This window comes from Aulostomus chinensis, chromosome 16, assembly GCF_037954235.1.
Source record: "Aulostomus chinensis isolate RoL2024-O1b breed Wild chromosome 16, RoL_Achi_v1.0, whole genome shotgun sequence".
In the NCBI taxonomy this organism is placed as follows: Eukaryota; Metazoa; Chordata; class Actinopteri; order Syngnathiformes; family Aulostomidae; genus Aulostomus; species Aulostomus chinensis.
The window spans coordinates 6,179,931-6,252,019 of record NC_141335.1 but is presented as its reverse complement, the minus strand read 5'-3'; the positions used below and the strand labels follow the sequence as shown (position 1 = coordinate 6,252,019).

General features: G+C 42.4%; 2 protein-coding genes and 1 long non-coding RNA gene across 3 annotated transcripts; 1 reads left to right on the top strand and 2 right to left on the bottom strand.

The window, feature by feature from the left end:
• Positions 1-22,224: 22,224 nt before the first annotated feature.
• On the bottom strand, positions 22,225-24,353 carry LOC147247292 (uncharacterized). The gene is made up of 3 exons (XR_015109498.1): positions 24,112-24,353; positions 23,700-23,870; positions 22,225-22,476 (listed from the first exon to the last, which is right to left on the bottom strand). It is a non-coding gene; the product is annotated as an uncharacterized LOC147247292 (long non-coding RNA).
• A 2,779-nt stretch (positions 24,354-27,132) lies between these two features.
• six3a (SIX homeobox 3a) lies at positions 27,133-31,498 on the top strand. Its single transcript, XM_086180852.1, has 2 exons — positions 27,133-28,051; positions 29,923-31,498. Exons 1-2 carry the CDS (start codon positions 27,360-27,362, stop codon positions 30,113-30,115), a joined length of 885 nt encoding a protein of 294 aa, XP_086036978.1. The 5' UTR covers positions 27,133-27,359; the 3' UTR covers positions 30,116-31,498.
• Positions 31,499-51,830: 20,332 nt separating this feature from the next.
• On the bottom strand, positions 51,831-54,395 carry six2a (SIX homeobox 2a). Its single transcript, XM_086180059.1, has 2 exons — positions 53,515-54,395; positions 51,831-52,208 (listed from the first exon to the last, which is right to left on the bottom strand). The coding sequence occupies exons 1-2, from the start codon at positions 54,072-54,074 to the stop codon at positions 51,896-51,898; spliced, it is 873 nt and encodes a 290-aa protein (XP_086036185.1). The 5' UTR covers positions 54,075-54,395; the 3' UTR covers positions 51,831-51,895.
• Positions 54,396-72,089: the final 17,694 nt, after the last annotated feature.

Here is a 72,089-nt window from a genome sequence, read left to right as displayed (position 1 = left end):
TCTTTGTGCGAGAGACCGACTGAGGCTACAGAGGAAACTCAGCTCACGATTCAACCAAAGGACGCCGTTATAATTGTGTTCATTTTTAATCGGCGCGTGTCCCCATTTGCATTTGTCTCCCTACACTTTTCTAGACTTGTTTAATCCAGTAGGAACAATCTAATCTGAATGACACGTTCAAACCCACCAAATCACCGCCCAAATGTAATCATCCATTAAAGGAATGGCATTCCAGAGGGCTTTAACAAGGTTTATGTTGGATGGGGAAGTCAAATTATTCCATATCAAGGTATGAAACTCATTCAGCATGCAACCATTGCTGCAGGCAGAACGCTGCAAAATGCTGTGAAAATATCGCAGCATTAAGGCTGACCTCAATAAGAACCACAAAAAACACCTCAGATTAAGATGTTCATGGGTGTCCAAAAACCACATAGTGACTTTAAATGCGATTTAGAATATTATCATAATTAGGTTTAGAAATAAAAGTAAAGAAAATATTGTACATCCATGTTATACCCACTTTTCCAGCCTCATTTCCCCTTTTTCCATTTAAATTCATGCCCGTAGAAGCAGGCAGGAGAGAAAACATCTCTGCGTCTCATGATTTGCATGTGATAAATAAATGAGGTGAACCAATCAAGAGCACCATGTGTGTTGGGGGTGGGGGGTGAGAGGGGGTTGGGGTTGGTTTGTGGCTGCAGCTCTCAGCTGGTTAAAATTGCATGACAGGAGGAGGGGAGGAGAGTTAAAGATGAAAAAATGATCGGTCCGGCGCAGTAGTTAGTTCGTGTAAAGAGAGACAATGAGTGTGTGTGTGTGTGTGTGTGTGTGTGAGAGAGAGAGAGAGAGAGAGAGACAGACAGACAGACAGACAGACAGACAGACAGACAGAAATGGGAAATCCAGAATGTGGGAGGGCCCTGTTGCACTGCTCAGCACAATAATGAATTTCAAATAAGTTATTCACTTCAGGAGTAAGTGGCTGGCACCCACTCCTTACAGCTGGTTTGTTGAGATAATTGATTTTCAAATAGTTTTGAGGATGAGGAACAGGGATGGGGGCTGGTAGAGAGAGAGAGAGAGAGAGAGAGAAGGCGAGCGTACGGGGGGATGACAGCTACAACCGGGTGGCGTGATTCTGTGTAACACTTTTGAGTGTGTGCATGTCAATTATGTGCGTGGTGTATGAGAGAAGTTACATGGATGTTTTTAATTCACGCAGGAAAGAGGCCGTGTCGGAATAGAGGCCGGGGCGCTAGCTGTAATTAAACTGATACAGCTCTGCAGGCGCATACACTCATACAGGAGAGATGAATTTTTCATGTCTTGCATGTCTATTTCATCTTCGCTGCCTCTCCTCTCTCATCCTGGCTCAGGGCGTGCTGGCTAGCTAAACTTTGCGCTACGTTTTGCTGGGCTGTTAACATGGCAGTCCTCCTCTGTTGGCTGCACTGACACAGATAACTGAGCATCGGGGATGACAGCGACACAGACTCAATGAGATGCATTAGTGGCAGGATTTGAATTGACAATGTAATTTACTACCTCTCTCTTCTGCTAACTCTCTCCCTCTCTATCTGTCTCTCCAGCACTCACTCCTCGCTATCTCTCTGTTTAATTCATAGCAAGAGGGAGAAAGTGAGGTGAGGAAACTCAAGCAGCCTCCAGGGTTTCCATCATGAATATGTTTAGCACATGAAACATCATACAGGGGGAGAGGCAGAGATAGAACAACAAACAATGTCCTACAAAACAGCTCTTGTCCTCTTGCATGAGATCATTTAAAAAGGATATTTGAAAAGTGGATAACACATCTTCGCATGGGAATTTTGAGTAGATACTAGTAATATTCTAAAAGTGTTCAGATGTAGTGCTTATGTGTATATTGTAATAGAGACCAGGGGTTTGGTGCAGTGAAATTATCCATCCTGTTTAAAAGGAAATGTTGGGCTCATTCACACTTGTCCCTGCTGCCTCATGCCATCCTGAATCCCGACTGTCCCTCCCCTGCTGGCCTCGCGTCGCTCCGGGCCTGACCTGGCCTCAGTGCGCTTACGTCACAATGTGACTTTTTGTTTTGAAGAAGCGTGATGTCAGCACCAAGGAAAACAGCACAGAGCAAAGCCTCTGACTTTGTGTGTCCGATTTGTAGTTGTTTCGGTGTGACGATGGTGTCGGTTGTGCGAAGCAAGAATTTTTAGCTCATCGCAGTGCACAAAAGGTATTTTTGCAGAGGCAGCATTTGATGAGCGAAGCTTTCGAGGCTTTCTTGACAATTCTTGTTTATCAGTAACGGGTCCGACATCCTGTCCATCCTCCACGCCTGGGTTTGTGCTCATGCACACGCAGCAGCACCATGGTGAAGGTCGCCTCTTGCAACCGTGTCACAGCCTCAGTAAGTCTAACCTGCCCAGGTGCAGTAAGGCGCGATCACACTAGTCAAGCAAACTGTTAACCATTATGAAGAGTTCAGGAGCAGTGGTGGCCTAAAGCAAGATGTGATCTCATAACCAAAGGGTCCCCAGTTTTGTTTTTTTTACTGTTTTCTTGAGTTTAATTTCTTTCAAAAAGGAAAGTGTGGAGGGGTGGGGAATGTGAAAAAGCAGTGTTTGCACCTCCCTCATTACCACCACTGAGGTGCCCTTAAGCAAGGTCCTTAACTCTAACCACTCCAGTTGTGTTACTCACTGACAGTTGATCAAACTGTGGTAGTGCTGGACAGCTTCCAGGTGTGATTATGTAAGAGTGTGAATGTGATCAGGGAACTCCTGCAAAGCAGAGAAGTGCTCTCAGTGAGATTCCCTCAAATGAAATGAAGGTTAAAATACAACATGGAAATATTCTGAACCAAAGAATAAAAGTGTATGCAGGATAATTGTCTTTTACAAATATTAAGAGGTGCTATTGCTGCCTAATTGTTCTACTTATGTTGCCACACGTCTAAAAATGTTGATAGGGAAGTCTGAATAACATTGTCATTGAACCTAATCCTGGGTTGACAGACTCATCCACGATATTTGACGGGTGAGCTGTGAATGACTCGGATTCTCAGGCAGCAAGACATCTTGACAGCTTTGGCCTTGGGCCTAGATCCTCCTTTAGACCATAATTGAGCTATACGAGCTACATAAGCTAAAAGGGTAATCGCTATAGCCTCTGTTTAGCACCTGACTGTCAGTCTGTGTGTGTTTGAAACCCAAACCTTGTCATTGTGCAAGAGGAGGAGTGACGAGGAGGCTCTGTGCAGACATGTACACAATCTTTGGAGCCAAATTCTCACATAGGACAGAGGGTTGCTGGGTTAATATCACACACACACGCACACACACACCAGCTAATTGCACACACTTGAATGCACAAACTCAAAACACAATAGTTTTGTGTGTTTGTGTGCGTGTGTGTCTTCTATCTGATTCTGATTGACAGGATGCTTAGCAGGCTGTGTGCTCACTGTAATTACACACACTTGAGAAATGTCGGCTCTCTGTGTTGGAGAGGAGAGTGTAATCAACGCTTTCGCTGTCACACACACACACACACCTGACATTCTTGCAAAGATTAGTAACACACCTCTTTTTCTGGAATCCTATCTGGGGATGAAGAAAATCAGTCAGGTTCAGGTACACACACACACACACACACACACACACACACACACACACACACACACACACACACACACACACACACACAAAAGAAGCATCACTGTCACCATCGTCATCATTGGTGACAGCTGTTGTCTTATCATCAAATCTGTCAACATCATCACTATCATCATCACTTTCATTGTTGCATGTTGATGGCAGCAATCTTTGTTTATTACTTTAGTAAAGAGCTTGTAAAACAAAGATCCATTTGCCTGTGCGCACACACACACACACACACACACGTACGCGCACACACACACGCACACACACACGCACACACACACAAGTAACACTGTGGCTTAATGTTTTGTCACATTTGCACGCTCTCGCACATTTACACACCAGATTTAAATGTTGTATTTTGATAATGAGGGAATGTTTACTTACAGGAAATTAGAGAGTAAAATCTAATTTGTTTGAGAGCATAAATATCAATGCTGCAGTCTACGGGAGGTTTTATTGTTATTGTTAAATTTATGTTTAAATTGCATTCATTTGAAGCTTTTTGCTTAAATCGAAACAGTTTGCTGACTGGTCAAATAAAACGTGTCTTTACAAGACTTTGAAAAGCTTGCAGTTTCTGGATCACGTTCCTACATTTTTAAGATCTCCCACCATCTTTTGATTGTAGTGCCACTAGTTTTTCCTCTCAGTCATTTTGGAGAATTGAATACCTGTTTCATCTGATTACATAACATAAAAGTAACGCCATACACACACATGAACAATTTTAAACTTGGTCTTAAATGTGAAAAAAGAATGGCTTTCAACAGAACTTCAATCAGGGAAATCAGTGCCGGTAATTCTAACTACAAAAACGAATGAGCAAAACGCTTGACGTGAACCTTGGAGTCCTTTTCATGTAAATATAATGTATAAAACATGCCTGGTGGTCTGTTTCTGGACCGTGTTGTGAAGACACGAGGCTCGGCTGTCGTCGTTTCTCCTGTGGAACTCCAAACATAGTTGTGGAATCAACTTTCTACAACCTCAGCTGACTCAGAGTGTCAGTCTGTTTGTTCTTATTCCTCTCGGGCACCTTAATTATCTCGGGCAGCGTTTACCAGAGGTTATTAAGGAACAGTTGTCCCCTCCCTATGTTTATGTATGTTTCTGCCCTCCCATCGTAGCCCTTAGGCTACCAGTCCTGCCTTTTAGCATAACAAGCGTGCATTCTGCAGTCCAGGTTCCATGGTCATTATTCTGCACCCTGTGGTCCCTGCATTCCCAAGTAGCCCCCCCTCCCCAGGTCCCGGGCCTCCCACAGGGCAGTGTTGAAGGAACAGTTTTCATTAAGACGGTCATTTTCTGCACACTGTGATTTGTGCGCGTTCTTTTAAATAGTTTTTAAAAAGCCAGGGCCTCTTGCATTAAATACCGCCGCAGTAGAACTATTAAGTGGAGAGAAGCAGCCGGACAAACTGTCGCTGTTATGGCATTTCAATTCCATCGCAATGGGATGGCAAGAGGACGGACAAACACACACACACACACGTACACACACGTACACACACAATCTACCACCTTAGCTCCTGTTGTGGTCAGACAACGCATAACTAAACATTGCATCACATTTTTCTACCTTTATTGCTTTTGCACAGCTTTTGTTATTGCTCAGACACTCTCAGAGGAACTCTTTTAACTCAGCCACACACAGACACAGACACACAGACACACACACACACACACAGACACACACACACACTCCATCTTCCACTGTCTCCTCCTTACCAGCAGCCATTATTCCCCCTTGCTGAACTTCAAGACAGGCAAATTAATTACGGCCTGCTTGATCTAGAAACAATTATGATTACTGCGTGGCCTCCTCCGCCGAGCCTCAAAGTGTCATGGCTGCCACTCCCAAGATCTTTGAAGCACTGTGCTAGTGGATGGCACTACAAGTGTGGTGCTGCATCTTATCACTGTGACCCCTATGCACTCTGAGGCACCGTACCCTCTAATAATTAATAATTACCAATTCTAACTTCAGATATGGCTTTTCTCATTAAGAGGGAAGAGAGATACTTAATAATTTATTTGCTTGTGTGTGTGTGTGTGTGTGTGTGTGTGTGTGTGTGTGTGTGTGTGTGTGTGTGCGTGTGTGTATGTGTTGATTTCATGTGAGGATTTGGAACAAAGGAGAGTGAGTAAAACACTGATAAAGTAAATGAAAGATAAAAATATCCGAAAAAAATGTGTACGTTCTCGTCTTGCGCCTGAAATTATTTAAGCAGAAACTTTAAATAACTTTAACTGACAGATAACAACTATCAATGATGCTTTAGGAGAAGATATAAAATAATTAAATCACAAACTATTTGCTAATGTCGTACAAACATAATCATGAACAGGTTTTCAAACACTGACTAAACCGGTTTGTACAAACCGAATTGAGGGGATTTACAAGCACAAACATTTTGGTGTTTGACTGATCTCCAGTCAAACAAATCAACAAAAATACAGCACATTACAAGTTATTACATGTATATTAGTAAGTACAAACTGATTTGAAACTAGTTCGTACAAAGGTTAACCTGTTCTCTTATCATGATGCTATTTCTGCATTTTAAATAATCTTCAGGAGGGTAAAAGTCAACAAAATTGATGTCTAATGGTCATATCACTGCCAATATTTGAGTTCTGAGCTCGTGTTATGTCAGACATTTTTCGGGTTTTATTGTACATGTGATTTTTTTTATGTATTTGCTGTGTCTGATAAACAAAAGGTGCAGAAAGATGCTGTGGGGGAACAGTTGAAAACTGTCCACAGATGTGAAGGCGTTTGCTTGACCTGACTGGATGGAGAGCTGGTTAACAGGCTGGCACACATTTTATCAGCCTACCCTATCATAGCTGAGACACACACTGTCAGAAGGATAGCAAAGTCTACAGGGGGCTTGCTCACAAACACCAAAACACACACACACACACACACACACACACGCATTTGTGTCCCAGATTCTAACACAGAAAAGCACTTCACGGATAGGCTCTCTAGGGAAAGGAGTGGACAAGATATTTTGTGGCCTTTTCTTAGAGCTGCTGCAGTTCACTCGTCATTCGGCACACACACACACACACACACGCACGCACGCACACACACACACACACACACACACACACACACACACATGATCCCTGAGAGATGGGTCTCACTCTGCTGTGTGGGGATGAATCCCTGACAGCAGCCATGTTGCACAGTAAGAGACCCCTATTCCTGTTACCCACAGGGAGAGCAGGAGAGACAAGATGAAGTCGTACCCATGTTTTTGTCTCGTGCTCCTCTTTGCAAGCTCACTGCAGTACGATTCGTCGGCAGGCTCAGACCTGCATCTTTAAAAAGCCAAGCAGCGAAAACTGGAATCATTTCTCACAAATGATGTGCGACCCCAAAGGTTGTTGCCTGTTCTGAAGTCTTTGTGCGGCAGTCCATGCTCAGCTGAATGGAAAGCCTGCTTATCAATCAAGAGGTCAGAGGGCAGAATGTGAGGCGGAAGAAAGGCCTGACTTTTAAAGGGTCTGGTCTTTTGGAAAGGATGCGTACTCGCTGACAGAATAATGTCAAAATCATGAACCCTCCGCTTATTCGCCTGAACTGCAGAGCTGAAAACAACAATGCACACCGCTAATAGACTTCAGAGTGTGATGGAGTGTTTACGTACTTATTTAGATGAACAGGTGTGTTTGCGTATACTTTAGCCTGTTGCTTTCACATTCGCTCCACTACGGTGTTAAATCCTTTGTCAGTGTGCAAAGATAAATACATTCATTGGGCAATGTGAGTACAGCCCCATATTACCTTGATGTGCATAAAGTCTGCAGTTTTGAACTCTTCCACATGTCTACAAATGTCCTCTGAGAACAACCTCTCTGGTGGAGCTCTTCTTACATCTGTTTTGCACGTTATAACAAATGATACCTTTAAGCAAGCAGGTAAGTCGTATTCATACACAATTTATTTGAATAAATCACCCAATTAGATAACAAAAATATGATAAACATTTAGCAGTTTTACAAAATGGCATTGGAGGTGGTACAGCTGTCGTGATGAAATATTTTCTTGCTTATTTCTGATGGTTTTAAGCTGCGCTTTTGCTCCATACGGGTTATTTTTCATTTGAAAGTCCGATCTAAATGAAATCTGTCGCACTGAAGTTTGTGGCTCATCCAGAGGGGTTTGGGTAAAAAGGAAAACACAGTTGATTCTTTTATGTAATTAATCAATGCTGTGACAGAGAGAAAATAAAAACTCCATTGTATTGCTCTCTATTCGTACTGGATTAATTTTGAGGAATGCAATCATCTTTCAGGCAGACATAATTTAAGCCACATTAAAAACAAAGGCATATATTTAAGTAAATTGAATATCAGAAATGGAAATGACTTTCCGGAGTTCCTACTTAGATTGCATTTCAACAGGGTGCTATTATATTGCCAAAATGTCACTCAGACACGTTTCTTGGCTTGAATTTTTAAACACACAGGGAAAAACACTGTCTATAAAATGTATTTATCTAAAAGATTCAATAAGGAGATATTCTGTTAGGTGGTACACCACAAAAAGGTCAAATCTGTCAATCAATCCCTCTGATTCCTCAAACGTTCCTCCTCCTGTCAGCCATTTTTTTTTTTTTCCATTTCCTTCTGAGTTTTCTCTCCCTCATCTTCTTCTTTTTAACATTCTGCCTGCAGGAAAATATCACACCTCGCTACTGGACTACATGTGCAAATACACACACGCAGACGCCGGCAGGCAAGCGGTGGTTTGGGTGTGTGTGTGTGTGTGTGTATGCTTTTACCTGCTTATGTGAAAACATCCATGAGTGAATGGTTCCTTTGGATTGGGTGTGTTAGCTACATAGCATCCCCTGGCCTCCACACCTCCACCACAGTCAACCTTCGCCTGCCTGCCTCACTGCTCTGACCTGGGCTATTGTCCAGATACAAAGCATTTTGGAGAGGTGGGCAGACGTTAGCGTTTTATCACGACACACACACACACACACACACACACACACACACACACACACACACACTCGTAAACATAGCAATCTAGTGAGTGTACAACCCGTAAATGAGACAATATCTTGGATGAAAACAGTGATTTTATTTGAGACTATTTTAAAATGGTATCACTGTTAATGAGCTACTTCTATGGGTGAAACTTTTTATCACCTAATTAACTCTAAACCCTCTAATCATTACAATCTTATGCGTTCTCTATCAAAAAAAGGACTCAGGAAGAGATAAATCAGAAACTCCAGGCTTTGTTCTGTAACCAGAAGAAAGATTCGTTGATACACATTATGAAGAAAAAAAAAAACCCAACAAAACTTAACTTAACTTAAGCTCCTCGGTTTGTTGCCGTCGTTGCAATTGTTGCATTGTTCAAATGAGTATTTTTGAACCAGCGTGAAAATCTGTCGATACTCCTCGCTGTCAGTCACCGACAGCTAGAAATGGATTCTGCCAGGAACAAATGTCACACGAAACTATTGCATCCATGTAATGGCGCAGAATAGTTGCGCCATTACATTAATAGGGCGTAACTGTAGACATGCTACAGTACCTAAAGGTAGGGTTTACATTAAATTACATAGAAATGAGAGATAATGAGGTTTGAACTACTGCCAAGGAGAGGCAGGTTTCTAGCGCCATTCAAACAGGGCCAAGTCCCAGTGGGGTTTTTTTTACATCTGGAAATACAATAAGGCGATATCAAGACGGTATAAAATTACACTTGAGAAGCAGTAAAACAACAGTTAGCAATCAAGGAGTTCAATATTAAAAGGAAGATAGGTATATAATGTAAGGCCTGATTTAAATGACAATTAAACTACAGGTGTTCCTGAAGCTCGTTCTACCGGGTAGAGACTATCAACGTGAATACTTGTTATTCAAGTCAACATTGATCAAATGAATACTACAAATAGTTGAATTAACAAACCAGATTCACTGTCGCTGCGACTACAGAGAAAATATTTCCAGATGTAAAAGTAAAGTGTGAGGTGTGATCGAAAGCTCCAGTTTAATTTTTACAGTGTCGCAGTAATAGAACCATTATCAGCGCCTCCCCTTCTTCCCCCAGTTCTTACCTGGCGCTGTATGAGCTACGGGTTCTGGTACGCTTTTATAGAAACCTGTTGCTAAAAAGGAGAGTTGATGAGAAAACTGTAAATCTGAAAGAGGCTAAAATGTTACAGAACGGTGAATTACAGCAGACCACCAGCAGAAAAGCAACACACTTCATGTCTGGAATTCTTTTAATTCAGTTGGTTCATAAGACTGTACAGTATGGGTAAGGTGAGCATATTCACAAGCTGGTGAAGGATATGTTTACCTACTGTCATGAGTTCGGTCCTTCTGTGTCACATATCAAACCCTCCTGATGGAAATCGTGACAATCTGCGACAGGTTAACACCAGTTCCGGTAGGTATAGTGTAAAAAAATCCCCTCACTTACATGAAAATCACCCACTTATAAAAGGAGGTGTCATGTTCCAGGTGACACTGGTGCCATAGCGTTATACCTAAGCTTAAGAAAAAAATCCTAACCAGGATAAAAATATCCAGCCTGCTTGAATGAACGAGATGAGGAAGAGGATACAATTTCCTCTTATCTTAAAAGCAGTCTTCCTCTTTCATGCCATCCCACTCTCTGATTGTTTTAACAGGTAATCAGTGGTGTGTCATGGCCCCAGGGGGTTGGGGAGGAACAAGGGAAAAGTGGGTGAAGAAGGAAAGAGAGGGAAAGAGAGAAAGATTTCTGATTACCTGACAAGTTAGGACTGGAAAGGCTACACTTAGCCCATTAAAGATTTTTTCTTCAGCATGACATTTGAGAGCAGCTGCGAAGCCATGCGCCACCTTGCCATTTCCCTGTACACTGGGCATCCATTTAGGGACAGGGCTGCAGGGATGGAGAGAGAGAGAGAGAGACAGAGAGAGAGAGATGGAGAGAGAGAGAGATGGAGAGAGGGAGAGAGAGAGAGAGAGAGAGAGAGAGAGAGAGAGACCACCAGGCCATCACAGCAGCACAAATGGATTTCATTCACCAAGGTGAACTGTAGTACGCTGATAAATGCACTTCCTTGAATGTCAGCAAATGTCACCCAAGAAGCCATTTGCCACCACTTTAACACTTTAATAGCTTCTCCAGGCTTACAGAGGGAGTGACAGAAAGTAAGAAGGTATGAGGTGAGAGAAGGAAGATGATGAGTCACATGGAGTGAGCGACGAAGAGGCAGACAAAGTGAGGAGGGGACCAGCAAATACACATGTATGGCAAAGACATTACACACCAAACGCTGGCGGAATTAAGCCAGAGAGAAAGAAAACAGATGAGAACAAGGTTGGGCTTTGTCACTTCTGCATGATTAAGCAATTAGCTATTTGAGATGTCTCGAACAAGGTGGCGTAACTAGACAGAAGTGGATATTTAGAACATAATCCCTTCCGGGCTTTTGTTCTTTTTCTCTTGAACTTCTATCCATGTTAATGTATTTGTCTTTGCACCAGCATGTACTTCAACCTATGAATGTATTTACCGAATGTTTCTGTTTGTCATTCTCCGTCTGTACATACACACTCGTGCAAACACACTCGCTCCCGTGTGTTGAAGCAAGAGTTGGAATCATTACGTGTAATGTGAGAACTTGCGAGTACGGTTGACGCCTCTTGGCTTCCAGGGAACACATCACACACACGAGATAAAAGGCGTGTGTACACACACACACACACACACACACACACACACACACACACACACACACACACACACAAACACACACAAACACACACTCCAAACTAAACTGAATCCTAACCGACTTAACTCCCAAGCTGGCCTTTGAGGGTCTCTCACAACTCAAGAACATCCCTCCCTTTAGGTTTACCAAAGCATTATACGCTGTAATGTATACAGAGCTGAACAATGCACAGTTGCCTTGAACATGTTACACACATTAATTACTGTTAGTCAGCAGTTTGCCAGCTTACAAAGCAGCATCCTCGCAAGTGAAAGGTCGATAACAAACCACGTGACGTGTTGCTCAAAGTACTTTTTTTTGTTCACAACATACAGCATATTAATACAAAATTAGATGCTTCCGATTTGGTCCTTTTCCGTCTTCTCGCTCGTGCAGCCTGGTGTTATTTTTTTGTTGCACTTCTTGTAAAATACATGTAAAAGGACTTCAGTGTCGCTGCACAACTTTTTCCAATGAGTTCACGCTTGCATTTGTGCTCAGTATACTTGAACTTCGTATGAATGATCATTGTTTTATGTGTGTGTGTGTCTGTGTGTGTGTGTGTGTGTGCGTGCGTGTGCGTGTGTAGGTCGTTTTGACTGCATGAAGACAGCTCTGGCTGCAGCCAATCCTAATCCCCCATTCATTTCCACAAGCAGTTGCTAAGGTTACAAATTACCTTTGGTGCTGGTAAGTGGTTTCTTTTATGACACTGGACGCCCTAATCCTTTTACTGAATACATATTTCATTTAGGATTAGCACAACAATGGATACAGTTGTTCTTAGAATATTCCAACTCCAGCACTCTGTTTTGTTCATGCTCATCAGGCACACCGCTTGCATATCAATGCCCGATTCTCTTTTAAAATAACTAAATAAATTAATTAAAAATAGAAAAAGAAAAATCATCCACTCTCTCCTTCTCAAACTAGAGTTGTGTGTAGGACAGCGCTGAGGAAGTGTACAACTCAGCTATGAGTTAGTAAACAAATAATTAGCTCACATTGTTCTTTATTTTTAATTTTCAGAGGTGAAAAATATGAATCTGTATATTTTCAGGGACTAAGATCTCGGTTAAAAATAATAAAAGCTTGTGGTTTTGAGTCAGTAGTGGACGTGCGCCCTCGGTGCATGGTATAGCGCTGCGTCAAGTATGTAAGGCACAAACTGTAAATTACATTTTCATCGTTCTACTACAACATCCAGCACTGAAATATAATGTTTCCTTTCAAGCTCCACCAAATCATGTGATTTAAAAAGCAGCAGGGCTTGGCAGACTGTGAATTTGTTTGACATTTGCCCAGCGTAGTCCGAGTCAACATTCCTCCTCTCGAGTGTGAAAGGACTTAATTACTTAAGAAATAAAATAAAGCATTAAATCCACTTTGAAGGTAAAGATGGTTTCATTGTATAGCCCATTCTATACCTGAACAGGAAGATACAGTTCAGTTCAAAGAATTCTGACAGTGGATGCTAACTGAATTTGATAAATCTAAGGACACTTAGACAGAAAGAACATGTGTGAAAGAGTAAGTTTGATTTGATTGTGAGAATAACATCTGACAACCCAAGAGAAAAAGAAGGGACCATATTATATATAAAACCCTCTATGTGGAAACCTGCGATTACAGCGTTCAGTTTTCTTCATCTTTGTTATGAAAAACTGTCAGCGGCCAACTGAGAGGCTTTTTCAGGGACCGGAGAAGAGGCTGTTGGAGTTCAACCTGCTGGAAACAAAAAAGGTTTTAAGGTTTCTCTTAGACTTTTGTGAGACTTGAAAATTCTGAGTCTGACTGTTTTTTTGTAATAAAAATAGACATCACTGTTAATGTGATGTGGTTATTTGTTGAATATCTGATGCTGGACGGCAGAATTTCCTGCTCAAGTTAGAAAAACATGAACTTGATGTAATTTTTCTTTGTCCTCCTCTCAGTTCTCACTGTTGTCTTGCATGATTTTGAGTTACTTCCTCATAGAAGAGGAGCTGGAGTAAAGATATGTGACTGCGAGCAGAATAATTTAGTATTTTGATAATAATCTGCTACCTACAGAGCTGGCTGGATGATGGGGATGGGCATTCTACTGACTGGCTGCCTGTCTACCTGCCAAACTGACTGACTGTTGAGGCTTAGTCCTGCTATGTGGTGAGATCATCATCACTGGCAAGCACAACAAAAGACTGATGGGAAGAGGCTGTCATCTGTGTGTATGTCTGTGTGTGTGTGTGTGTGTGCGCTTGTGTGTGTGTGTGTGTGTATGTGGGGTTGATGGCTTCATTCCTGTATCAACACAGTCCTCTCTGTGGATGAGTCAGTAGGCCAAGCCTGACCACCACCCTCTCCCATCGCTCTCTCTCATTCTCTCTCTCTCTCTCTCTCTCTCTCTCTCTCTCTCACACACACATACATACACACACAGGGTGAAGTGGTGCTTAGAGGGATTGAACTTGGGGTCAAAGCAGAGTGAGACAAGGGCGGGATAGATAACGCCTTCTCTCATATTGTCTTCTTTTATTTACAAACGTGACCTTTGAGATCTGAAAGCGCTAAACTTTTCATACTCTTGCAATCATATCATAGTTCAATATTTTTCCCAAAGCTGGTTCCCTTCTCTTCCTTTCAAGCATGAGGCATGAGATAAAGCAAGCAGCAGACAGAGAGAAGTGACAGCAGAGAGTGGAGTCCTTGTTAGGCGGGACACATGAGGGAAGGGATTTAGCGTATAACACCCAGCTGTCTACCTGTCTGTCTGATTGAGGGAAAGTGGGGTTTTCAGTGTAACACCAAGCCAAGCTGTTCTCCTCTGTGGCAGCTAAAAGTGTGTGTGTGTGTGTGTGTGTGTGTGTGTGTGTGTGTGTGTGTCTGCACGCATACAGTCCTTGCTCGCTTGGTCTCAGGGGCGCCATGGTGAGGAGGAGATAGGCAGACGACCAAAATCTTGCTCTGTCTCCAGTATAGATGTCTCCATACGGACACAAAGAGAAAGAGAGGAGGATGAGAGACGCAGGCGGTTCTACAGGCCTCTCCATGCCAATGCAAAGCCCCACAGAACCTTTGTTGCCGTTTTTATTCTGGTATTGTCTCGGTTTTTGTCGGGCAAATCTCAAACAGCGGCTTTGAGGATATATGACTTCTCCATTCTCCGCTGCCTCTTCTCTCTTAACCCTCTGTTGTCTATCCTGTTATCTCTCCCGCCATCTTTGATTCTAGGAGTGTTGCAACTGATAGTCTTGGTTGCTTAATTCAGTTGTTTTCCTCTGAGACTGATTCAATCGTTCAACCCTAATAATGTTTCTGTCGGCTGCTGCAAATGTGAGCCTAAAACAGGATTTTATAACTTGTTCCATCTTCTTTACCATCATTTTATTGACTATTAAAGATGAATAATGTGTGGCTCTTCTTTGATTTTGTTGTGTTGTGACAGTTTATTATTCTGTCTGGATTGTAATAAGAATGTGTTTGTATTGTCATGTCCATGTGTACACCCCCCCCCCCCCACAGGGTTTTCACTTAGATTAAGAAGAATTATTATGACCTATAATTATGATTTCTACAAGTTACAGAAGGTATTCGTATTGCGAAGTTCGTGCTTTACATGTGTTTCACGTCAGTTTTCTAGCTACACATAATTCCTGTTTCTTCCAGCTATTTAGAATATTGAAATATAATCCAAAAACAGTGTTGATTAGGGCAAAGCTGTAATATTACCAATGGAAACACAAGCCTTTTCATCTTAAAGCTGTAGTTTTCTTCTCCTCCTTGCCGTGCCAGCCTGTGACCATTAGTGTTTCACTTATTCTTAAAGGAATTATCACATGACAGAGAAATGATTTCCATAATGCAGACGTTCACACTGCAGAGAAAATCCAAGAGAGACCTAAAGAGTGATGAGTTTAAAATTAAAACGGAAAATAACCCACCTGACCTGCAGGCTGTTCTTCTTAATGAGATAATAACATTAAAAAAAAGGAGGAACCTTTATGTCTTTGTCTTTGAACAGCTTACTTAAAGGTGCTGGATGCCTTCAAGACTCGATTCAAAGAGACATAAAGAAAAGCATTTATTTATTTATTTATTTATTTATTTATTTATTTATTAAGGTTTTTTTTGGGGGGGGGGGGTCTTATTTCCAACGATTAAAAAAAAAACACATAGCTTAAGATAAAACGACGCCCCATCAGAAGTTCCCCTTGATGCCTTAAGAGTCTTTTTTTTAACTGTAAGTAGGGCAAGAATTTACACACACACACACACACACACACACACACACACACACACACACATATATGCTTAAAACACGAAGTGTTGGTGGGAGAGAGAGAAGCGCGAAAGGCAGATCAGCTGCAGAAGCAAACAGTCTGTTGCATGCGAGGACATAAATAGACGCCAGACTTTACAAGCACAAACACAAAAGATTTCTCAGGGAGCAGCCGAGGAGGGATGTTAAGTGCTAAACTCACCAGCACTCAGTGACGTGGTGATATTGGTGGCTTTCCTGTCGGGGGAAGATTTCATAAACTAAGAAAAACAAACAGGGTGTGCGCGGTGACGGGGTCGCTGCGGGGTGAGGACGGTGGCACGCTCGGCACATCCTCTTGTAGGAAGGAAGAAGCGGAGCTGTGTTGGGGGAAAAGGGGGGAGGGATGGAGGGGGTGGGTGGGTGGGACGGGAGCCATGGACAGGTCTCTTTAACCCCGCCGTGAACCCACGACCTTACCTTCCGACTACTTCCCATTACCTCTGCACGACATTTAGCACACGTACCGCAGAGCGCGCACGCACACGCAGTATTGTGCGGGGAGGGCGGCGAGGGGTGGCGGGTGGCTGCGGGATCTTCACCGAGGGGTCAGAAGAATGAAAGCCAGCGCTCACAGGGCAATTACAAGAAGTCAGGGACGCTGGATGGTCGCTGCACTCACAGTGAGAGAAGATGACGCCCGCACAAGTGCGCCAGCCTCCTCACTCACTGTCACTCTGTTGGGTTTTATGTTCTGAATTTATGTACATTAATGGAAAGACGATTAAAATGATCTATTGACTATTATAAGTAATTTGATAGCAAAAATAAATTCTAAATATGTATATGTTAGAAAAAGTTTTATTTCTGACTCACGTATGCTGTGTTTTGTTTTGTGTTTTCGAGGAATATAAAGCTAACAGCCCATGGCAGAGAATTCTTATAATACACGATTAATATTACACGTTGCAAAAAAAATACCAATAAAAACATAATAATCTCTTAATTTCTTCGACAATAACAACAAATCTGCTGCATCATTTAGAAACTTTTAGGCCTAACTTAAAATTATACATATTTATCAATAGGATAACAACTAAAACCCATCAAAAATGAAAAAAATAATTGTATTTATTTAATTTTATAGCCAATTAATGACTAAATGCTCATACTGACATAAGTTGCTGAATGCATTTTTTATGTTTAAACATTTAATATGATAACTGTGGAGAATAAAAGGACATTTAATTCATTCTCTTGGATCCAGTGTCCAAAAACTAATCATAACACCAATGCGTTGAGTGAAGTGTAATCACAATCTTAATAACAGGAATATTTCTGACTTGAATTTGTGCATCATCCAGCTTAAGCTTGTTAATTATTAGCTTTATGTTCCTACCTGTTTTATTAGATACATGATTTCTGGACTCTTAACTGGCAAATCCTCTTTTTTGTTTACTGACCTGGACTGTTTGAAATTTCATATCATATATATATATATATATATATATATATATATATATATATATATATATATATATATATATATATTTGAAAAGCTTTTAGATTTTTCTGTTTTTTTTCTTCCTGAAGTGGTTGAGCTATCTCTTAAATGTTAAAAGATAATAGGGTAACTGAGTGGAAAGGTCGTGGCTCCCTGTGATGAGAGATGAAGCGGCCACAGGAGAAACGATGGAGGGCAGAAGATCCACAACTACAGCTGCCACCCATGAATGTTTGATAAGAGGCCGAGATAATGGCTCCTTAAATCGGTCAAACACAAACATCTCCATCGCGCCTTGACATCTGCCATCCTCAGCTAATAATTTCAAGCTGAATAATGAATGAACATTTTATTATAATAAAGCTGAAATATCCTAATGTGTAATGGGTGGGGGCCTGGCTGGTTGGCTGGGGGGGGGGGGGGCTGATTGGCTGGAGGGGGGGGGGGGGGCCTTGCTGGTTGGCTGGAGGGGGGGGGGGGTCCAGCAGAGAGGTCACATGAAGTGCATACTGTGTGTATTTTATGGGGTATTGTCAGTGTTGTGTGTATCACAGTGGGCTGATTTTTTTTATATTTGCGTGTGTGAGCTGGATATGGCAGGTTACATGCAGCGGGTTTTTCAGTGCTTTTAGGATTGTGTGTGTGTGTGTGTGTGTGTGTGTGTGTGTGTGTGTGTGTGTGTGTGTGTGTGTGAGAGAGAGAGAGAGCCCCATGCGTATGAAAACATTATGGTTTCACTAGCAGGGAGTCGCTGTGCATGGTGAGTATACAAACTAGTGATACTGTCAGCCAACAACCACTGCACTGAGAAAGACAAACACACACACACACACACGCGCGCGCGCGCGCGCACACGCGCACACACGCACGCACACACGCACACACGCACACACACACTTGCTTTATGTCAGTAAAAACGTTGGGAAAATTCGTTTACATGTCCAAAAACACAGACAGGTCGAGATTTGAATATGCCCATTAAATTATTATTATTGTTATTATTATTATTATTATCATCCTTATTATTATTATAATTATTATTATTATCATTATTATTATTATTATTATTATTATTATTATTATTTTGTGTTTAAATTATGCACATTTAAATAGAACATAAAACGAAAAAAACATCTTCAACTACCCTGGTGGCCATCATTTAAAAAAATTTTAAATCCACAATATCCATCGTCCATGATTAATGACAACTGTTAATCTGGGATGAGGATTGATTAAGACGGTTACCGATTACCTAAATATTTATTCATTTATTTATTAATTATTTGGCTTTTATTTCCGCTCTCTTTCAGTTTTAATTATGTCCGAACAACACGATATGCTGCATAGCTGTGGTTCCCCGCTTTGACCTGTTGCTCCCTCCCTCCCTCCTTCCTTCTCCTCTCCTTTCCCTTCCTTTCCTCGTACCTGTGCAGCAGCGCATCCCACCGTCTCCTCCCTCCCACCTCCCTTCCTCTACTCCCCATTTGCTCTCCCAGACATCCGCTATTGATCTCGCGAGTCAACCTGCGATACATGACACAAATCAGATCGGACGGATGCAGCTCACCCGTGAATAACCGGCTCCTTGCCCGCCGCATCCCTTGATTATTATCCTGTAAGATAATATCCAGTTATTGGACGGTTAGTTCCGGTGCTCGCCTCTGATTGGCTGCTCACTGGAAGCAGCTGTGATGGATTCGATAAACGGAGAGGCGTTTAACAGACGTGCGCCATAAACCACCAAAACAGCAACAATCAGACGGCAGCCGGGATGTGCTGTCATATTCGCGAATATATATATATATATGTATGTGTGTGTGTGTGTGTGTGTGTGTGCGTGTGTGTGTGCGTGTGTGTGTCCCCTTTGGCTTTTAATTTTAAAGAAAAAAATCCGGTTTGCACTGATGAAGAACTTTGCTGCAAACCAAAACTTAAAATAAATGAAACATATCTATATTCGTCAAGGAAACACTCATAACTTTTAATCCATTCTGTGGAACCCCCAGCAACCTGAAGAAGTTCCCTCCCAGTTGGGGATTTCGAGCTATTTATATCATAATATTTTCAATTCAAGTGATTATTTTTGCCAAGCTGGAGATAAAGGCCGAATGACAAACAGCTGCAGGAGTTCAGGACTTGGAACTGGTCTGATAGGAAACATGGCATGGAAACATTTTAGGCTCCAATATCGCAGAGAACAGCTTCATATTCTCTGACTTTTGAGCGTCGACGGGTCTAATTTTCATTTAAATCAGCCTTGACGAGCAGCCTTTCTGCAGGTGTAGCCTAACACTCACGTCCAAAATCAAATTACATTCATTTATTCCTTCACATCTCCTCTAAATGCTACAAGTGCAGTTCGAACTGACACTGAGGAAGCTGTCAAATCCTTCTAGAAGCTGAGCTCTGACTATCTGATGCAAATGAATTCTGCAAGGTGTCCAACCGCCTGCAACAAACCCTGGACATTTTTTTTCTCCTCATTTCTGATATGCTGCCTTCCTGTCTGCTCCGCGCGAGGATTGTTCTCCCCGAACAATGATCACAGCGGTCCTCACCACCAATCTCCGCGCGCTGAGCGGATATGACATGGCCCACCTCTTTTATACTTCGTGCCCGTCTCAAACTTGACTCCGGGGGTAAACGCGCAATCGAGTGGAGCAATGTCAAAAGCTACAGTCAAGGAGGGGAGGGGAGGGGAGGTTAAAAGGGAGAACAAACCCCAAAAAACAACAACAACAACAAAAAAAGAAAGACAATGACGGGCGCACACACGCACACGCACACACAGTGGGGGGGGGGGGGCATCTACTCGATATGGATCTATAGCTCACTGACGTCACTCGATTATGAAATCAAACTTTAATAAAAGAGAAAATACACTTGTTTGAAGTGGTTTGCATTTATATAAAAAGGTCTTTCTTAAAAGTGGAAGTATAATTATGCCCCCCCCCACACACACACACACATACACATACACATACATAGTTTTAGTATGTTTTTGTTATGCATAGAATATTTACTTCATGCATAAACATCCGGATGCGCTCTTCCATATTGCACAAGAGGTGAAGAAGCGCAGTCAAGTTACATCCGGAGCTCTGACCGTGAGTGAATGCACCACCATATATTAGCATCATCACCGAAGTTGTTTTCGCTCACACCGCACTCCGATCTCCCGTCTCGTATCAGCAGCCTACAAATATCAGGTTTTATTTCGCTTCTTAAACAGAAAATGTCAGTTGAGGAGCGTGTGGCCGCGGCCCAGCAGCGTGCGCGGGTTCAAAGGGACTGCGTGGCCAAAGCAGACTAAACCGCATGCGTACTGTTTGTGGTCTCCACATCTCTCACATTAGTGAGCTTTGAGAGCGATACGCCAGGCGGAGTAATTACGGCTTGTCAGCTCCTGTGACACCGGGCTAAAGGGCCATCTCCACAGCTCCTATCTGCGGAGCCCGGCTGCTTAATGAGCCTTGACAGGAAAGTCCAAAAAAAAATTGCCATGTTTTCTTGGATAAATTCTGAGAATCATTTCTGCTGATGTAACTGTGGCTAAAGTTCTCCGGGGTCTCCAGATGCACTTGAGTGGGTGACATGTAGTTTAAGGATGCTGAAATCAGCTGGGGGGGGGGGGGGTGGTGGTGGAGGGGGTCTTATTTAACTTATTTAACTGAATGGGGAGGTGCGACTGAGCATCATATGGAAATCTCGGGGCAATGCTTCTCATATGTCTTATTATTATATTTATTCACCACCACCCCCCATCAGCTCAGCTACCTGGAAGACTGAACACACGGTTTCCTCTGGCGCTGCTGCTGCTGCTCCACGGAGCTGCAGCTTTCAAACGGAGGACAAGGTTGTGCATGTACGATTTATGTAAAAACCTATAAATAAAAAAGTTCATTATATACATATATACCACGCACCGGGCGGCGGGTGGAGACTTTGAACAGTGGCTGGTAAATCTAATTAGTTTGTGAACATTTAACCACTTTTTTTTTAAACGCGAAATCTACTGTCCATCCATGTTTGGGGGTTAAGAGGTGAAAAGTGTAAAGGTGCGTCATTCCCCACGTCAGATTCTAAGACGATGCCTTTTTTTTTAAATTATTCTGTCAAACAAATGGTCGTTACTATTAAAATAAATATCTCAAATGAACGAGGCCGAGAAACTAAGGTGCGTGAATGTGTGCCTACTCGTACAACCAAAATTAAAAATTTAGACCAAAAGAAAAAAATTCCAAGCTGGATTAAACTTTCCAATCCTCCTCAAAATTTGATCGCGGCCACCTGTTTGGTAAATGATGACTAGCTGGAGGGAACAGGAGAGACTAATTGAATTTTAAGTGGTGTCTCTGTGGGCTGGAGGAGTTCAGTGGGGATGCGCCAAACTCCTCCGGTTTGTACCTGAATTTGGAGCAGTGACGTGTTGCGGCTAAACAACCCACAGTAGGTGCCGGGCGAAGGGCGCGGAGGGGGCCAGACCCCGAGCTGTACTCTGATGGGGGATATGAAGAGTTGTTATCAGTAGACTAACTTCTGCAGAGGCAATAAGTCGGCACGTCAAGCCGCATTCGACAGCGGAAGATCGGGGAAGATTTTTTCAGGTTTGCAGACAAAGTCAAACACCCTCCAATTCTTTCAGCTCCCTCTGCGCTCACACTTTTAGTCGCCAATAACAGCAGTATTCCAAAAACATGGGCAACAGTAACACATCTGTGTGTGTGTGTGTGTGTGTGTGTGTGTGTGTGTGTGTGTTCATTTCTTTTCCAGCGTGGTAACGTAAGATAAAGGTCTCATGCACCACCCACCTTCTCTAGAAACACACCTTCTCACACACTCTTTCAAATCAAATGTGTCCTCACAAAGGTAGACAGACATGTGCACACACAGGCATGCATGCATGCATCATGGAGCCCGGACCTGCAGAGAAAAGCAACCCTCCTGAGTGAACGGAAGTAAAAAAAAGGGAGGGGGGTGTGGAGAGAGAGAGAGGGAGTGTGTGTGTGTGTGTGTGTGTGTGTGAGAGAGAGAGAGAGAGAGAGAGAGAGAGAGAGAGAGAGAGAGAGAGAGAGAGAGAGGGGGAGAGAGAGGCTTGCAGCTCCACTCTTCGAGGGTCTCACACACGAGATCCGGGCGCACGGCTCCATTGAGTACAAGAAGGCTTTTTGCATGGAGGTTCATTAGAAGTAACGAGTTGACACAAGGTAAATCTTAATGTTGAGGCGCCTTTCTCTACCGGCCCGGGGAGGAGCCCTCATTAACTGTCGCTAACAACCCGTGTAAATACACTGATTGGACAGCTCCGATACAAGCGCCCAGCCCTGCCAGGAAGTCCCCCTAATGAGACCACACAATAAAAACAATAAAAGACAAGAGGGAGGGAGGAGGGAGGGAGAGAGGGAGAGAGAGAGAGAGAGAGGAAAATGTTAGACTTTCATACAGGCTGTACTGTTAAACTTAACATCATTATGACTATTCCAAAAAATGGTTTCCTGAATTCCCTTCTTCTTTGCGTTCATGCATGTAAACGCACAGCAACATGTGATCCGTTGCAACTGTGATTAACACTAATTTGACAACTTTTTTTCTTTTTCTTTTTTAAAGATAAACCCATTTTTGGAGCAGTGACGTGAGTTCAATTAAGTAAAACATAAGCCAAATAAAATACTCGCGTGCGTAATTGGAACCAATATGATGAAAAATTTAAAAAAAAAAAAGAAAAAAAAAAAAAGAAATCCGTCCTGTAGTACAGAGGCCAGCCTGAATATGACAGTAGAACAGAAAACACACTGTAAAAGGTCGCTGCAGCTCAGTCAAACGCTGTCCTCATTTTGGTATTTTCCCCCAAACGTGGTGAAATTCTGCCAGAGGCGACGAGGGGATTCAAAATAATCACAAAACTTGCAAATTTAGCAACACAACCGTGTTAGAATATTTATTTAGCCTTCTTGTTGTTGTTGCTTTCCCCTCTCTTTTTTTTTAACAATTTCAGTTTATATGATTAAAAACCGTCCCGAAAACATTATTTTTGATGGGAAAAAAAGGATTTTCAACCCTTTCCTCACCTTTTTACGTTAGAAAAATATTTTTGAAAGACTTAACTGCAGTATATTTTTTATTGATATTTTTTACAGTGTGCACACAGTGTAGAGTCTGTACCCTGACAAGGCCAGTCTGGGACGGAGGGGATTGTGCGCCCCGTCCCGACACCGTCACACAGCTGCCCTGCACAGGCACAGATCTTTCAGCTGAAGGAATAAAAATAGCAAAAACCGAAGACCGAATTAAAAACTGACTTCTGCGACTAATGAATTAGATAAATATTCAAATTAAAACACCCTAATCGGCTTTTCTGTTGCCGACAATCACTGTTCAAGGCATTATAGCTTTATATATATATATATATATATATATATATATATATATATATATATATATATATATATATATATATATATATATATATATATATATATATATATATTGAAGTGCCCGAAATAGAAATGAGTAGATGTATAATTTCCAAAGACTGGAAACGTGTCAGCTCAAACTAAACTTACAGTAGCCGCGTTTGGATTTCCATCCTGATCTTGGAGCAGAAGAAGAAGAAGAAGAAGAAGAAGAAGAAGAAGAAGAAGAAGAAGAAGAGAAGAAGAAGAAGAAAAAGCCCAATGAATGGAACCGGTGGTGGTGACAGCCTGGACTGTGCAAACTGGACCCTGCAAACAGCTCTGCAAAGGGACAAAGAAGATGCAGCAAGGAGGAGAACAAGAGCAAAAAGAAAAGGTAATAATTCCTGATATTTGACAATAAAGCTGTGAATTTCTGCATCACTAATTTCTTGAAGTGAAAAGTTCACACGCATTAAAAACAGGCTGAAACGGCCGAACTGGAGAAGGAATAATGAACAGATATTTAAAAGAATAAAAAATGTTTAAAAAAATAAATAAATGCTAACTCTTGCATACGTACCAGCCACTGCTCTTCATTGTGCCGAATCCAGGCAGGCACATGAGTCTCTCCTGTGTTTGCCAGGGAGGAGCGTGCTGCCTTTTTCTGGCCAGCCTCTGCAAACCCGGGGTCAACGAGGGAGCAAAAAATAAAACAAGAGCTTTTCTTTCGTGCCTTCTTTCCCTTTCCCTCTTACCTTTACAGTTAACACCTTTTTCTTTCTTACTCTCATCTGGTCCACTCTCTCTCGCTCACTCACCCTCGCTCCCTCTCCCCTCTCCCTTACGCTCGCTCTCTTTCTCTCTCTCTCTCTATTTCTCTCTCTCTCTCTCTCTCTCTCTCACTCTCACTCTCACTCTCCCCCCCACATGACGTAACATCAGCTTTGTTTATTTGCTCTCCTTAATGGGACATTGTGATAATTAAAATAACGCACCGTCTTACTGGCTGTTGAGGGAACTAACATGAGTTTGCTCCACACGAACATACAAGAACGCTTTCATTTAACAAATGGTGATGAATGACGATAACGTTTAAATACGAATGTCTTCTAAGTTGTTTGACAAAGTTCCAATCAGGGTCTCACGGTATTGATGCAAAGCAGCCAAGCATCCATAGTTTTACGCGCTGACGTTGTTTGTGTTGTGGTGTCTGGAGGTTTTAGGCTGTAAGTAGACGGTGAAGACGGTAAATGCTCGATGTGCATTCAGAGCTCCCGTCTCCCGCTGCTCGGAACATTCAGCAAGCCCTCGGATAAACACACAATTACGGCAGGTGAATAAACTTGTTTGGGGGGTGTTAATTACACGCTTAACGTAAACAAAAGCCATGTAGAAGAATGTGAATTACCAGTGGCTTTTCCCCTTCAATCCCTATTCAGGTTTTACATTTCACCTCTAGTCTCTTCTAGGAGTGATTTCCGAATTGCCTGCAAGGGCTGCCCCGCCCCCCACCAGCAAAAAAAGAAGAGAAGCTCCTCTAAAACATAATACAAGATAATACCTGCAGCTTTGGTTTGAATGGTGAACACCTAAATTGGTGCACCAGGGAACCAGTCAGGTGTGGGAGGCTTTACATAGGCTGAGTATTGCTGCTAAGCCTGCACTCTCAACTTACTGTGTGTGTGTGTGTGTGTGTGTGTGTGTGTGTGTGTGTTTGTGTGTGTGTGTGTGTGTGTGCCTGCGTGAGTGTGGAGGGGATGGGGTGAGGGGGTCTGGGGGTATAGGCTAGGTTAGTTTTAACACCAGCGTGAAAAGACCAGCCTTTACTTCCAGTCCACGGAGCTTTCCAACGGAACCAATTCAAGTGCCACTTGGAATTAGTCCTCCTGAGGCTCGTATAACAGCACAGTGGACAGGTTTGATCCCATAGATCCCCACCACCACACACACACCAAATCCACGCCACCACCACCCCCAACTCGATCATCACAACCTCTGTTTTGTATCACATACACTTTATCACACACAAATTGTTACGTGGACGCACGTACATGCACGAATTGCCCAAATTTTGCCCAAAACATGAGTGCGTAAAACGTAAACGTGCGTAATTACGCACCGCAGATGAAGGAATATGTCAGGTGGGGTGTATGTGTGTGTGTGTGTGGGGGGGGGGGTGAAATGGTGAACACTAACAGGCAGTACATGCATCTACTCACTGCCCCTCCGAGCTTGGAGTCGGTGGTCTGTGTGGCCAGCGCCGGAGAATGTGCAAATCTGAGAGAAGGAAGGAAAAGTTTTGAATTCCTGAATGATTTTGTAGAAAGGCGGCTTAGGATCATTATGTCAGCTTTATTGAGGGCGGATTAAGCGGAGTCTAGATGCTACGCCTTAATTGTACACGGCCCTTTCACAATGTGAGCACTATTCTTGTTAGAGTGAACTCACACTATTTTAACACCCTGTAAGCCCTGTCTAAATATGAAGCCGCTCCAGCCATAAACATGAAAATCACACCGCCGCGGCTACCGCTGTAAGCCGAGTCCTGTGACTGGATGTGGACATTGATCATGTCCTCACCATTAGATCAAATGCATGAAAACTGCTTTTATGTCCCCAAGAAGCTTTCATGTTGTCATTTGATTGTAATTCCAATACTAATTAGAGGGCTGGACCATAAAAAAAAACCAACAACAAAAAAACAAAACCCGTGATAAACTGGTGGCATCAAAAGGTGGTGCCAGTGACAAATTAGTTTTCGAACAGAAACGCAATGATCTTTGTTTAATCAACACAACGACGCCGGGCATCGATATTCATTTGGGACAATAAATGTTGTTGGTAGGCTGAGATGCTGCGGGCAGGGGGCCAGGGCTGCGCCCAGCGTCCCAGGGGCAAGGCCGGGGACAGCGGGAGAGGGGGGGGGGGGGGGGGAGCGGCAGCACACAGCAGCTATACACCCAAGACTACTAGCAGCCGCCTAATACACAGTGACCACACACACACCAGTAAGCCGCAGTAAAGTCATCTCAGAACCATTAAAAATTGCCAACATTCAGCGATGGATCCGGTGTAAAAAAAAAAAAAAAAATACAGTATTGTGTCATAATTTGATCTTTAACTAGAAACTGATAACACATGAAAATGAAACACTCAATACCCCCGGCGCCATTCTTTTCTCACAAAAAAATGAATAGAATGGGAGGGGGGGACGATGAGCTAAAACAGTTACACAAAAAAAATATTTAAAAAAATCTCACTTCAATTCAAAACGCGTATTCCGGGAGTCATCGGTTGTCCATTTGTCACCCGTTTAAAGCTTCCCGTGCTTCCCTCCCTCCCTCCCCGTCTCTGCTAAGCATCTCCAGTCTACATATCTTCTTTTAGCTTTAACGAGCCTCGTTAAGATCGCAATAATATTCCACCCTCTAATTGCTCATTCCATTCAGCAGATAGGCGAGCATTGGCTTGTGCCTGATGTGCGCGCTGCTGCGGGAGGGTTGCTGTGGAGATCCGAGACTCTGATAACCCCCCGTGCGTGCTGCACAAGTGGTGAAAGCCTCGCGCTACGTACTGGCTAATGATTGGCACGCTTGACAGTGATTGGCAGGGCTGCCATGACAACGCTACAACGACACCAAGAAGACCAATAGAAAAGGGAAACAAAATGTTTCAATGCTACACTCAACGGCGGATTTAGGGGGGAGATATTATGAGGCTGGTGTCATTAGGCGATAGCCATTGAATCATTCAATCTTTTTTACTTGCCGTATTTTTTCGGTTTTTTCCTTTTTCTCGATAATTTCCTTTCTCTCTCAGGTCATTTCCATGGTTTTCAGATCGCCTTTAGAGCTTTATCCCTCCCATTTCTTCCTGCCAAACTTCGCTGATCGCCCTCTGCTCCTGGCGAACAGCGCTCCCACCACCAGGTCTCCAGAAGACTTGTCCATGTTTCAGCTACCGACCCTCAACTTCTCCCCGGAGCAGGTGGCGAGCGTCTGCGAGACGCTGGAGGAGACCGGGGATATCGAACGGCTGGGCCGCTTCCTTTGGTCCCTGCCCGTGGCTCCCGGAGCGTGCGAAGCGATAAACAAGCACGAGTCCATCCTGCGCGCCCGGGCCGTGGTGGCGTTCCACACGGGGAATTTCAGAGACCTCTACCACATCCTGGAGAACCACAAGTTCACCAAGGACTCGCACGGCAAACTGCAGGCTATGTGGCTGGAAGCGCACTACCAGGAGGCCGAGAAGCTCCGCGGTCGTCCGCTCGGACCGGTCGATAAGTACCGAGTGCGGAAGAAGTTTCCGCTGCCTCGGACCATCTGGGACGGCGAGCAGAAGACGCACTGTTTCAAAGAGCGGACACGGAGCCTGCTGAGGGAGTGGTACCTTCAGGACCCATATCCAAACCCCAGCAAGAAAAGGGAACTGGCTCAAGCCACTGGACTCACTCCTACACAGGTCGGAAACTGGTTTAAAAACCGGAGGCAACGAGACAGAGCCGCGGCAGCCAAAAACAGGTTGGTAGATTTGATCCTCACTGACAAATCACTAGAATGCACCGATGTTTATCTAGAAAGCGTCAAATATAAAAGAAGATGTTACGTTAAACAACATTCAGCTCGAAGCCACAGACTGTCTAGGACACCAGAGAGTCTGGCAGGGTGGGAGCAGGCTTCGGCGACATTTTTGTTATGAAGTGAAACCACAGGAAACATCCAAGAGCCAATATTTCTGCAAAATAAAATAAAAATACGAAACCATCTTTTGAAAACATTTTACGTTTTACATCTACAAACATCTTAAAGAAAATGTATTTTTTAAACGGAATTATCTCAAATTAAATTGTGACTATTATTAAAAAAAAAACACGTTTGGCATTCAAATAAGTAATAATAATAATTAATGAAACCGCTCTCAAATATTTATGGTTTGAAACTATATTACTTTTTTAACAGAAGAGACCCTTTTTAGCTGCAGTTTTTTTTTTTTTAATAAAACAGTTTGTTTACGTTATGCAGAAGAGTGAAAGTGCTGTAATAACTAGCAAAGAGTTTTGGATACGTAAACATAATTTATTTATAATTTTTACTTTTCCTATTCAAGTGAAATAACCGCAACTTCCTCTAATTATATCTTTTAATCATATTTTTCATTCAACAACAACAACAACAACAACAATACAGGACAGAGTAAATCCTAATATTCATCTGGTGAAACTTCTTTTTTTTATCTCGACCTTTAAGTGCACTAGAAACTGTCGTGTGTTGTAAATAATATTCAATATTTGTGTGTGTGTGTGTGTGTGTGTGTGTGTGTGTGTGTGTGTGTGTGTGTGTGTCAACTACCAAGGGTTATAAAATTATTTATTTAAGCCGCACATTAAATACTACCGCGCACTCATCGCCCACTTTGGTGCATTTACGATTTGAATGTCACATGTTACTTTGGATTGTTAAGAAAGATTATCTCTCCAAATGGATAAGGGGAGATATTATTGATATTACTCCACTGGAACGAGCATGCGTATTAAAAAGCATTTACAGACAGGCTGTATTCATAACATTAAGTGTGGTATCATTCCAGTGAAATGCCATAATTGATTAGAAAATACTTGGGGGAGTACTAAGCCATATGAATACTATTCTAATCTTTTTGCTAAATGAAGAGATATATTTCCAGACTGATATTATTCCGCTACGATGGAGTTATTATCGTGAGTGGATTGGAGATAAACATTTAGGATGATTGGAGTAACCTGGACCTCGACGTCACTCATTCATACATCAGGCTTACATGCATCTGTGCCAAAGCTTCCTTTCACTTTTGAATACGAGTCTATATTCAATTTGAAAAAAACAAAACAAAACCCAAACAAACAGTAATAATATTTTAGACTTGAAATCGAAACTTTTACTGGGCTTTCAACGACACATAAAATCCTAATATACAAGTGCACGTAAAGGTGGCAAACCCGTTTGAAATGGCTTCTCGTGGACAGGATAACTTCTGTGACACTCATTAAGAAATAAAAGCTTCTTTTTTTTTTCTTGCAGTGATTTAAATCCCACCTTGCTCCCCAGCGCGTTGATCAGACCTACTTTTCTACAAATACAACAAAACAAAACAAAACAAAACAAAACAAAAAAACACCCCAAAAAATCCATTAGATTTCTCCCAACATTTGGAAGTCTAAATAGTGCTGTGTTTTGTCCCCTGAAAGCTGGCTATTTGATAAAAGCATGCATGCATGGCTGGGGCCGGCAGGGGGAAAGAAAGGCGAGTTTTGCAGGAGGAGGAGGGGATGGGGGACATTCTCAGGTCTAATTGCCATTTCTCTCATTTTTTTTCCTTTTTTTTTCCTCCCCTCCTCGCTTCTTTTCTTCTCCAGGCTCCAGCACCAAGCAATAGGACCGGCCGGTATGAGGTCCCTCTCAGAGGCCGGTCTCACCCCTCACAGCTCGGCAGAGTCGCCTTCAACCGCGGCCAGTCCCACCACCAGCGTTTCCAGTATGACAGAGAGAGTTGATACTGGGACGTCCATCCTGTCCGTCACATCGAGTGACTCGGAGTGCGATGTATGATACGGAGGATAAAACAAAAACAAAAAAAACAACAAACAAAAAAAAAAACCCCAACACACACAAAAACAAACAAAAAGAGAAATATTTACAGGGAAAATGGACCTGAGAGGAAGAAAAAAAAGACTTATGAAATATCGCGGATGAAAAAAGGACCGATTGATATAAATATTAAAATAAAAAGAGATAAAAGCACGTCGTTTTTTTTTATTAAAGCGCTTTCAAAAGGACCCACGCCTCCCCCTCCTCTTCATACCCCCACACCACCACCAAACACTACTAGACTACTTGCATGATGTCTCTCTCTTTTTTTTTTTTTTAATTATTATTATTTTCTATTTTGTAATCAGGGAAAAAAAAAACAACCTGAATGCAAGATTTTCCATCAGGAACATCGATCAGAGGGAATAAAAAAAGATCATCTTGGTGTCTTCGTCGCTTTTTTTTTTTTTTCTCCATCTCCGTTTTTAGTCCAAGTGATGATGATGATGATGATGATGATGATGATTGATGATGATGATGATGATGATGGTGGTGATGCAGCCGTCATTGCAGACAAGATGCAATCCTGTTTTTTACTTTTGTGTTCATCAGACAATCATTTTAAGTCGTAAGCACCTTTTTTTAAACTATTCTTCTGTCACTGCCTGTGTGGGGTACATGGTCAAAAAAAAATGTTGAATCGTTTATGACTGTATCAGATTTTTATTTTTATTTTCAAAATTTTATATTGAATTATGTATATCTCAAATAATGCGATCATTCTCCCGGTCTTGTAATATACGTGTAGAAATATTGCTTGTACATAAATATTGCTCTCCCCCGTCTCATCCTCTTTTCTATCCCTTCCTCACTTTTCTTGACTTGGTGTTCCTACATAAAATATTTGTCAAAACTTACAACTGAAGTGCTGTAGGCGTTTTTGTTACTTTCGATTGTTTACGCTTTTCTTTTCTTTTCTTTTCTTTTTTGTTGTTTTGGTGATTTGGGAGAGGGTGTAATGACTTGTGTTACACTTGTGCAACAGAGAGAGAGAGAGAGAGAGAGAGAGAGAGAGAGAGAGAGAGAGAGAGAGAGAGGGTGACTAGCCTATTACAACATTTACTTAGGTCTACCAGCTCCTCTCCGCCGCCCCAGGCTCCCTCAAAGCGCTTATTTCCATGAGCCTGTTCACTGTTGTTTCTGGTCTTTTTATGTTGATATACATTTCTTGACTAAATACAGTCTTCGCTTAGCTGTACCTCTTGGCATGATGTCCGTCTCTCCATCCTGCTACGGATAAGGACATTGATAAGTGGCTGAACACATGTTCATATTGGATCATTATTGGATTGTGGAAGCATTAATGCTCATCACGGGCTTACGTGTTCCCGGCCCAGGTTATAGTAAGGGGTGAGGGGGTGTGGACGAGGGGGAGGGCTGGACTCACCTAAAATAGTTGGGTTCTTGCTGACACTCATTTTCTAAACACTATCTTTGTCTTTTTCCATGTGTGAGTGCTGGATGGTTTTGAAAGTGAAATCCGTGTTGCCGGAGGTTGGTTGAATTCGATTTTAGATGTTTTCTCGCCACGTCACGCGTGATTTCTCTCTCTATGACTGCCTCCGGCGCACCACGCAAATTTCTGACAAACGTCAACACCTTGCAGCACTTAAAAATGCGAGTGCTATTTCCCCTTTTGTTTACCGTTGCTAGTGAATACAGAAATTAAGTAAACGCGCCATTAAATGGGCTAATCACGATGGGACTCCTCCTCTGTCCCAATCTCCCGTTGTGGCCCGCTGAAAAGAGCTTTTCTTCCTCGGACGAGAACCATTTCCCCCCTCCAAAAAAAGGGGGCTTTCTCTCCTGCAGTCTCTTTCCATCTAAATCCCCAACCAATTATGCTGCAGAGCAGGGCAGATCTACTATAGGACACTGTTGCAGGAACTATAGTTTTGATGGAAACACTTGTGTGAAAGATGTCTCCGTCCCGCAAGCAGCTTGATAATATTCCCCGTGTAAATATGAAGCTCTGGACTTCCACACTGCAGGCAACAGCGGAAGCGTTGCAGCGGTGTGTTTAGCATCAGAAAGTAGGACAGACTGCTGTTTGGCTCAGGGAGACTGCGGGACTTTTAGTAAGTGGAGTGTGTGCTGAAAAAAATTATAAAAAAAAAAAAAAATCGGCATCTCACATGGGAGATTTGTTCCAGATATTCAAAATAAGACGGTTTAGTGCGCGTGTTTCCAACAAGTGTGATATCTCAGACGGACGTCTGGATTTTTTTTTCCAAGGATGGTTGTCACTTGTGCGTGTGTGTGTGCGTGTGTGTGTGAGTGTGTGTGTGTGTGTGTGGGGGGGGGGGGGGGTAGAAATTCAAATAGACGTTGTGGATTCCTGTGTATAAATGTGGACAGGGCGTATATTGGATGGAGAACAGAGGTCTTTCAGCAAAAGTTAAGCACGGGAAAGTTTGAAAATCGACCATATTCATCCCTCATTCGATAGTTTGGGAATCATTTATAATTCATATGTCGTCGTCTGAAAGACTAAAAAACAGGTTTTTTTAATCCACTTTCTTTGTTGAACTGATCGTTGTGGCTTTTTGATGGTGGATTATGTTGCCTGGGGATTGAAATATGCGCATCCGTCTCTGTCGGATAGGCACCAATCAAACAATTGTTTCAGAAGCTCCAGCCTTATTGGCCTGTGAGCCTGAAATAACCGAAGCCATAACGCAGACAGAGCTCAACTCCCATGCCTGACTGAAACAAACGCGTCTTCCCTGGCAGAAAATCAGAAACCCTTCCGGGTCTTAAATGGGCCTGCTAGAGACGGATAGGTCCCATCAGGAGCACCCGTGGTGCCACATGGCACCGCCGCACCATCATACCCTTATCAACCGCCCCACCTCTCCATTTACACACTCCACAAGTTTTATTGGTAGCGACAAGTCCAGGCTATGATTGAGATTAAATTAATCGTAAACTGAACGGCGTGTTGTTGTTGTTGGGTTTTTTTTTTTTATCAGCAAAGGAGGACACGAGGATTAGAGTCTATATCTGAGAGATGAGCTACTGATAGAGACTGTGGATACAACGCAAGTCACGAATGGGCTTCATTTGCCCCTTTCATTAAACCCAGAAGTTCTGGGAATCGCGTTGAAATGCAGCTGTGCACTTCACTTACTTTATTACAAGATCAATAACACCAACAAAACAACAACAACTGCAGCCTGTTAAGACAACTACAGATGCAAACTTTCAAATAATTCAGGACGGATGGAAGGATGGGGGTACAGAAGCAAATACTTTCTCTTTTTCTTTTAGAAATAAAACAGATCGACGTGAAAGTCACTATTTCTTGTGCTGTGTAAACACATGTAGGCCAGAGTAGTAAAAAAGTGCTGCAAGTGTGAGTCTATCAGTTGCTGGCTGGGGTCATTAACAGTGGGGGAGCTCTTGTTCGTGATCTGTCAACTCAAATATGGATCACAAGACAAAGGAACTTAGCGAGGAGTAATCTGTGTGTGTGATACTTACATGAGAGTAAACGAGAATGTGAGACAAGTGCGGCAACAATGGAGAAGCTCATGGGTTTTTTTCTTCTTCCTCTTTTCGCTGCTCTAAAGTTGTTTTGCATTTGTCTGCGCAAGTGCGTCTGTCAAACAAGATTTGCGCCGACATCAGGCTGAACGACAACAACATAAAGACGATTAGGGTTTTTTTTTTTTATATAGCTTTTAGAAGTCAAAGTGATTTAAAGTGTCTTTAAAGGGGAGAGGGAGTACATGAGAGTGGAAGATAGCAGCGATTCCTGTTGGCAGTGTTTGCTACAAGCTTAGAGGTCAGAGTTTATTATCCTTTTCATTCCCAACCACAACATCTTGCATTCTAAAGTTAATGCAGATTCTGTCAATCCAACTATAGTGAACAAGATAAATGGGGGTGGTGGTGGTGCTGGTGGTGGTGGTGGTGGGGGGGGGGGGGGGTGGACTATTAGGCCGGAGTCTGGCGGTGAGAAATACTTGCCCTGCCCTGTTTTTTCTCGGATTTCACCGGTTAACTGAACACAACTTTCCAATTGGTGTGTATTCATGCAGCACCCAAAGAGCACCAGTTTCCCTATAACCTGTCAGAGCAGGAATGAGCGGGGCCCTTTTGGACTTTTTGTACTCACTCTCTCTCTCTTTTTTTTCAATAGGTAAAAAGCAGGGCAGCAGCATTCCTCTCCACTGAGAGGATATTTAAGTTAGATGACCATGACCTATCGTCCCCTCGCCTAAGCTACTGCCCCCCCCCCCCTCCCCAGCCTACGATCTAAATTACTCTCTGGCTTCCTTGTAAAGGCCAAAAAAATTGTGTGTATTATTTGCACAGTACTAGATTTTTTTTATTTCATCACTCATGACACATCTATCAAGAGATGCATTTAAGTGGAATTGAATGATATTAAATGGAGATAAAAGATATCAAAATCACAAAGCAGATGAGGCTAACGTGACTGTGTGCTGTATTTAACAATAATATCGTGTTATGGCGCAGCAGAATATCGCGAGGTTTGACATTTTGTCTTAAAAGTATTCAGGCCAAGAGCTGTGCGCAAATTGTGCGCGTTTTCTTCCAACGCCGAGCACAATGCACCCGCTGACTGCTGTCAACCCCCAAATACACCCCCCATCTCTCTCTCTCTAACTCACACACACACACACACACTCACACACACACACACACACACACACACACACACACACACACACACACACTCTCACACAGATTTTATCAGACGCACACAGCCCCTCTAAGACTTTGAGCGTTAGAAAATGTCTCTCTATTAAATTGTCATTTGGAGATGACAAGGAAGACAACAATGACACGCGCAGCCGTTCATACACTTCCGGTTCAGAGGTTGTGTTCCACACATGTGGACCAGTTTTCACCGGGAACCTACTGACGGTTGTTCCTCCTGCACCCACGCTCAAGCAGGAGTGTCACAAGGCTGCAGCAGGAGCGCAAAGGCCGGATAACAACACTCATTTGTGGTCAAATCTGTTTTTTTTTTTGAATGTGTAGAAATGTTCTTACCCGATGACAGACACGCTGGTGGGTTCACATGATGTTCAGCGACTAATAAATGCACCTTCTTAGCATCCTGGTGCACTCACACCAATTTGCTGGGTAAGCAGGCATCTGCAAAGACCCTCCAAGTACCCCCACCCCCCACCCGCCCACCACCACCACCACCACCACCACCCACTGAAAACACATCAGGAGGACCCTCGTGTCAGGATGTGGAATGAACACTCGCTTTACATAACTTAAGCTTTAATAATGTGTAGGCTGCTGCATAGAAGACAGATGGGATCATACTCTCTCTTAGTCAGGTGTGTGTGTGTGTGGGGGGGGGGGGGTGTAAAGCAAGGAATACTTGAGTGTAGTCCTAATGGTTATTAGTGTGGACTGCCATTGCACAAGCCTCATCTTTTTAAAACAAGCATAACATGAAAGCAACCCCTCTCCAGCTTACTCAAGCGAACACGACCACCACCACCCCCCCCTCACGTGCACGCGTATAGCCCTGCATCCACAGCACATATGGAGGTTGTGTGCGTGTGTGGCGGTGGGGGGTTTGGGGGGCGCTGGGTGCAGGCTGTGATCTCTCGCCTTGTGCACACCGAGTGGACAGAGGGCTGAGCAGCTTAAATGGAGCTCCAGCACCTGTGTTTTCTGCCGCCGTTCTCAGGCCTTCTTAACATGGCACGGCAGCGTGCGTGCAGGGGGAACCACGACGCATGTGCGACACTCGGGCTGTCTGGGTTCAGTTAGAAGTTCTCCATAATGACATATTGTCAACCAGAAGAACGCAGAGATCAGTCACGGGGTCAGTTTGATCAACGGGAAGAAACAAAACCGATTCTGTCTTCTTTCAGGTGGTTGCAGCCTCAGTCAAACCACTTCCACCTCCCATTTATGTATCAGCTGGTTAGTAAAAACTAACCAGACGTCGTCCGGCTCTCAGACGTCACCATCTCTGCTTCCTTCCCCTTTTCCTTTCATGAATTGGTGATTCCCCCCGCTTTGATGGTGTACTGTTATTATCGGTCAGCTGGTGCTTCTGCCCGCTCCGGACAACCCCGGATTGACCTGGTCATGGACACCCGGCCCAGACACCCAACACGCAGGCTAGGAGACTTTTGCGAAAATCTCAAAAAAAGAAAGGGGAAAAAAAAGCCGGCTGGATAGAATCTCTTAAAATCCAGTTAGAAGTGAACTCAGCTTCTGTATCGAGACTCATAGAAGCCCACACACTCCGCATCACATGTTCAAATATCACGTCGCTATTTCCCAGAAGCAGAATCTGAAAAAAATAGAACTGTTATCCATCTTTAGGCTGATTTAGGAGCGCCTGTGTGGATTCATAGGAAACATTTGCCTCCGATCTCAAATGCACGGTAGCATGACTCCAGATGTATCCACGGCACCGTGTAGCATGTATTTAGCCCGTATCACAGTGATTGGCCTAATTTGTGACACCCTAAAGAGCATCAGCCCAAAGCCTCCATATGCACTTAAGTAAAGGTCAGGGATTGACTGAGGTCTGCTTGCCCTTATCAATTTAACCTCCATTTACAACGCTGTAGGATGGATTACCGGAGATGCCAGCCTCCCCGATCTCCCACGCAGCCCCGACCATAGGAAGTTCCACGCTGTGACGGGGGCAGCGGCGGGCAGAGCAGGTGCAAACCGGCCAGACTTCCAGTGAAACGGGCGGTGTCAAACGTGTTCCTCGACTGCCATCTAGCGGACATATATTGAACAAAACTCGGCCACAAAAGCAGAGAGGTGTTTTTTTCTTTTTCCAGGACGACGACCAAAATCCAACATGTCTGACTCTTTTAGAGAAGTTTAATGACCAATTTAATACCAATAACAAAATTCCTAAAATAGCATAATGTCTTCTCTGTTTCAGGATAATCACGATGCACTGGGCCTCATTCATGAAATGTTCTTTTTCACAAATTTGTATTTGGACATTTAGCCTTCAACTTAAACTTACACGCAGAAAGCAAAGCCGCTAACGGTCAAGAACAAGTACTTGAATAAGACCATTTCGAGAACCAGGCCCGAAGTTTTCACCGGTGTTGAAAAAAGATTTTGACCCTGTTTGCTTGTGGTGGCACTAACTCATGAAGGGGAAGCAGCATGTCTTCAGTACTCCATATTCTGCAGCTAACACTTCCTTAAGCTCTAGTTGATGTCAGTGGAAGCACAGAATAGACAGCCCTGCACCACAGGGACATGCCAGCGAAGTCTTGCTGCCCACACAGATATGTATGCAGTACAGGGTACCTTCATTAAAGTTTCATTGCATGAAAGTCGAATGATGTTTGAACACTGGACCGGCTTCTCCATTTAGTACAAGATCAAGGATTCAGACGCCAGAGAGTGTAATGGAACCCCTGATCCCTGCTTAATTTTTCAAAACTGATACCCAGAGTTTTACTGAGGCCGCCAAGGACCAAGTGACTGACTGACTGGTGTGTGTGTGTGTGTGTGTGAGAGAGAGAGAGAGAGAGAGAGATGGCAGAGCTGGTGGTGGTGGTGGTGGGGAGAGCATAATGGTGTCCATTGGAGCGCGGCCTTTTAGAATTTAACTCCCCTATTGTGGAGAGCGGGGCAGGGGGAGGAAGAGGACAGAGAGCAGGCAACAGAGAAGGTTTCACTGTAAATGGACAGTAAAATGCCCCAGGCAACTAGGCCTGACTCTACCATTAAACCATAGCGGGAGAAGAAGGGAATACCGGCATATTACATGCCATGAGCAATAACTTTTTCATTTCCTCACTTTGTACCCACTCATATGTCCTAAAACGGTTTCAGCCCGACTTCAGGTTCATGTGAGTGTAAGCAACCTTTATCTGAGATCACTAGAGTCAATTTACAGCTCCACCAGCTCAGTGGTTGGATGGAGAAAACTCATTGGCTGATAAAGCCTGGAGGTACAAAATGCACTTTGAGGGGAAATTACTGAATCTGTGTCTTTTAAATTCAAGTTTTAAAAGAGTGCACATGATATAAACTGGAGGAGCCATTGAATTTTAACTGCAAGATGAATAAATAAATAGGGTGAACACGCAAACAGGAATACTTCATTTTTAAATCTTTGGTTGTCCACCCTTCCTTGTCACATAGTATTTTGCTCCTTTTTTGTCTAATTCATCTGCTGTGGGATGGAAATGTCAAAGAGAGGACGCTCCTTTCACTGCAATTAATTGTCTATGAGAGCATCTACTTAGAAGAGGCATGTAAAATGTATCTTCCTGTGAAATGACGGCACAGGACTCTGGAGGCCCTCAGCTGAAGCCGACTGTTTTGTCCGACCACTTTTTCTATTTTTAATAGGTTCCTGTACATGAGTCGGTTGAGGAGCATCTTTAAAGCGCCTCTTTAGAAACGTCCTCTGTCCCAAGGTGGCCTCCAAAACACATGCATTATTGAAACATGCTATGCCTGTCCTACCTTCACTCAGTCCAGTTCAGCAGTAGCGGCAGCTCCCATTCGAGATGGGTGAGGAGAACGGGAAACACTCGGATGTCGGAAACTAGCACGTGCAAGACCTGAATAAGGAGGTGCACGAAAGAGGAGCAATTATAGGTCAGAACTTCAAATATCCTCCATAGGTTGGGACTCTAGTTCAGAAGCTTTGGAGCATCTTGAGACTCACACTCATGCTCATCAGTGAGGTGAGTCATTCAGGTAGAATAATGCAATTACACAGAAACATTAGCTGTGCTACAGGAAAAGATGATATATCAAATTCCCCATAAAGATGTCATACATCAAAAAGTATGTGAAAAATAGCAGAAAATACTCAAGATCCCCGCCCAGAAAGGTAAAAATATACAAAAATATTCTTTACAGACATTACCGATCATTGTTTGTGCAGAAAAAAACATACAAAAAGCATATTAAAATAGTTGAATATTTGTCATTTCACATCTTTAACTGCCCCTACCTCTTTGTAGAAGCCCGTTCTCACTGCTTGTGCACTGGAGGGTCGGAAGTTCCACGTTATCCTTGTTTATGCTGAATTTTGCAGCAGGATCAGCTTCCAAAATGCTTAGGGTGTTTGTTCACCAACCTCTGTGAAAACAGTTTTTTGTTGTCAAATTTCTGCTCGTACGTCAGTCTGCACAGAAAGTCTTAAACATTCAACTGCTGAAACAAAAAATAAAAACCCACATTTTTACCCTACAGAACATTAAAAAAAAAAATGTAAATGATTCCTCTGTGCTGAATATTTTGTAATCTAGTCAGCATTTTCTAGGGATATGAAGTATAATTTGAGTTAGTGTGTTTATTAATTCAGTTTTTACAACCCACTTTTAAAGCTAATCTTTCTCTCTCACTCTCTCTCTCTCTCACACACACACACACACACACACACACACAAAATTGAATGTGAGCTGCTGGAGAGTATTGAGAGGGGGCAAAGGGAGAGGCTGAGAGCTGTGTAAATGGTCAATTGGCTTAACTCGGTGGTGTCTGTTCTTGGTGTGACCCTGTCAGTGGGCAATGTGCAAATGTGCCATCTTTTGATTTCCCTGATGTAATCCCCTCCAACATACCGGTCGTGGCCAATAGAGCCCCGAGGAGCAGAGATGACGGAGACGCTGGATGCTGTTTGTTCGGGGGATTAAGATAGCACTTCCCTCACTCATTCAAATGTCACTGGCACGGGTGGAAGTACAAACACTTTATGAATGCACACAGGAGCATGTGATCTCTGTCACCGTCTCTCTGTATTTGTAGTCATGCAATATTAACCATGGGTCTTTATGTTACACTGCCCTCTAGTGACATCAGCGCACATTCAAAACACACAAAAAAACTATCATCATTCAGGCCAAACTCCAGATGGAATGCAAACATTAAATGGCATAACAAACTTATTGCGGGTCTAATTATAATAATTGACTGCAAGAAAGAGCAAAAAGCAGGTGTTGTGCTCAGTGACTAATGAAGGGCTTCTCCATTTGTGCTTTGATTGTTTCTTTCCATTTGACAATCAGGTGTTTTTAACCTTTTTCGGATTTGATGATCATATATTTTGTCACCACAGCTTATAGATGTATTTCCAAGTTTATTCAGCTGCAATAAAACTTCATCTGCAAGAATATGATTAGGGGCTACTTTCATATCATGCTCGCTTCGGGGGAGATGATCCGATATTCTTTCCTTCTTCCACTGAGGGGTTTCAATCCAGGGCCAAACAGAGACCCACCTTAACATCAGTGTTTGCTATTTGATTTCTGCTTTTTATCAGCTACAACTGCAAGTTTACAGCTCGTTCATATTATTACTGAGGCCTACAGTCAAAACTTTAATAAACATGTTCTCTCCTCTCTTCGTATAACTCGTCTTTGTATAACTCTGCACATACCTGAGCGTATCAGAATCAGTGTATGAATGCAATCACATACTCTAATTATACATAACTTAAAAATAATATATATCAAATTAGTGTCCAGCTTTGTCTTGATGTGTCACCACACCAGCAGTGCAACAGCTAAAAGAAATGTCTGAGTTTAACCACAAGGGGGCATCGTGAGCTCAGCAATGACTGTGATTTTTATTCATGAAATGACAAGATGGAGCTAAAATTGTAAACTGTTCTGTCCACACTAAAGAATATGGAGTCTGTCCTGATGTTTATGTAAGCTGCCGATAGCATTCATAGCCTCATGATCCTTTCCTGTAGTTACGTGCGTGGGTGTGTGTATCAAGTCAAGTGTACAACAATTTACAAATGGTGTATAAAGAAGCTTTAAGGTCACTGACACATAGTCCCCCCCCCCAATGCCTACCTCTCATTGTAGAGTGAAATTATACCCGTGGCATGTTTTCTGCATTTCTCACTACAAAATTGCTTTGGCTGAAACCCAGGAGCGTTTGAAGTGCAGTGGAGAAGCTAATCAAGCAGCAAGTGAACGGCAACAAAGCAAAAGAGACTTCAAGCAGCTGCCACTGCTGTGGGTGAGAAAAAACAACACAAGCAGAAGAGTCCACAGCTTGGAAACCAGTCTAGTGTAAGTTATCAGGGGAGGAAGAAGACCCAAGAGGAGGGGGGGGGGGGGGGGGGTGAAGCTTGAAGCTTGAGTTTTTCTTTTATAAAAATATTCATGGTGATTGAAAATATGAAAAAACAGCTTTTTCTATCCAACCTATATTTATAATATATTTTTCTTCTTGTTCCTACAGTTGAATGTTGAGGGTCCCTGTTCCGTGTGACGTCCGCCGTAGTGTTCTTTTACACCCACTGATGTGGATGTGTGAATTTCATTTTAGGGGCCAAGCTACTACCAGGATTTGTGACATCACAAATATTGTGGGTGCGAATTATGGACTCATATTCATAATACACTGGTGTGATGTGGAATATCCATATCCAAGGCCCTGAGAATACAGACTTTAGTGAAATCTGACACATGGTGTTTTTGTAGCAGCAGCAAATATGTTTTTTCATCTTTGTCATATTATGTTTTTTACCTGAATATGCGTGTGTGTGTGTGTGTGTGTGTGTGTGTGTGTGTGTTGGGGGGGGGGGGGGTCTTTAATGTTTCACTCTGTTCTGGAGATGATTCCAAGTCCAAGCAGCTATGTAGGAAAAAAGTATCTATTTCACCTGCTCAGTGAAACAAAGGTGGTAAGAAGCCACCAGGTGGAACACATCTGAAGACCAGCAGAGGTTCCGCCTGTGTGGCCCGGTACACTAAACACACACATGGAGTTGTATGCATCGACTTCCTTTCATCTACTGATTTAAGAGTCCCTAGGTCACATGACACGGCTGCTACTACAGAAAGAAAGACAACTATTTTGATGTATAAAATGCATTTTGCACTGAATGATCGATATAAAATATAGCAGGTAATAAAATGCAATAAAAAGAGGTACATCTTCTGTTTCAATTGCAGTTCTAAACATCTGCTACTGATTTTTAATACTTATACAGTCACATGACTGGTATCAAGGCTGAGATGTTCAGCTGTGTGTGTTTTGTATCATTATGTCAGGTCAGAGGGTTGATCTTCACATCTATGCAGTTACATATTCTGCCCACGAGGTGGAAGCAGTCCCCCCCTCCCCCCCAGAACATTTGGTTCTCTCCCTCTTATGGAGAAATCTAAATAGTTGCATTTCAACACCTTTCTTCTGAGGTTTTGTTACTCTTCAAACAAAACCACACAGTTCTGTGATGAGTGAGCACAGTGTGTGATGGAAGGGGTTAAAGGTCATTGACATTTGGACTCGTGTAATTTTTGTCCTTCTCTCACTCACCATTTACATATTAGTCGCTATAGTTACAGAAGTCCCGCCTCAGGTGTGGGACAGGAAAAAATTTGACTTAATTTACCTGACATCTGGAAAGGATGCATTCACATTTTGAAGGACTGAATAGACATTCTGTATCCAACTCAGTAGCTACGCTGCTGTAGTATTTCCTACTACACTGTCACACGCAGTGTAGCCTTCTGCAGAACTTGTATGCAAATTTTGTTTTCATTGTTTGAATAACAGCAGCTTGTGTTATTTTCTTAATGGTGCCAATATCAAAGTGTGTACACATACTTGCACACACACTCACACCCGCACAGACATACACACACTGTGTGCTGAGTCAACGGTCTGGCAGGTCGAACCCGTTGGTATGTTTCGCTGGAAACAGAAAAACCTGCATTGTGCACAATCAGACAGATGGACAGTGTTCACAATCAACACGAATACCCACTGATCACAATAAGTCGGGAGTTTCCTCACCTCACTGGGCTGGAACAGACAAGCCCAGATCAGGATGTGGATGAGTTGCATAACCTCTAATCCCTCAAAGCGACAAATAGTTTTCATATAAATTTGTGTGGTACATGAGATCCAAAGGCAGAGAACTTCTTTCCTTGTCGCCATCTTATACTCTGAAATATCTGGAAAGTGTTAGAAAAAAACAAAACAACCCAACAGCAACGAAGTAACAATTTTTAAATTAGACTGATCTGAGGGATTGTTGCTAGCTTTGTAAATCCTCCTGTTGACATTGTCTCGATTTTACTTATAAATGATTATGTTCACATTGTTCCAATTCAAATATATTTTTATTCATTTATACATTGCATGGGGCTGCACGGTGGTGCAGTGGTCAGCACTGTGGCCTCACAGCAAGAAGGTTCCGGGTTCGAGTCCCGGCTCGGGCGCGGGATCTTTCTATGTGGAGTTTGCATGTTCTCCCTGTGCCTGTGTGGGTTCTCTCTGGTACTCCAGCTTCCTCCCACAGTCCAAAAACATGCAATTTGGGGACGAGGCTGATTGATTCTCTAAATTGACCGTAGGTATGAATGTGAGTGTGAATGGTTGTTCGTCTCTCTATGTTGGCCCTGCGATGGACTGGCGACCTGTCCAGGGTGAACCCCACCTCTCGCCTGTTGACGCTGGGATAGGCTCCACCCCCCCCCCCGCGACCCTTAATGTGTTGGAATAAGCGGAAGATGACGATTGATACATTGCATGTTAACTTATTCACTACTTTCAACTGATTCTGTTTTTGCTATCCCTGTTTCCTGCTGCAACACATGAAATATTCCCATTGTGGGATTTATAAAGGATAACCATGTCTTGTGAAATCATTTCATATTTTATATAATATAATAGCCGACAGAATAACAGCAAATCCTATTCTATCATATCATATTGTCTCGTGACTTACAAAGATCAAGTTTAAAAGTAGATGTATCAACATCAGGGATCAACAGTACATCGGCGTTAGTGGGAGTATCGTTGATGTCATTTTAAAATACACAGGCGATGAGGAAACAATGAGAAAAATATATAATTTCCATATGTTTTGGTCGATGAAACAAAAACTTTTTTGCAGGGTTACATGTTTTTGTTTCAGTGAGTATAAAAAGTGAAAATAGTTTTTATATAAATCAACATCTATAAATATCGGCTGCCGGCCATAACAGAGAAGATATCAGTCATCAAGATTGGGGCATCGCTTGACAACATAAAACACAAGACAAGAAAGTTTTGAAAGAAATAATATTTGAATTGATAAAGGCCAAAGTTGAGGTGAGATTACAAGTGAGAATATGAATGATAAAAGCTGAAATACTGATGTAATGCCAACAGGAAAAAGTGCTTACCTTATGACGCAAGACAACATGATACAAGGAAGTAACCGATGCGCCCTGCTTATCTCTTATTTTCAATATGCAATCAGAAAGACGTGAAGAAAGAAAGACAGAGAGAATGGAAAAAGTGACGCCTCCTCCTGTTCAATCATGCTCAAAACAGAAATAAAACATTTTAAATGCATACAGTTCAACAAAGCAAAAACCCAAATTACAACAGGAAACTTGACAGTGCTCAGAGGTTTTAGAGTTACAGTAATAATAGCTTTTATGCCACAGTTTATTATGGGACCTTGCGCTGTACCAAGATCTGACTTCCATAGCAGTGCTTCCTCCACCACATGTGGAATTCTATTGAGATTTTGCTTCACAGTGTCACAACTGGTTCTGTATTATAGCCTAATAATAAACAGAATAAAAGGCAACGACGATGAAGAAAGAGGACAGATTCATTTGGATATTAAGGTATCATGTGACTCCTGATGAAAAGAGGGGCTGAAGTGTTGAATACTGGCTTCATAACTGGTGGATATCTGGTTGATGTTCAGTTGCGCCAGTTGAGGAAAAAAAAACAACCCAAAAACAAGTAAAAGGTTTGATGGGCTGAGCAGATAAAATAGTGCACGATGAAAACGCTGTGCATGATTTAACCTGCCCTTTGGCGCTCGGAGTGAACACCCAGCGAAAGCAGAGGGGACGGCGTAGTTAATCTTTACATTGGACAGATTTAATGGAACGGTATCAAGTGACAATAGCTGGAAAAACCATCAGAGTGAACTTGATGCAATCAGAATAGCCCATGTCTGTCTTACAACTGGGAATTTAGAAGAAGAGGGGGTGGGGGCAGGTGTGCCTTTTTTAACCCCTAACGCACACACTCAGGCAGGCACACACACACACACACACACACACACACACACACACAAGCCGGCCCAACCTACTTCCTTCAGCCTCCTAAAACATTTTACTTCGTTTCACTTATTTGGTTTCACTGTCAGGCCTATTTTTCTTAAACTCAGGTTTGTGTCAGAGTGTGTAGAGACGTTAAAGATGGCGCTTAAACTAAACTCCTCGTTTGTTGATGTATCTCGTCTTGGCTCTCAGGCAGCAGAGATGGAGGTAGGGAACACGTCCGCCAGGCGACCTTTCACTCAAGCAAAGGTCACCCGCAGGGCACTTCTGTGTGTGTGTGTGTGTGTGTGTGTGTGTGTGTGTGTGTGTGTGTGTGTGTGTGTATTATTCAAACAGTGTCCAGCACACAGGGAGTGCATTAATGCTCCCCTGGCCATCTCTTTCTTTTTTTTTGACTGAAACTCTACACCGAGCAGCCCAGCCCCCCCCCCCTCCCACCCCCACTCTCACTGTTTTATCCTGTTTTATGGGACACACCTGATGCACCAAAAATGTATAATTGAGATGGAAAGGCTGAAATTAATATGCTCATTAATAAACAGAGCAAAGAGTTTGACTTCAAGGAGCCATTAGGTAAGAAAAACAGTCGAAAATGTGTTCCTAGTACTGAAAATAGAACTAAATGTGCTGGATATACTTGGCTATATATGTTTGGGAAGGTTGTCGGGAGATTGCACAACAGAGTACAAACACAGTATGATGAATGCTACTGATTTGTGATGAAGCTAATCAGAAAACATAAAGGTGAGCTGACCTGAAATCTAAAGTAAATATAGTTATATAAACTATAGTCAAATATTTTTAAGCTTTTTGCTATTCTCAGCTGATCAACAATAAAAGTACAGACATGTAAAACTGTGTACCGATGTGAAATAAATATCAATAGAACTGGAAAACGTCTCACCGGACGTTCCTGAAGAGTCTTGCTGATATTCTTATTTCTTCAATCATGGTTTTTAAAAAAAACAATTACAAACAAAATCATATTACATAAAAAGCTTTTTGTTATATTTCATACTCTTGCTGCTAAAAGTTCTGCACCTTTAAAATAAACCTTCCATCATCCATGGTGAGAAATGTTTTATTCTGAAATGCTGTCTGTACTTCCTGTCCTGCTCATCTGCTCTGTGACGTCAGTCGCGGCTTTAGAGACGTGGACGACAACATATCTGTCACTATGAGGCATTCAGGTCCATCATTTTGTTTTTGCTTCAGTACCTGTAGACGTTTTAATGCAACTTTTACACACGCTAGTTACTCCTGCGCGCTTGTTGGCCGTTTCATTATGTCAGTATATCATTATATATTTATTAAATGCTAAACACAGGACATCTGTGGATTTCGGGGGAAATGGTTGTCACCATCTTGCTTTTGCATATTTAATAACATACAAGCCTACTTTGCCAATTCCAATGCTGCTAAAAAAAAAAGTATTAAACATTGTGAAAAACGTCCCGCTGAATCGATTCTTCCACTCATTCTGTTACAATTATCAGAGGGCGAGGTGCTGTTTTTCTGTATATCATCGTTGTTTCACATTTTAGACTGACATGTTTCCCGCTCAGCTATCCCTCCTCGATTAATGCTATCAATTTGTTATTTTTCTTTTTAAGTTAGTGAGAGAAAATACAGTTTTAAGGCGTGCTATTCATCATCAGCATGAGCTCTCAGGGCATTGTCACCCGTGCTGTCAAACACGCTCCTGTTTCCTCCCACGTGACCAGAGGGACTATCATGGCTTTCTCAGTAACTTGGACCAGGATGTTGGATTGTTGCTCACATCCAGTAAATGGGAGTCTGACGAACACATCGGTTCAAATGGGGACGTGAGAGTCTGCTATAATTACACTGGTTTTTCTGAGGAAAATTTCAGACTCGACCGTTCGGACGTTCAGTGTATAAACGGAAAAAATTGTCTCTGAGTCAGGTGAAGGAGGCGGTGCAGTGAATCATAGGGTTGAATATAGAGAACGTGCACCCAGTTGACATTTTCTTCTATTGTCTCATAGATATCTGATATGATAGATAGATATGTCTCATAGATCCTACTTTACTCTTGTGCAATGTAAATCCAAGCAGCAAGGACAGCTTCTTGTGGGGGTTTTTTTTTCCACAAGCATTACATTTCACCGTATTCACGTCCACTCAACATGTCCTTTCATTTATTATTTTTAAAACTGACAAGAAAAACGCTAAACGTCATCTTTAATCACGCTCCAGTTGCGTAACAAACCTCCCCACAAATCTGAGGACGCACGTTCGAGCCTCTGTGTTCAGCCGAAGCGTCTTTGAGCCAGAGTGAGCGAGAGAAAGCCTTCCACCTCTGAGGCTGCGGCTATAAACATTTGACCTCTGACCCCTGTGATGGGGGGCTAAGTGAAGAGAATTTCCCCACTGGGACCAATAATATGTCCTATTATAACTATCATCACCGCACCTGACACATCCTCAGAGTAGAAAACAATTCTCAAAAAGTTAAACGACTCTCTGGTATAAAGTTATAACGCTGCTGCTGCTGCTGCTGCTGCTGCTGCTGCTCAGAGAACTCCAGATATCTATGCTTGAAAATGCCATATTTTACAATTTCAATCACCCACATTAATGCTTTTTTTTTTTTTAGACTGCGCAAAAACAAAAAGGTCTTTTGGAAATGCAAGATAATCAGATCTCCCTTGCAGTAGCTGAACCACTTTACCAATATTCCACTCAGAGCCAAGTATTATCATCGCTGATCTTCAGCCAGATGAAATCTCCACTGTTGCTGAATGTATGAGAGCTGGATGAGATAAATTAAATCCTTCAGTCCGCTGCCCTCCAACGTTCTAAATGAAGAACAGATACACTCAAGAATGTGGATTCTCTGTTTTGGTACAAAATGTGTGTGTTACAGTTTCAATGGAATTATCACCATTCAAATATGGAGCATTTGTAAAGATGGAGGAGGTTTCCAGATTGAATTACTGCATCAGAGAAGGGAGAGGGAGTCAGAGAAAATAATGTATGCGCAAATAATATGATATTAATTCTTTGGTTCCTTCAACTGGCTACCCTGGTTCCTTTTTTAGAATGTATTTTACTTCATTAATGGAAAAAAAAATACACCGTTACCTCTTAAAAAGAAAACTTGTGTGAGACACCTTTTTTTTTCTCATTCATTTGGAGAACGATCAGATATTCAATCATTTTAAAGTTAACAAAGGACATTTTTCTTAAATTTCATTTCCACTATATTACTTTCAGTGCAGCGTTGCCATTTTAAATCGGGAAAAAAAAAAATGCTGACTGATGAAATACTAATTGAATGAAACGCAGATGCATGGATTAGCTGCCGAGGAATGAAAAGCAAGAGGTGTAAATAAATATTTTTTTAAAAATATATAAAATGAATAAAAGTTAACATTCGACAACTGCAGTGCTTAAGCAACAAACAAAATCTCATTGTGATTAAAGCAACGAGGAAAGTAAATAGCAATCAAGAATTGGACTAAACATATTAAACAAGTTGATATTTTAAATATATCTATATCTACCTATCTATCTATAGATATCTATATCTATAGATAGATATAGATATACTGTATACACACATATAAGCTGATTGCAATAAAATAAAAGCATACGTTTTGTCCACCTGAGGAAGAAAAAAAACAACTGCTCCTCCACTAAAGTGGGAGGCTGTTGTGTTTGCAGGGCCAAGTCTGAACAAACCCTGACTTGTGTCCTGAGGCCAAGCCGCATTAACTTGTCTGCTTGATTATTTGCTTTAAGTTGCTGAACACTTGACGTTTAATCGCAGCAACATCCTCTCAGAGAGGTGATTTAACTGTGTGCGTGTGCGTGCGTGCGTGTGTGTGTGTGTGCGTGCGTGTGTGTATGTGTGCGTGCGTTTGTGTGTGTGGGCGATTATACAACCTGCAGATGAATGAACTCGCTCACACCTGTCTTTCATGCTCTGCCTTTGTGAAATCATTATTCCCATAAGCCGTCTTGGCAAAATTAAATGAGCGTTTATAACCAGTACGCCTTGTTAGGTCTCCTCTTCAATGCTGGAGGATTTCCTTAACACCCCCCCCCCCCCCCCCCCCCAAAGACGTTTAACAGCTTCCCCCCGGGCTCACACGGCGCACTCGTAGTTCACATTTATGGGAAACAGGCAGCAGAAAAATCACAGCTCTTTGTGGGGTTACAGTTGGTTTGGTGACAGACCAACAATCCCGAGCTCACAAGCCGCCATGGCCTGATGTGAGCGGAGCCACAAGCTCCGGAACATCCCATTAAACATAAACTCTGGTACTCTCCTCCACCTCCGACCTCCGGAGGACGGAAGCAACAAGGTGCGACACATCTGTCCCCTTTACGCCTTCGTGGCTATACTTCCCTTCTTGTTCCATAAATTAAAAGAAAGTAGTACTCTGCCAAAACGGCTAACCACTAAAACATAAAGCTCGACCACAAGCTTGTGGCACAATTATAGTTTTTTTTTTCTTCTTGCATTAGTACACCAAAACCATCTAATCACAGCACCCGCCGGCTGATAATCAACTAAATATTGCACCGAACACTTGACCTTCGTGTCATGATTAGAAAACGGCCAGGGAAAGCGATGCAGCGGCGGAGAGGAACTCGCTCAGCAGGCGGAGGGAGCTGAAGGTGCTGCTCGGCTGAAGCTGTTCAAACAAAGTGTTTTCTTTCAACGCCCGGCCCTCTCCAGCTCGCTGTTGTTGGCTTTTGTGTTTTTTTCTTCCTTTTCAGCCGAGTGAGGACGGATAAGGTGTCATCACTTCTACATCAAGGATGGAGCAGCGCGGATTTATTTCTGCCCCAAGACGCTTCAGTCTCCGGGCTTGCGTTGTTTTTGTTTGTTTGTTTTTTACAAACTACAGAAACGGCTTTGGCGTCTGTCTCCGATGAGAGAGAGAGAGAGAGAGAGAGAGAGAGAGAGAGAGAGAGAGAGAGAGATTATTTGGATGAGCTTCAAGTCAGAGGGCGAATATCAGAGGATCGCCGGCTCACTTTCATTAAAGTAGTTCTTATTTTTTGGGGGGTGTGAAATACAAAAATGTCAACAATCTGGATCCATTTGTTTTTTCACAATTGACATAAAGCTGCAAATTCTCCTATCCTCAAAATTCAACACATTAAAATATTGTTTCATATTTTTTTCACATTTATCTTTTTAGATTAAGATGGGAGATCAGGACAACCCCCCCCCCCCCCTTCCTGGGGCAGACCGGGCCTAACCTGAAAATAGGTCTTTAAATCCTTGACAATCTAACTTGGTGTGTATCGTTGCGTCATAAACTATCAACCCAACTCTGTTTATATTAAAACCTATAGGCACTCTTGAATTTCAGCTAAGGCTTTTTCTAAATTCTCCCTTAAATTAAACTGAGGGAACTTAATAGTTCAGTCAGTTTGGATGAGCAACAATGAGATTCCATACGACATAAATAAACTGACATTAATTCTAAGTGAAAATCGATAAGTAGAAAGTCAACTTTTTATTGTTATTTGCCAGCAGCTGCTCTAACATTTTGTTCGTCAAGATGTTTTTGTTTTTTTAAATATTATGACCCAAGTTGGGGGTGGTGGAGGTGGTGGTGGTGGTGGTGGGGGGGGGGGGGGGGTGAAATAGAGTCACCCTTGCTGTAAAAAAAAAAAAAGTAAAAAAAAAACATACAATTGGAAGAATCAAAGAAAAAATCCTCCATTTGGATCCATGTCTTTCTTTTCTTTTATTGTAAAGCGTATATGAAACTATAGGTGAGTCGTTTGTTTCATCATTCATCGCAAAGTTTACATGCAGTCTCTTTCCAAATGAAAATGCAAATGAGAATAATATCAAGAGATTAAGATATTTCATCTTATTACGGCTCTTATAAGACACTTGAAGATATTATACCCCCCATCGTATCCCACCCTCGACCCTCCCTCCCTCCAAAAAAACCCCAAAAACAAACAAAAACAAAAAAGCTTATGGCTCTCTTAGAAAACCTGTAAACAAGAAGCGATGGGGTCGTAGACAAAACTCGGTGCCCAGAGTGTCTGTTCATATAGCTAAACCCCTAAAACAACAACGGTAATATTAATAATAATTAAGACATTTTATTGTTATTGTTTTCAACAATATAACATGTTACATTCCGGTAAAATACTTTTCTTTTACCCTAAAGTTCCGCCTCACTTTTTTTTCCTTTTTTTTTTTTGGGCTGCACTGCAAAAAAAAAAAAAAAAGATTTTGACTTGTCAATCTCAAAATGATTTTTTTTGGTAATTTTTTAGAATTTTTTTTTCTAAAAAGTGGATAAAAGAGAGAAAAATAAGTCCGAAAATGAAGATTTTTTTTCTTTCTACCTGTTGAATATCGTCAGTTCCTTAAGTGCTCCGCTTTGACACTCGAATCTAGAAAATCCAAGCAGAAGTTCTAACTGCGTCCTCTGGCAGATGAGTTTTTCCTCTCTCTCCTTTTCCACTTGTTTTAAAAGACCTTTTTTCATTTAAACGTTAAATATAAGACAAATGTATTTGATATGGTGGCTATTTGTTCGTTTGTTTGTTTGTTTGTTTGTTTTCTCGCAGTGGTCCGGTCTGTCAGCCTTTGCACTTCTTCATCACGCCTCCTTTTGGATTACCCCCCCCCCCTTCCAAAAAAAAAAGCAAAAGAAAAAAGACAGCGCTTCGTGTTCTCCTTCCGCGCCGGTTTTTAAGAGCCAAGGTCCACCAGGTTCGAAGACATAGGGTTCAGTATGGTGTCATGGTGCAACGAGTGGTGATGGTGCACCGAGTCAGCGCCGCTGGGTACCGGGATGGCGCTGGGTCCTGGTGGAGGCGCGAGGCCGTGCAGGGACTGTAAACCGGTGTTTGAGCCCAGAAGTAAAGCCGGGCTCGGAGACGTGTGATCCGGTGTCCCGGAAGGCGTTTTGTCGTCGTCCGAGCTGCCCAATAGAGTTTTATTTCCATTCATGGAAGAAGTCAATGGATTGTGACTATTGCTGTTGGAGTTCTCGTTGTTTTCCCTGCGAGGAGAAAACAACAACCACAAAATAAATGAATAAAAATAAAGAATTAAATAATTACCAGTCTGGTGAAAATTAAGAGTTCAAATAGAAACACTTGTCGAGACTCGTTTTGTTTGCTGCGGAACGCACACGGATTGCACATGTGCAGAAATAAATGTGCTATTCGGTGTTGAGGATAAACAACAAATAGTGTTCCTATAACACACAGAGTGAGAGAGTGAGAGAGAGAGAGAGAGAGAGAGAGAGAGGGAGAAAAAATAGTGCCTACTTAGCCATCGCTGCTACTCCTAATTAATGCGTAAAAGCCTCTTCTAATGATTTGTTAATGGATCAATGAGCAACATGTTGACGCCCCCAAACAATCACAGAGTCTTCGGAATAATTAGAGGCCGTCGATGCCAATGGAGCGGAGAGTTAAATGGCTGAAGTGGCGGCTGGAGACAATAAATCAATATTCAACCTGCTTTAATACCAAACCACATTCAGGCTGGAGTACGGAGGCCGATCGACGCGCGACACGTGTGGGGTTCACGACAGTCAACGGGGGCGGAAGAGGCTTTCTCTCAGTGGGGAAGACATGATTTAGAAGCAGCTTTCAGCCCGAATTAGTGGCCAGAGGGTGAAAGAAGACACCGGGAGAGCGAACACCTGACTGAAACACGTCTTCCAGACCCTCTACGCAGCAAACACGTCTGCGCGGAGTATAGAAACTTTGAAATCTGCATGTGGTTCCTGTAATGAAAACGTCAGCCGGAGCTGAAGACTCAGCCACATCAGTTCGACCACAGAACAACTGCTCGACGTGTTCCGAGGTGTCCTTTTATTTGTCGAACGCGGTGTGTCTGGAGGCGTTGATCAGAACTTCTCCTGATCTTCTGAACTCGGTTAAATTTCATGTTATGATACGTGTGTGTTTGTGTGTGTGTGTGTGTGTGTGTGTGTGATTGTACTTCAACATAAAAGTAGGACAAATGCAGTTTTATTACACCCTTGTAATTTACCTGCAAAAGGCCTTTAATTTATTCCCTGCCTTTCAACTTTTAAAACGAGGCCTAGAGAATTATCGCAAACATTCAACTGCCCTTTAAATGTGAAAAAAATACTTCTTCAATCCAAATTTTACCACAAACAGACGCGAACGTAAGAAAATTAGGAATTAATTGATTTGGACGGTTGAATAAATTAACAAATGTGCCTCAGCAAACCTCAATGTTTCTAACTGCACCGTATTTAGGACTTTACTCGGTGTGACAATTTTGGTGAAAAAAAGAAGAAGAAGAGGGTAAAGTGTCCGTGATGTTACCTCTCCTTCGCCTCCGCCGCTCGGTCTCGCTGCCGTCGGTTCTTGAACCAGTTGCTGACCTGCGTGGTGGTGAGTCCCGTGGCCTCGGCCAGCTCTCGTTTCTCCCGCGGGGACGGGTAGGGGTTGTGGGTGTACCACTCCCGCAGGACGCTCCTGCTCTTCTCCTTGAAGCAGTAGCTCGTCTCCTCACCGTCCCAGATGGAGCGGGGCAGGGGGAACTTTCTCCGGACTCGGTACTTCCCGACCGCGCCGAGCGGACGGCCTCTCAGCTTCTCCGCCTCGATGTAGTGCGCTTTGAGCCAAAGCTGCTGCAGCTTCGGGTGGTTGTGAGGGGAAAACTGGTGACTCTCCAGGATTTTGTAGAGCTCTCGAAAGTTGCCCCGGTGGAAGGCGACCACGGCTTTCGCTTTGAGGACGCTCTCATTTTTATGGAGATGTTCGCACGCCGGGAGCGACCAGAGGAAGCGCCCCAGCCGCTCGATGTTCCCTCCTTGCTGGAGGACCTCGCAGACACACGCCACTTGCTCCTGCGTAAAGCCAAACGTCGGAAGCATGGACATGGCGACAACGCAATACAGATTATATTGTGTCTCACTCCCACGTCTTTTCCTCTCAGTCTGTCATGAAATCATTAAGTCCATAGGCGATTAAAAAGAAAAAAGAAAAAGAAAAAAAGGTCCCCAAAAAGAGCCACCTAAAACTCAAAAGCTGCCAAAGTAAGATAACATCCAACTGTGGAGCAAACTCAAGTCCGACCATCCATGCAGAACTCCCGGCGACGAATCCTCATAAAGTTGGTGAGAAAGAGAGAAAGTTGCTACTCCTTCCACCGTCCTCCTCCACCTTTTCTATGCCGTTTCAACATAACCTACTCCGGGAGACCAGGCTCGCTGGCTCGTTTTAATAATATTATTCTAAGCTGGCAAACAAGCGTTTATATGAACTCTGATTGGTCGGTTATCTGACCCGGGATGGCGAGGATATGACAATAGCCGTAGTCAAATTATTTGCCATGGTTACGCTGTCACTCAAAGTAACCCGATAGGCTTTGAGGTGGCTCCCTGGCAAAGTCGACCTGATTGTTCCCTTCACGACCGGCCCGCCTACCAATAGAGTTATTGCTGAGATTTTTTTTTCACTCTAAAACTCTTCTTTTTTTTGTGCCTCTTTTCGCCGAACTTTGACAGACACGCTGCGCAGCCAAAGAGCGCAGAGCTGTGGGGGTGGAGGGGGTGGAGAGTGGGAGGAGAGGGGAGAGAGGAGCTCTGATGCCGCAGCTGGAGGAAGGATGGCGCCAGAGCGCACGCAGCCTGCTGCACTTTCGTCTTCATGCCTCCGGCAGCTCTCACAAATCAATCAAGGGTTCCTCAACAGCCTGGAACTTTAGAAATTCGTTACGTTCATCATTCACACGAGAGCGAGAGAGAGTGAGAGAGAAAAAAACAAAACAAAACCGGAAAGCCTGCAAGTGATGTAGTTTAAAATGAAAAGTTTACAGAAATGTCTGTGCTTTTAACCGACCAGCTAAATATGTCACAGATATAAGAGGAAGTACTTTTAAGGGTGGAGAAGTCAGAGCAGAGTTACTTGATCTATAGTTGTAACAAACTATTGATTATTTTATGGGTAATTAGAGATCTAAAACAGCCTCCCAGGCTTTGTTAATGCAGAGACTGTGGTCATATAAGACACGTTATAAATAATAATAATACTACTAATAATAACAATAACAATAATAATAATAATAATACCCGAAGGTCCAGGGCAATTATTCAATTTAAATAAGTTTGATACAATCACGGAAATCAGAAAACGCTTCATTATACTGGCATAAACATGACTTCCATATTGCTGATGTTTAATTCCTCTATCGGTATGAAGCAAATCTGTTGTTATACGCAGCTTTTTTTTAAAGTACGTTCTACAAGTTTATTTTTCTATCATGGTATTTTACATCTTGAATGACGACAATTGTCATAAGTTCTGGTTTTTGCAAAGTTGCAGCGGGAGCTCGGAGCCGCGGTGCGCAGCCCGACCTACGGGTGAAGTGAAGGGCGTGTTTGTGTGTTTCAGAGCTGCCGGACGTGGAGCGCAGAGGGAGAGGGTCGCTCGGCCAGCGGCGGAGGAGCGGAGACCGGATCAATCAGCGCACCGGTGAGACAACGTTTCCGTTTATTCCAGGCTGACGAGGTTCAATGCAACACATGATTGAAAGACCAGCCCCGAGCCCGCATTTCATTGCGTTAATTATGAAAAAGAAAAGAAAAGGAGGGCAGATTTTGGGAGCTGATTGAGTGAGTTGGTTGTAAAAGTGATGTGAACTTGACTTGAGGGTTTTTTTTTCAACCCGATGAAAAAGTTCTGGGCTCTGGTGGAGAGACAGACGATTGTTGTGATGTGGGAACAGCTGTCAAGTGCACAGGTGACGTGTGTGTGTGTGTGTGTGTGTGTGTGTGTGTGTGTGTGTGTGTGTGTGTGTGTGTGTGTGTGTGTGTTATTGACTGTTGGGGGGGGGGGTAAAGAATGACCAGTTGATTTCTATCACTTCACCATGGGACCTCTTCATTATGGAGATACGATTGTCAAGTTTCGCGCCCACACGTAGTATCAAATCACCCGAAATACACACACACACACACACACACACACACACACACACACACACACACACACACACACACACCATTTTGGACAAAAATACTACTGATTGCATGTTGAGTGTAAGGCAGGTATTTTACAATTCCAAGTTATTATATCAATATTCTTGATTCATTTTCCTCTTTTCTTAGTGTTTCAAAATTAATTGTTCCAAAATGTATTTATTAATAAATAAATAAAAAGCAAATCTAAGTGAAATAAAATGTAAGTGTATAAAAAAAAGTATTTAATCATGGCTGATGTGAAAATAATTTAACTAAGACTTTTTTCTTCTTGTTCTTTTTTTTTTTAATTTTAACTGGCCACATCCTCTAAAACGCTGCTGTTTAAAAAGCAAATATTAGGAAGTTGCTCTATCACCAGAGATGGAGGGTCCTGTAAGAAGAGCCTGATCCCTCTTTTCCGTGTTGTGTTCCCTCTTTGTTTAATAAATTGACTGGGTTTCGCCTGGAGCGCAGTTCTCAGAGTATTACGGTATTAAGCTGACGGATGGTAATCGTCAGGGGACCCGGGGTTCGCCTGAAATGGATAGCGACAAAAACAAGGCAGCGATTTCATTTTATATACATGCAGCTCACGTAGAGGACGAGAAAATCCCTCCACCGTGGATCAAATAGTTAAAAAAAGAATAACACATAAGTCTCCAGCTACTGCCGCTATCATAAAAAGCTTAATAATAATATTTATTTAATACAGGCACATATGATCAAACCTCTTGCTGAATGTCATTTAATGAGCAGACTAACAGACGATCTAACAAAAAAGAAAAAGCTCCAGAGTGAATATAGGAGCGCTTTCAAACACACTTTGACAGACGAGACATTTTAAACCGATTTGAGATCAAACTTATCTTCTCCATCCATCTAACACAAACACCTAAACGCCTCATAATTGACCCTCGGACACACACACACACACACACACACACACACACACACACACACACACACACACACACACAGATTCTCACTGGTGACCGAGGTGCTGCAATTACACTCGAGAGAGCTTCTAGTATTTTCCACTGAGGTTACGCGTATAGTCTAAATTATTTATGTCAGAAGGCTCCTCGGTGTTGTAAAGCCTGAGATGATTTAGCGTACTGAACACACTTGATACACGCTGGTTGCCATGTCATGACTGAGGATGTAGACATCAGTTATCATGATATTTCCTGACATTTCTTGCAGGCGTCTTTGCAGCTTCGACTGTATTTTTTTTTTTCTCCTGCAGACTCCTGCTGTTAAATTTAGGCCAATGACAACCTTACATATCAGTCTAATGAGATGATGCATTAGATGGGCTGAAATATCTATAAAAGGCACTTAGCACTGCACCCAGGACCTTGTTGCAGGGATTATTTTTGACTGCCAGCTGTAAAACCTGATCTGTAAAATGGGTGTCATAAATCTTAAAAAAAAAAAAAAAAAAAAAACCTAAAAAAAAAAAAACTCTCTCTTTTTTGGTCATCTTGGTTATGGAAGTTTGAAATGATCCCTCCTTGAAGAAGCTGTCTCATCTTGTAAATCAGCACTTGCTCAGAGGAAATGTTATGATCAATAAAGTTGGTTGCTATGGCGATGGAAATCCGCAGAGCTGCTCACAATAACTTCATTTTGACAGCGATCACGATATCACAATACAAGTCTACGATAAATGACAGTTCATCTAAGATACATCATCATATCTGTGTAACTGAAGCTGAAAAATACCCCTGAAAACAACAAAAAAAAGGAATTATTATTATTTATGTTACTGCATTTGATTCCCAGAATTTGACAACTGAGATTTTATTGTCTTAATCACGTGCGTCAACAAAAAAGGACCTGTCAAAACGGCATTTATAAAAGCAGCTGTTTTAATTAAATGTCGATATTTGGCGCCACTGTATCACTGCTGCATCGCCAGATGAAGTATTAGGATATATATTGGAGTACTGAGGTACTGCTACCACTTCTTGTTAAATAAGAAGTACTATATAAGAGTAGGTCATTAAAATGTGAATGAATACAAACTTCCTCATGATATTGGGTTGTTGATGGTCAGAACCACTGGCTGCCTGCACCTACACTGACAGGCCAAATCAGTGTCCCGTGCCTGGGCCATTGACAGGGTTTGTAAACCACTTGTTTCCACGGATCAGTTTGATCAGAGGGCTCTGGCTCTGAAACGGTAATTATTACGGCCACTGATGAATGGAGATCGCGTTTCTCCTAATAGCCATCCCCTTATTTTCACAACCTCCCACTGCTCACCTCGGCAGCTCTCCACCACGACCTCCACAAATTGAGCTGATTATTGCAAGATGTGTGTTTTAGTGTGTGTGTGTGTGTGTGTGTCACAAAGCCTATATATGTGTGATTGGGACGTGGCTTTTATCCTGTAAGACTGCTACGTGCATCGACCTGAGACAAGCGCAACAAGGGGTTGATGAGTAACATTCTTTTGGACAGACATCCAAATGTTGGGCAGAGACAGGGAAATTATTAAAGCCAGAACCTCTGCGTCTCTACCGGTTAAGGGATATGAATGAGGGCCTATCCAATAATTGGTTGTTTACATCTATCTTGTTACCCCAGAGGCCAGCTAGAGCAAGGAGGAGATTTCACTAAACCACACAGGCCAGCAGGAGGGAGGGCGAGGATGGAGGGGTGTGTGTGTGTGTGTGTGTGTGTGTGTGTGTGTGTGTGTGTGTGTGTGTGTATTTTCTCCAAAGGCTGGTCGACAGGTTCATCAGACTGGACCCACTCTAGAATATACAGGCCAGCACAGAATACAGCCATTTAACAGGCAGTTTACAAGGTGAGTGCCCTCATCAACAAGTTATCTTATTTTGAAAATCCTTCACATTTAGCTGACTTACAGTGTTCAGCACCACTGTAGTTTGAAATTACAACTAATATCTAACTGGAAAGATTTCTGCTAACAAAGAGTGATTCCTGATGCCAAAAAAAAGGTCAGATTTACATCTATCTATAAATATAATATAGAATTCATACAAGCAATATGAAATTTTCGTTTTTATTTAGCGGAAAGCCTCTTAGGCAGCAGTACTTCCCTCCCCAAAATAGAGTTAATTATGTTTTGGATTAACACCTCTTCCTATTCCTGGATTGATGGATGGATGATGGATAAAATCTCTTTTCTACAGAGGCTAAGAATCGCCATACTTGTAATTACTTTTTAAACGTCGTATCCCGAGGGAATAAATCCCGTTTTATCTTGATAAGAGATTGATTTATCGTATTTTCTCAGTGAGACAACAAACGACACTCTCCAGATAACGAGATAATTCACTCTGATCTCGAGATAACGGTCGTGTTCCACCTCTGTCTCATGTAGACGAGATGAACTCACTCATTATCAGGAGAAAATGAGATCGTCGTTATTTTGAGATCACAAGTTATTTATCTGGTGATCTCAAGATAACTTTTTTTTTTTTTAAATTTAAAGACACACACGGCAGTTGACAGCTTCTGTATACTTTTGGACAAAGAAACCAAACTTAATCATTCATCTTTTGAATACTTTTCAAAAATTCCTCCTTGAATACTTGGATACCTGCATCGACCCCGTATTTGCAGAGGTGAAGAGGACAAAGTAAAAGCCTGCATGCTTCGCACGCCCTCATGCAGTTACATTTATTACCCGCTGACATTTACTAACCACATCCAAACTGCTGTGGAACAAACATACATCCAAATTGCAGCTGGCACGAGCGCAGCAGCAAACGGCAACAAACTATTTTCCTACTAGCTTGTTCATTGGTTCTGATGAGTAGCTGAAAGTGAGAGCAAGATTGTGCCACTTGCTGTTGAGGTTAATTTATCCGATCAATCACTCCATTTGATTCCTGTTTATTTTCAGGAGTCGCACAGTCATTTCAGCCTCACACTGAGCCCTTTATGCGCTGCCAAGGCGTTTCCCTCCAGCCACTGAGACCATATAGCTTGCATTTGGCCATAATTTGGAGAGGAGAGCGGTTCCAGCCACTTCTCAGATATTTCACGGTTCCTAACCTTATGGTGAAATCCCCTCAGACCTGCCTCTCGTCAAACCCGCGGTGTGCAGACATGCTGGTAAACGAGCTTCACACGTACACTGATTTATGTCAGCGATGTGGGCTTGTTTTAAATGACTGCAAACACACTCCAGTATGGAATTATGTATTATTATCGTCTGTAATTTGGGAAAATGGTGCAGAGGGCAAAGTCTGCCTGCATGCATTTTCTTTTACAAAAGGCCTTCAAGTTGTCTGCTTTTAATGTGAAATTTTGAAGAAAAAAAAAAGTTTTTTACCAAAAACCTCTCAGACCTGCATAATAAAAATAAGCACTGTCAACACACTACCTTATGTTTAATTTTATGAACATGTGCACTAACTTGCTTCAAGCTAAGTTCCACTAGTTTCAAGTGCACTCCATGCAGTGTGTAATTCTGCATGTTGAAAATACATTTCATACATCTAGTTTGCTCTCTAGCATAACGTGCTTCTTTAGATACGGCGAGCAACCCAAGAAACCACCCCGGGACCAATATATAGGATCAGATAAACCTCCGTCTGCTCTGAATCAAAGTGAACAGAGGCCGGGACATGTAATTGGATCATGATAACCAATTGCTTCTGATCATGTAACGTTTGAAATAGCAAATAAATGGCTCTTTTGGCCCAAGAAACAAGAGAGAGGATTTCATCCCACCCCTTGAACAACCAAAAAAAAAAAAAAAAAAGAAAAGAAAAGAAAAAGAGGACTAGACTGTGATACCACAATATTATTTCAGTGTGAATAAAGCCAGAGCATGGAGCAGAGCTTGTTTGGGAAACTGGTTTGACTAAAGCGGCAATGAAAGCAAAGATAGGAAACATCAGCATGTGAAATTACACTCAAGGAGTAATTCAGTTGGTTTATTATATATGTCTGTAAGTTATTTCCTCTCAGAAAACACGATCATCATCAGCGATGTCAATGACAGTTTCACAAAGAACGGCTGGAAAACGATTCAGGAAATTTCAACTGTAACATGATTTTTTTTTTCCTTCAATATCTATTTAATGCTTACTGTGTGTTTCTTGTCTTCAGAGAGGCAAACGTGTGAATTGGAATCCTCTTAAACCAGCGGGTCTCACAATCCTCTGTGAATCTTGCAGATCTTACAATATAGTATCCCTTTACATACAGCCCAAGTGCTCTCCCTATAGCAAAGTCTGACGAATCGCTTAATGTTTTTCCCTCATGCAACATTCTTCCTTTTTTTTTTTTTTTTTTTTTTTTTTTTTACAGTGCTGGAACTCGTATGTCAGGAAAGAATTTATTAAAAACGACCCGGCGTAATTAGCAATGTGCTAATGCTTGAATTTGTATCCATTCCTGTGAGCAGGGCTTTTACAACGTTTCGTGGTTTCACTTGAAACACAGGCTTGACCCAGTGTCACCAGCCATATGGGCAGTAAATAGTTCCATGATAGAGTCAGCGGTTGCACTGATACTGTACCAGAGAGAAACCTCTTCTATTATACATCCAAGTACGTGGGGTTTTTATGGCATGAAGATGATTGACGTAGCAATGAAGTTTGCTTTATGGTGTACTGAAATGTCAATTTGAGGATTTTTACTGTGACTTGGCTCTGTCTGTGAGTGTCTGTTTCTTTAAAGAAAACTGCAGAAATTATAAAATTATATGAACACACATATCTAAAGCTATAGTGCATCTTATTTAGGTATAAATGAATGCTCGTGATAACCAAGCAATGGCCAAACAAGCTCTCTCAGTGCAAATGAATTAAATTACTTGTGCTGCTCCTCTTAACATCCCAGCTCAAAATGAATGAAACTGTGATGATAAAACAAATCATTTCACAGTGGACGTGACACCCGACACACCCAATCTATCCAACGTCTTGCAACCACAACAGTAACATCAAAGTAGGAAACGGAGAAAGCTAGTTCTAGTTAGCCATCCGCTAATTCCAGTGGGAATAAATTATTTAATTGTGAGGCTCTCCTAGACGTTCCTATGTTGTGGATCAAATTCTGTTAGCAAAACAACTCATTTTGCAGGACTTTTAATGACTGAGTAAGCTGCTGCGCACAAAGCACAATAGCGACCCATGTTATGAATGTTTACAATGACGATTTAATCATCACCTTACTTTTCCCAAATCAGAAGATCCTGTCTGATAGTTTTGTCTCTTTTATGCAGTTTCCGAGATCATTTGGCTTGCGCACACGCAGTTGCACGAAAGTTAGTGAGGCAACATTGTCTCAGTGATGATGCTTGCAAGCTGATGTTCAGCAGCTTTAATATTCATCGTGTTCGCTACCTCGGTTTTGTGTGTTAGCATGCCAGCATTTCCTAATTAGCACGGAATGTACATGACAAGTAAGGCTGATGGAAGTGTCATTTTTGAATGTTTTCTGTATTGGGAACATGACATTTTTGACCAAATGAAGGCACCGGAAGTTACAGGGAGCTAGAACGGTGTATCTCTAGGGACATCAGCTTTGAGAAGACACCAAAATTGAAATAACATCCAGTGTTGACACCAAAGAGAGTCAGTGGATCACAACATTAACTGTATTGTTACACCAAAAATAAAAGAATACATCATCCAGGATGGTGAATGCCAACCTGTAGGTAGATTTTGAGACGTTCAAGACAAATGGAATGGCAGTCACTCCGCTATCCATCAGCAGGGTTCAACCTCAGATGACCATGAAAGTCATGACAATTTTGAGTACAGGTGACATAATTGTGTCTGACCCGAGCCACACCTCAAAGCACATCACATCATCACGTACAGGGAAATTCTGGTATTTTTTTTAACCCAGACTCAACCATTTCAACCCAACAAATGTAAACGGCCAACATTATTTGAATCGCTCCTGGGTTGAAATCTACGCCACGCAGCCGTAAAAGCTCTCTGCAATTAAATTTCCCAGCTCGTCCTTTCCACGTGCAAAATGTCAATACAAAGGAAAATTAGAAGCACTGCACTGTCTTAGCAACCAGGAGACTCACATCCATGTTTCCAAAGAGTACAAGAATATACAGACTGACGACGTGTCATCATAGCAAAGGCCACAGCAGAGAGAAGAGAATCTTCTTGTAAACTTCAATTTTTTCAGTTTTGATGTGTTCAGCCTATTAGTTATTCAATCTACATAAACCGCAACAGTCATTAAAGTGTCTCCTTTCATTGTCTAAGTGACTTCTCTTGCATTCGAGCAAATCATCCATCAAACGTCTCCCTGCATGCTGCTCGTGACTGACCATAATATCAGATATTGTGAAGATGAGGCCAAGTGTTTGCTTTGTAAATCGAAGTATGGCACAGTGTATCGCTCCTTTGTTTTTATATGGAGGAATTGGATTTCATGATTGCTTTTTAATTCCGCCTGCAGGGTATATTAAACGCCTGAACAGTTTGTCCAGGAAACTAACAATTACAGTCAGTGGGAGCATATGGCAACCACAGCTTTTTGATAGAAGGGTCAGACAATTCACTGGGGCCTTGAATCTCAATCTGTACTATATTTGTGTTCTTTTATAGCCGTATTATGGAAGTAAATTCACTGTAACAATGCCATCGTCATTTCTTTGTCACTCCATCCACTTTCTCGTGGAGGATCTGAATCTATTCTCAGGTCAGATGACAATGATGAACCACAACAATATCAGAAATGTTTACATGGTGTTTTTTTTGTATATCCCAGCTTCTAATGGTGAATGTTTTTGTGTTTATTTGTGGGTAAAACATTCAAAGGGCAAAGGGAAAGATTGTGGTTAAATATAGAACTAGAAGGGCACTCTGTGGAACACATAGCTCCTTCAAGGCCAGTGTATTTTCACTATGTTAAAGGGATCCGCCTCAAAATGTAACAGGTCCTCCATGGATCCTCGCTCCAACTCTTGACCAGGATTGGTGAGATTGTTTTTGCTAGTTTTTAGCGTAAAATTCTACTCACATATGGATAAAACCAACAGATGCAGGTGATAACCTCCTTGGCAGTGGTGGAGGAGTCAACCTGGTGAATATTCTCAGTTAACCAGGTCATGGTAAAGCTTCAAAGCTGCATTATAGGTCAGGTAAAACAAGTCACACAGCACCGAAGAGTCCACGCTTTAGCATGCTAACAACATAGGACATGAATACTGCTCTCTGCTGTACAAGTCCCTCTTTGAAGAGCAAACTACACCCTGACAGATGTCAGCAGGAGGTCTGAGCAGAAAGACCCACTTCATCCTTTGATGCTGCAATCCACTGCAAGTCAAAGGTCAACAGGTCCTTCTACTGAGGTCCTAATTACCACAGTATCGTTAGCAAAGCGAATCAGTGCAATTAATTAGTTAACTGTTGCTCAGCTATGCTCAGCAGTTTGACTCTGCTTCACTAGTCAAAACAGAGCCTCACCCCCCCCCCCCCCCCCCCCAAGTAGGGAAAAAAAGTCCTCCAGGTTCTTGTCATAGAATCTTGCCATGTCTTCATTTTAACTGATGAGCACAGCTGAGGGGCAGTAGAAGAACTGACGACCAGTCAGGTTTACTCACTGCAGCTCAGCTCTATCATTACCATCACGGCCCAATATGTATCATATCAGCATAAATAAACACATTTATTCATCACACACACACACACACATATATGTTATATATACATACATACATACATACACACACAGCAGAATTTCAACTGTCACAATATAAGTTGAGTACTGCTACACTGAATAGGCCTCACTGTGCCAGCAAGAATTCCTTTGTGCTTAGTTTCGCTGAGAGTTGAGGAGATTTAGGCTGAGAGGTCGACCCAGACCAGTGAGAAAAATGTTTAAGACGAGCTGATAATGATATACATCATGAGCTTTGACAGACCTAAGCTTTTTGTACCAGTCGTGGAGGTCATCTCTAGTGGAGGTGTGCCTGCTGGCATGCAGCGGGATGATGAGCGTTCACACAAGCGGAGAGAGGGGATTACTGTCAATTGCTCCCAAATTGCAATAATACCCGCTGCAGGGCCACCCACACTTGTGCTGAGAGACAAGTGATAAATTGCTGCACATGTCCATTCCACAGTGGCGACTCCTGACACCAGCACTGTCCACACAAGTGGGATGTGGCAAACAAAACAGGCTTTTGGGAGAGGAAATAAATATGGAACTCAGTAATACGGAGGTGTTTCACGGGGTTGTATTTGTTTCTGTGAGGCGTGTGTGTGGACGTGTGTGTGTGTGTGTGTGTGGGGGTAACTTCTTTTGTTTTGCTCTTAATTTCTTTAGTCATATTTATATGTTGGGATTTATCCATGAATCTGTTGACTATTGGAAAAATAATGATAACAAAATGTTGTTTTTACTGGCATGGTGTACTCACTTTCAGAGCAATAGCTTCTAACAACCAAGGAAAACGATCTTCATCTCTGAACTCATTCTTTTTTTTAAGAATTTTTTTTTTCTAGTTTCTATCCATTTCTGAGATCTGAGCTGGATATTTCTCAATGTTGGGAGAAAGAAATTCCTAATGAATGAGAAAGGAAACCCTTTGTAATGCCATTATCTTGAGATTGCATAGGTCATTTTCTTGAGATAACGGGTTCATTTATTTCCTTCCTTTAAGATAATGGCATAAAAAAAGACTATTCAGATGATGGCATTTCTGTAGTAATGTACACAATATAAATACTAGTAGGGCAACAGTAAGGTGGTCACAGTCACTCATGTTTGAGGAAGGAAATGAACACAGAGGCAGCAGCACCTGCATCGTAAAGGGCTGAACCATGAATGGACTTCAGCCTGCTTATCAGAGAGTATCATCAGTTTCTCAGGATTAGCAGCTGCATCACTTCAGATGACTCTGCATCAATTTGATCTATTAATTGAGTGACAAATCAAAGATTTCTTAAGGCTCCAGAGCGATTAAACGTGTACCATGTGGCATGAGGCAAAGCCATGGTAGAGCTGAGCGAAAGTTATGTGCCTACTGAAGAAGATTATCAGACTAATCTGATACACGGATCAGTAACAACAGTCTGATATCTGATAAATGGATCAAGCAGATTATCAGCACTAGATACCAATAATGAAACCCATCAGTTTCCAGCTCAATTTTTTTGTTCTACCGACACCACAGCTCTCTGGCAGTAGCTTGTAGCCCAAGACTCGAAGAATTCCATCACACAATTTAGACAGACACTCAAAATGAATACCGCATATTACATTTTGAAACTAAACCCTTCAACTGCGCTCTCATGTAGAGATAAATAGTAATTATTTCTGATCATATCATTCCCCTGCAGCCCAAGAGCTGAGCAGATGGCTAATCCAGTCTCAGAATCAGAGCAGTCAGTCTAATGATGTCTAATTTCATAAGAGGTCTTTGTCTCAGAATATTCAGGAGCAGCATGGGGGAGATCGCAGATATTCATCATCGGCATAGATTGGAAGCAGGACCTAATAACAGACACATTTGCTTCCTGTCTGTCTGTGTTACAGGAATGGCACAATGCAGTTAATGTGGTAGAGTCTCTATGTGTGTGTGTGTGTGTGTGTATGTGTGTGTGTGAGGGGAAGGAATGACATGGTAGGAGTGTGTGGGTGGACAGCAGCTGCAGGCTTCTCCTTGGACTGAATGTCCATGTGTGGAGGCTGAGCTGTGTGTGTTGTATCTTCAGAAGTGAAAGCAGCAGAGTCAAGCTAATAGACGGGGCATTAATGGAGAATTTACACCTTCAGGTCAGGGCACCAAACCTAATGAGTGATAACAATGCAGCTGGTGGTACGAGTGTGTGCAGTCTTACACTCGTTTGATCCCTCAGAGAACTCTTTACTGCTCCGATCATCACTTTTCCCTTGATAATGAATACCAAAGACTTTTCAGAAACAGGCAAAGAACAATCCATAAAATGAGCGGGGACAGTAAAGTGCAGCCATGTTTCTGTACGCACCACATGGAGACACCATCCCCTGAAAAGACAGATTATTTACAGCTCTGCAGGATATCACAGGCGAGCAAAGACAGACAAAAAATATATAGATGCATGAGTGCAGGATCTTCTTATAGCCAACTTGAAGTTTAGAGCTGTTTATCATGTTGGATCTCAGCTAACTGTTTCCTGCAAACTGCATGTGGCCTGACATTGTGCTTCTACCTTGGGAAGGAGTGTCCTGGGGTCAGGAAGTGAATATGGCTTGCGCGCACACACGTGCACGGACACAGACACACACACAGTGAATCTTTCCATGACTTCGTCTCACATACACAGGAACACGTTAAATTCATTCACCTACAGATGCACTCAAAGGAAAGCTCCAGCTTTGCATCAGGTTGATGGAGGGTGCAGTCAGGGTTGTTGCACTCAGAGTCATATTTACATCAGCCAGTGTAATATTATCAATAAAAGCCAAGAGGACAGCAGCTCGCCATAACTCACGACAGGCAGGGAGCACCGCAGCTGTTCGGAGTTCATCTTTCTCTGAGACAACGGGGGAGAGATGTTGGAGCAGGGCGGGAGAGAGAGAGAGAGAGAGAGCAAGAGAGAGAGAGAGAGAGAGAGCAAGAGAGAGAGAGCGAGGGAGAGAGAGAGAGAGAGAGCGGCAGCAGGAAGGAAAAGGGGAATGAAGAGATAGTGAGAGCTTATCCAACATAAAGCAACGTGTCGGAAAATAATTCTATATCATTATCAGGGCGGCAGCTAACAATTATTGTCATTTTTTCCCATTATTTTCTCTACAGGAAGCAACAGTTCTTGTTAGAAAGGGATTGTGTGTTTACAAGAAAGATGGTCAGGAGTGGAAGTGTGTGTGGTGGAGTCTTCAGCTCCTAGTCCTGCAAACTTCCCTTGCTACCGTTTCCACCCTCTACCACTAGTGACCTCTTGGCAAAGTGGCCTTAACTGATCCAAGTGATCTGATGATCTCTGCTGGTGTCTGCTTGCTGTCAAATGCGACCGCACACGGCGCAGATTCCTGCAGTTTCAGGGAACACCTTACGACTGCGTCTGTGTGTGCTGCTATTGAACCAGAATTAAACTTAAAAAATTTAGCACTCACGCTTCTTGCCTGGACTGATTAGCTCCTCCCACGAGGGCTGCATTCTGTAAACTGCTATGAGAGAAGGTGCCTTGAGATGTTTTTTGCATCATCTTGGATCATTTTTTTACACTAAACAGGAAAGAGAAGGACAGCTGCAGTTACGCCGGTGGTTCAGTTCTGCTACAGCTGGAGCAGCATCAGTAGGATTCGGCATAGCACTGGCATCTGTTGTATTAGTTTGGATCAAACAAATGTGTTTACTTGAGATTTCTGTCTTACAGGTTTTTCTCCTCCTTATGTTTGTTCTGTTCTCCATCCTTTTCACTTATTTTTCCTGATTAAACCTCTGGCCAGAGGAAGTTAGCATCTTCTCGTTTCTTACAGCAGGATGAGAAACCCCAACCTTTGCTGCCCCTCTTGGTTTGGAGTGTAATATGAGGCAATAGTTTGGTGAATATTCAGAAGTTGCACAAGGTTTACAGATGAATATAGAAACAACTCACTTTACTGAATATCATTTATACGATTTTGTGCATATCAAGATCAGGAAAAATGTTAATTTCAGCTACATTTCCTAGCCTTTCATCCAATCTAATGGCTTTTCTCATATTTCAAGTAAACCACTGATTGTTCAGGCTTGTTTTGTAGGTCCTGCACTGTTGTGAGCTGATGAATTCAACATGAATCAATAAGGAGTTTTACTGTCACGCATGCCAGCAATCATGTTACCCCCCCCCCCCCCCACACACACACACACCCTTTTTTTAAATCAGGTGTCACATCTCATCTCAGAATTATGCTCCTCAAATACTTCATCACCGGCGTACTCAGTTTCCCTGCAGACGTTGGCTGACCTCACCGGGTGACCTCACCAATCATACATCAAAGTCATCGGGTTTCTGGCTAGTCAGGTTAATCAAAAGACCACCGTGAAGAACCAATCAGGTAACATCTTAGATGGCTTAACGGAAATGGGCTGCTTTCACTAAGTAGGGGTTGGAAGACGTGTGTTTTCAGTTGTGTTGTACTTGTTTGTAGTTCCTGTTTTCTCTAAGCACGTCAGCGAGTCCGTTCAGGGGAATTTAATACTTTGATTTCAATTACATCAGTCATTATCATTTTGATTTTGTTTGATTTGAGCTTTAAAGGGACTGAGTAAGCATGCAAAACAAGTTGAAGTGGGTCAAAAGTATGAGAAAGCAAATAATTAGAGGCTCATACACAAAAAAGGTCAACTCTGAAACACCAAAACCACATTCTGATTCATCGCATACTGTCTTCACTTTGTTTAAATGAACCCCAAAGAGCAGTTTTAATAGTCAGCCAGTGTTTAAAATGATCACAGAGCAAATAAAATATTACAGTCACAATTTACATTACATAATGAGTGTGTGTTTGTGTGTGTGTGCGTGTGTGTGTGTGTGTGTGTGTGTTGCCGAGTAGTTGTATCACATGCCCCTTTTTGAGGGGAAGTGACATGAGATACTTAAAGACCAAAATTGCCTCACTTAGCCAAACAAACTGGCTCTCGTGACATTTGCACACACTCACTCCAACTTACACACACACAAAAACACACACACACACACGCATCTAGAGCTCTCTAATGGCCAATAAACTCAGGATGTTCGTTCCTCCTCTCAGGCTCACAAAAACCGAATAGCGAAATTATGGAGGGTAAACGAATTCCACTGTGACTCTACCTAATGACCACACACACACACACACACACAAACACTTCAAGGGTCAGCGAGGGCTGAGGCAGATAGGATGTACATATTAACCCTTACATGGCTTTTATAAGCCTTCAGCTCTTTTGAAACAACAACGGTTGCGAGAGAAACGAAGTCTGCATATAAAAATACTGAACATTCTGGAGCAAGACTTTGAAGTGTTTTGTGTGGCTGATCTCCCACCCAAGGCACCCTGAGAGTCACTAGACTGCATGTGCCAAAGCAAACAAAGAAATATCAACAGTCTACAAGGTTTTGCATGAGTCCGACCATACCAAAACACACAAAGATTACAGATAAAACCCTCGTCTCTTCACCAGGTAGACATCAGCAAGAACTAATTCAATCAATACAAATATCAAATCAATTATCATGTCATGATTAGTATTATTATTTAGATAATAAATTAGCATTCTCGGTCGATGTGATTGGTCGCGGTTTTCCGTCTATGATGCTGCATTAATAAATGATTGGATATTGAGCGTTGGTCTGTTTTTAAGGTCTTTTATGGTATTCAGTGTGGTCTATGAAGCCTGGTTGCATTCATATTTAAGATTTTAATCTCAGACAGACTTTATGTGGTATAATAAAAAATATATACTTACACGAGTGTCAAAATGATGTTAAAGTAAGTGTATAATATAATAAGAATTGAAAGAACCACCGCAAAAGCGTTAAGGGTGTGTGAAAACAGGCGTGGACATGACTAAATCCTGATTCTAAATCCCAGGGTGGGCTGTAATGAGGTGATTAAAGGCGGGTTTGAAGTCTTGATTTATTTTTAGGATTGAAATAAATTGAAATAAAAGCATCTGTGTCTTAATGGGAATCAAAAGCTGTAACATGATACATCCAATTGTAGTCTGCACATAAATAACCATTTAAACTCTAAACCGTGGAGAGAAAAAAACGTGGCTGTGATGAAGAGAAACAGACATCGCTCTGAAATTTACAGCACATTTCCTTCCTGGTCTTCATACTCCTATTGGCAAATTATTGTTCCCCCTCAGCTAGTAAATTCACTTTCCTCCACAGGACGATTTTTAGAGTGTCATTTTTTGGGGATGCCGAGTATGTGCGCATATGTGTGGAGGGGAGGAAGATGGAATCTCCCCGTCTCAGAACCCCTAATGGGTTCTTTCAGGACCATATGTCCGTCGTGTCAGCACAGCAGCAGCTCGGCGGCCTCTGAAGTTACTGTACAGTCAGGTCCAGTGTGAAAGACAGACATGTTGTATAATAGACGAGGGGAGGTGGAGGTGGAGGACATAAACGTGTGTGTGTGTAGCAAAGGGAGCTGTGGAGCGTTTTGAAGACGCAGATCTCTCGGTGTTGCTTTACCATCAATAAATCTCACTGTAGTGCTGACATAAATTCGCCTGCAGCCCTCATCTGCTTACTTACTGAAAACTCAACTTAAACACACACACACACACACACACACACACACACACACACACACACACACACACACACACACACACACACACACACACACACACACACACACACACACACACACACACACACACACACACACACACACACACACACACACGCGCGCGCGCGCTTCCAAAACGATCTCTTACCCCTCAAAATCTGTTTGGGACTTTGCATCAATGAGTGTTATGCTGTCTCCTATGCACTTTTTTGCATACACACAGTGACACACGGTCAAACACAGTAGCGCAGGGATCCAGGGAGCGTACGGGTAATTAGCATTCTTCCTTGGTGGTGAACGTGTGTCCTCCTCAGGGTCACTGATAGCAAAACGCCTGTTAAACTTTATATTCCCTGATGGGGCGGAAAAGAGAGTGAAACAGAAGGAGAGTGCACTCTCATTAACAGGGCGCTCTGTGTTTTTGTGTGTGTGTGTATGTGTGTGTGTGTGTGTGTGTGTGGCTGTCTGGGAGGTGTTTCCATGTTCAGACCACTTTTTTTTTTAAAGGTGAAAAGATGCTCTTTAACCTCAATTTAGACTGAGCCTTAAAACTGCGTGTTAGGCAGGCTGAGTTTAATCCTGTTATGTCCCACAGCTGATTCTGCTTTTAACATCTACAAATACAGTTAAAACTGTTTTAAAGACCATTTCATGAAAATAATCACAATCTTGTGTGACAAGGGAAAATAGAACCAGGAAATATAACTTAGTGAGAAGGTG

Bases quoted from the DNA above. Each gene is read 5' to 3' on its own strand.
- six3a (XM_086180852.1), top strand. From the start codon at position 27,360: ATGGTTTTCAGATCGCCTTTAGAGCTTTATCCCTCCCATTTCTTCCTG. The intron at 28,052-29,922 runs GTTGGTAGATTT...TTTCTTCTCCAG, and splicing joins GCCGCGGCAGCCAAAAACAG to GCTCCAGCACCAAGCAATAG.
- six2a (XM_086180059.1), bottom strand. From the start codon at position 54,074: ATGTCCATGCTTCCGACGTTTGGCTTTACGCAGGAGCAAGTGGCGTGT. The intron at 52,209-53,514 runs GTAACATCACGG...TTCTCCTCGCAG, and splicing joins GCGGCGGAGGCGAAGGAGAG to GGAAAACAACGAGAACTCCA.